This window comes from Grampus griseus (genome assembly GCF_964374135.1).
Source record: "Grampus griseus genome assembly, chromosome: 16".
Lineage (NCBI taxonomy): Eukaryota > Metazoa > Chordata > Mammalia > Artiodactyla > Delphinidae > Grampus > Grampus griseus.
The window spans coordinates 84,168,719-84,240,520 of NC_139010.1; positions in this window are offsets into that span (position 1 = coordinate 84,168,719).

Consider the following 71,802-nt stretch of genomic DNA (forward strand, 5'->3'; position numbering starts at 1 on the left):
CTGTGCTGACCTCATGCTGGGTCAGCCAGTGGTCTTCCAGATCTCCAGGGAAAAGGAACTGACTGGACGTGACATGGTCCGGCTGGGAGCAGAAGTATCTGTGTGTTTATTGGCAGGTCAGCCAGCGAATGAGACTCACAGGAACCTCCATCCCCGGGGATGTGTTCCTCCCTTCCTGGCCCCGCCCACCTGCTGCCCAGGCCCCTCTCCTGCTGTTGCTCCCGCCTGGTCCTCCTGGGTCCTCTTCATGACCCTCCTGGGTTTTCTGGCCTCAGTCCCTGACATTTCCTCACTGGGGCTAGTTTAAGTTTTTTTCATTATGGGGCCAGGACTTGCCCCTGTGAGTCAGTTCAGGCTGCTGTGATAAATCCCCACAGGCTGGGTGGCCTATATACACAGACTCTTATGTCTCATGGTTCCAGAGGCCAGAAGTCCACGATCAGGGCACCAGTGTGCTCGGGTTCTGGGGAGGCCCCTTCTGGGTTGCAGATGCTGTCTTCCCACTGGGTCCTCACATGGAGGAAGGGGTGAGGGAGCTCTGTGGGGTCTCTTCTCATAAGGGCACTAATCCCATTCACAGGGGCTCCACCCGGTCACCTCCCAAAGGCCCCACCCCCCAACAGCATCCCCCTGGGGCTTAGATTTAAGCACGTGAGTCTGGGGGCACAGACACCCCCTAAGCGCACAGTGTCCCTCTGATGCTGCCCCTTGTCTTCCCTCAGCTTCTCTTTTTCTCATCTCTGCCCTTCTCTCAAAGACAAAGGTGGTGAGCAGCCCAAGCCACGTCCGCCTTCCCGTCCTCCTCCCGGGTGTGGGGCTGCATGTCAGCCCCTGGGAGGGAGGGGCTTTGCCCCTTCTGCAGGATCCCCGACCCAGCCATTCTCCTCTGTGATGGGGTTAAAGGGCAGGCCCACCCCAGGGCCGGGCAGATTCAAGCCAGGGGCAGCTCTGCTCAGTCTCTGCATCCCGAGAACAAAATCCAGAACAAGTGTGCTCCCCGCACACAGACGACCCAGGTTAGCGATGGGACCGTGGCAGGGGCCCCACCAGCACTCCCACTCGTGGAGACCTGCCAGGCTCGGCCCAAAGTACAGCTCGCTCACGGCGAGGGTTGTTACAGGGCACAGGAGGGCACACGCAGGGATCATGGGTGGGGAGGGGGGACCAGGGCTGGGGTCTGGAGGAATTCACACCCAGGATTCCCTGTTCTCCTTCCTGCAGGGCGTCACACAGCACACCTCGCCCCCTCCCCGGGCCCTCCCCACCCAGCAACGAAAATGCAGCAACACATGTGCAGCGTTTCTGCCCAAGGCTTTAACTGGTCTGGGGCTGGTCATGGGGGCGCCTCTGTCTGGCGTGCACTGAAGTTCCAGACTCCAGGAGGGAAGAAGGGGCTCAGCGTACACCGCAGTGTTTGTACAAAGAGTTTAGGTTCTGTGAGCCACCCTCGTCGGTTAGGGTGACGGAGCCCTCCCCAGGCCCGAGTGCCCAGATGCCAGCCAAGGGCCAGCCCTGGATGCTGGCCTTCCTAAGGAATGTGGTGGGGCCCTGGGTTAGGTAGCTAGTCAGCCCTGTTTTGCCCTGGGACGTTCACTGTTTCCCAGAGACCTTATCTCCTTGGAAAGCAGCTGCTTCTTTAAAGAAGTGTGGCCAGCATCTTTGTTTTCCTAGAAATGGGTGATTGGGTCTAAACTGCCCCCCAAATCATCTTGATTTCTAATCTGATAAGCAGGTACCTGGCTCTGTAACAAGCTGGAAACACTGAATATCTGAATGGGGCCAAGGCCTGTGCAGACCCTGAAGTTTTAGTCAAACGCACTGATAAAACCATAGAGCCTTGGCGTCAAATTTAAGCCCTTCGCCTTAGAATCAATACCATTATGATGAGATGGTGGCTATTAATCATCCCTTTTAGCAACTGTGAGTTTTGAGAGTTGAAACCATTCACGTGTTGGATGTAGTCACAGCTCTAACCTGGGGCTGGGACGGCATTGAGCCCTTTCTTCCCTCACAAGTGAAACCGACCGCAGTCAGCAATGTTTAATCGAGAGAAAAACAATAAAACTGAATAGCACAGTTGATTTGGCCTGGAGTTAGGGCTGCTGCAACATGTGGAGTTAGTGGCTATTGAATGTTACGAGGAAAATTCACATTTAAAATACATATTTATTTTCCTCGTTACAGGCCCTGTTGCCTCACTTCTTTTTCCTGAGTCGATCCTCTGAGAGAATCGATCTCAAAGCCAATGGTGCCGATTATGTCACTGCCACGTGGTCTAATGTCCAAGCTCACAGCCAGGGCCCTGGCGGTGCCACAGCTCCTGCTTTCCCTGGGAGAACCAAGAGGCTGTTTCTGGCAGCATGGCATAAAACTTGAGCTACTTTTGGGGAAACATCTTGTAAGACTCACCTGCTGCTCCCACTAATGGTACCAAACCATGGGAGACAGTGTGGTCTGAAACTCAGGTGGAGAGTTGGGTGGTGTCCCTGTGGAAGACGGTTGGAAAAGAGTCTTCCCCAGGCTGGGAAGGATGCGTAGAATCCGGGTTTGTATCCCAGCTTCAGGAAGGCGCTTTCAGCTGGTTGAGTAGCATCTCACCTCAGGGTGACCTTATTCGAGCTGCTGTCCCTCAGTGGCCCTAAAATCCTTCTTCTCCTCTTGAAGCCTTCTAGGAGTTCCTGATATTAACTAGAGTAAGAACAGCATTTAAAATTCTAGCTGCTTGAGAATAATTGAGTGGCGGGGGGGAGGGTGAGTTGTATCAGAAAACCCATTAAGTACTTAAAAGATTAATTTTCGATTAATTTTCATTCTGACTGCTAGTTGGTAAATATTTAAGATCAGCCCGAACGATAATAGGAGTAATGGGAACTATTCAACTTATTCTGGTTTAATTTTAAAACTTGAATTATGGCAATACTTGCATTTTTACTAGTGTTAGAAGAGGATTGAAGGGAATTATTTTTGGTGGTTGATTTGTTGAAACAGTTCTTACTGGCTCACTGGAAGCGACCCTCCCCTCCTGGGAGCAGGTGTAGAGAAGGGAGAACAATGAGTCTTATGGGAGAGGAGCAAAGTTGCCAGGGAATTCTGACTTAGTTTCGGTGAGACCTCTTATGGTTCGTGGTGTCATGATGAGGGAGCCGGCGTTCTGTCTGTTTGTTCGTTCATTCATTCATTCAACGAGTACTTACCAAGGCTGATGCATTCTTTTTGGGGGAGTATTAATTTTTTTTAACTTTTATTTTTAACAAGGAATGTATGTATCTAAGGTTTGCAACATGATGATTTGGTAAACATGTATCGATACATAGTGAAAAGATTACCGTAGTCAAGCTAATTAACACATCGTCTCCTCAAATAGTTACCTTTGTGTGTGTGTGTGATGAGAACACCTGACACCTACTGTCTCGGCAGATTTCCAGTATTTAGCAGCGTATTATCACCTGCAGTCACCACGCAATACACTAATAGCGAGATTTATTCATCCCATAGAACTGCAGCTTTGTGCCCTTCCTTTGATCAACATCTCCCCATTTTGCTCACCTCCCCACCCCTGGTAACTACTGTTCTACTCTGCTTCTATGAATTTGACGTCTTAAGATTCCACGCATAAGTGAGATCACGCAGTTTTTTCTTTCTGCATCTGGCTCATCTCAGCACGATGTCTTCCAGGTCCATCCATGATGTCGCAAATGGCAGGACCTCCTGCTTCAGGGCCGAATAATATTCCTTGTATACATACACCACATCTTCGTCCATTCACGTGCTGATGGACCCCTAGGCTGTTGTACATACCTTGGCTATCGTGAATCACGCTGCAGTGAACACGGGAGTGTGGGTGTCTCTTTGAGGTACTGATTTCATTTCCCTTGGGTAAACACCCAGAAGAGGGATTTCCGATCTTACGGCAGTTCTATTTTTAGTCTCCTGAGGAATCTCCATACTGTTCTCCATATGATGCTTCTTTAAATGCTGGCCAGGGTTGAACGTGGAACAGTCTCTGTCCTTGTGGTCTTATGCTGACGGAAGCCACCTTCAAGCTCTGAGTCTTGGCCATTGGGAGAACGTGTTGCTGACTGGTCCAAACAAGAGTCTCTGCCGTCTGGTCCCCAGAGTGAGCCAAGGTGGGGATGCTCTGGGGGGGGGGCATGGAAAGCTTCCCACAGCTCACAGCTCTCGTGGCTTGCTTTGCTGTTCATTAGGGCGCTTTCACCCCAATACGACCTCCAAATCTCATTCGGAAGACCTTACCTAAGTGGAAGCACTTTGCCGGGGACGAAGCGGGTGGAGTCAGAGGTGACCCCAGTGTTCGTCTCTTCCTGGTGCTGAATTTAGGGCAGAGCTTTGTGTCCGCTTACCCTGCCCGGCGCACTTCCTCTGAGTATGAGCATAGCCGTACTTACAATCAGTCGTAAGTATAACCGTAATCACAGGGATAAGCTATGTGGACGTAACCTGATGTGGTGAGTAGAGCTAGGGTTCGGCCTGGGCGGGGCCTGGACGTCAGTCCTGGCTCTGGCACTTAGTGGCTGCATGACCCGAGCAAGTCGGAGAGCTGCTCTGAGTCTCAGGATTTTCATCTCTAGAGTGGCAGTGAACCGACCGCGGCCTCCAGGAAGGCCTCCGAATGAGAAGGCGCAGTCCGTGCTCCCGTACCCCTTTGGGGTGATCACAGAGGGAGCTGTGGCTCTGAGGGGAGGATTCCCTCTGGGTGGCAGCTGTGAGGCCCTACGCGTCACACAAGTGATCGTCCATCTCAGCGGACGGCCAGGTCCTCCGCGCCCCATCTGGTTTCCGAGCACCTTTGCCTGAAATCCCGTCGGGCAGTGTAGGGAGAAGGTGTGGCCCTCGTGTCTCACTGGTTTTCAGAGAGACTCCCAGAACCATGCCATCCTCTGTGGGCCTGCACTTGCGGGGCTGGAAACCAGGCGAGCATGTGACCTCTGACTCGGGGTCTGGCCTACCCCCGCCAGGTGTAGAGAAACACCTTCTGGGTCTCTGAGTCTGACTGCGTTTCGTTCCCGCCTTTGTCCCGAATGCAGGGTCACCACAGGGCTTTGTCCCACCGTGTCCTCGTGGGGCGTGACCCCGACAGCGAGGAAGCCCCGGACACGCCACTGGTGAGATTATTTGAGAGCAACTGAAGTGCTTCTAGACGCTGGTCTTCTAGAAGTAGTGATGGACATGGAAAAAAGAAGAAAAGAGGAATGGATTCTAAACCCTGGCCAAGGCCTCCTGCTAGCCCAGGCCTCGGCGGGCGTAAGGACGACAGGTTTGTGTCCCGGGAGCAAGGGATTTAGCAGCAGCATCTGCCACGTGTAGCCCGTGGGGACCAGGCTGGCAGCCACGGCATCTCCTGTGCCATCTTCTTGGAGACTCGTCTCTGCTGTTCTTTGCAGCCCGGCCAGATGTTTCTGCTTTCAGACTCAGCCTGTTTCTCCCTTTAAGGGTTTGCTGGAGAGCACGTGGCTGTTCACAGTGCTGCCCTGAACACATGAGGACTCTCTGCATTCTGAGCGCTGTCGAGTCAGCGGGGCAGCCCTGCCCTCAGGGCTGAGGGCTGTGCAGAGCTCGGGGAGCTCTGCCCCGCTGGCACGATGAAGAGCCCTTCGACACGACTCCCAGCGGCTTGGGGAAAACGATCACCACTTCCCATTTCCTGCCGGCCTGGGACCAGGGGACTGCAGGGCCCCCCTGTGCAGGCCCCCGTCACCACCTGCTGCTCTTACTGTTCGTGTGGGCTTTGAACAGGCTCGTTTCTCCTGGGCACCCGTCTCTGGGGAATCATCCACAGTAGCTGTAGGAGGTTTCCCTGAGAACCGGCAAACTGGGGATCTAGCCCTGAACAGAGCCGGCCTGCCCGCGACCCAGGCCCAGTGCACGGGTGGTCCCGGCAGGCTTGGGTCCCTGTCAGCTCGCTTCCGCGGGTAGTCTGTGCCTGGACACCTGAGCGCCTCTGATGTCCTGTCTGATCTGTGCAAGCACGATAGCCAGCTAACGCCCGTCATCTGCTCCTTCCTAAGGGAGACGTGAAGCTCCATCGTGGTGCCTGAGCCACGTGGGACCAGCGCTGGCCGTCGCCGCCCGAGAGAACTTGGCACGAACGGTATCTCTCGGTCAGAAGTTACTCAGCTGCAAGAAACAGAAACCCACTGAGGCAGCTCATGAAGTGGAGGTTTCTTCTCAGGACACGGAGGCCGTCCAAACCCTAGGAAAAGCTAAACCGTCAGGGCTCAGGAGGACGGGGCTGGCTCTGCCCGGAAGGAAGACCTCAGCAGACTGATGAGCGGGTTTCCTGGGGCTCAGGACCCCGTGGACACGGCTTCAGGCTGGAGGGGGTCCAGCTCGTCTCTGCCTTCCTGCAAATCTCTCGGGCTCTCTTGCCCCACGGGCCCCAGTTCCTAGTGGGCTGGGCAGCACGTCTCTGCTAAGCTGGCAGATCAACTGGTACTTATTTGATGTCTCAAGATGATAAAAATGCCCACAGGAGCGTGTTGTAATGTGAACTTGCCACTTCGGCTCGTGCCCTAAACCCGCACGGCTCGGGCTGTCAGGACCCTCAGGTCTCTGACTGTTCTTCCCTAAGCTGCAGGTGGGCAGGGACCCCATCACACACACAGCCTCGGACGCAGTTAGGCACCTCCAGGTACAGACGCTGGTGAAGGGAGGGACGAAGGGGCGTCCCCGGGACTCTGGACCCGCTGTCCTTTTGAAAAGGCCCTGGGTGTTTAGAAGACCAGCTGGGAGCAGAGTGATGGGGGATTGGGTGGAAGTTACCGAAAGGGGGAACCTTCTTCCGGTCTTCGGAGATTTTTAATGTAGACTACCTGCTCTAAGTGTCTGTCTTTGTCAAACTTTCCTCTACTCAGTCTGATTTCACAGTGGGTGTAAGATTATTTCATCGTTAGCCCCTCACCGTAGGTGATGCCCTTTGTCCCTTGATCCATTTGCCTGAGAATGGTCCATGCTGAGTCAGGCCCTGTGGGGCTCTCGCTGCCTGTGTGCTCCTGGTCCAGCTCTCGGCCGCCCTTGAGCACGAAATGCTCACTCTCAGAGCCCAGGTTGTACAAGCAGCAATGTTTATACCACGGCAGTTTCTTCTGTAAGAGTAAAAACTGCGGGAATGGCATTAGTTTTTCTAAGTAAGGAGCGGATTAGGTCCTATTCTCTGGCTTCTGCAATTTTGCACATGGAAACACAAAAAGTCCTCCCCATTCCGAATAGTTGAGAAAAACAGGATATTATCGGCGGGGTCGGTGTCACCAAACTGCAAGTGTGGTAATGAGAGGGAAACAGCCGAGTGTACCCCGAGTGTCCTCGCTGGGGTGTTGGCACTGCAGGTGCTTGTTGCAGTGTGGCTGTGACCTAGGCTCCCTGGAACAACTGGGCCATGACACCCCTGCTGTGGCTGCTGAGGGGCCGGCCTGTGTGGGTGCGTCTGGGGGGAGGCCTGGGGCTCCTGTCCTGGCGGGTCCTGCAGACCCACCTGCCCCTTCACTGGGGCCGGGAGGAGTGTGCCGGGGAAAAGGATGGGGACCTGCAAGCTCAGGGGGGAAGAGGACCCCCGGGTCCTGACCTCCAGGTGAGGGAGAGGAGTAAAGAGGCTGCGGGAGCCATGCCGGGTGGGGACCACAGCCTGACGGGGGCTGAAGAGGGACATGCTGTGTCTTTTGGGGACCTTTCTCCAGGATGTAGGGGTGTGTTAGAGCCCTGGGGCCGCCGTAACAAAGTACTGCGAACTGGCTGACTGAGAGCGGCAGATATTCCTCTGCCACAGCCCTAGAGGCCAGGAGCCTGACATCAAGGTGCTGGCAGGGCCGTGCTCCCTCCGAAGGCTCTAGGCGACCATCTGTTCCTCGCCTGTCTCCTGGCATTCCGGACTCTGTAGCTGCATCAGACACTCGTCCGTCTTCATGGCCTGCTCCTGTGTCTTCCTGAGTCTCCCTCTGTGTGTTTCTGACTCCGTGAGCTGAGCTCCCCCTTTTTATAGGGACGCTGGTCACTGGATTAGGCCCACCCTAACGACCTTGTCTGAAATGGTAAAGACTCTACTTCCTAATAAGGTCACATTCCAAGGTACTGGGGCGTAAGAATTTCAACATATTTTTGGGGCGACATGATTCAACCCCCAGGGGTCAGAGTGAGGCTGGACACGGGCCCCTAGAAAGCCAGGCCTGCCACCTGCATGGCCGCCAGCTGCAGGCTGAGGAGACTGTAGACGTCAGGTGCACGAAACCGCCTGCACGTGAGTGCAGAGTCAGACCTCCCGGGCCATCTCCCTCCAGCCGCAGCTCGAGGCGGGCGGAGTGAGAGCAGCCGGTCAGTGTGAGCCTCCCTCCCTCGCCCCCCTCGCATGTGAAGGGGCACACGGAGGGGAGGCCCCGAGGGGCACACCAGCCTGGCCTGGGCTGGAGGGCAGCCCAGCCAGTGGTGAGACTGCAGCTTGGGCTGGTCCAGGCGTTGACTCCACGCTCATGCAGGAGTGGGTGGATCTGCTGGAAGAGCCGGCGGCATGAGCACCGGGCGGGCTTGGCTAATCAGTTCATGGCTGTGCCCAGGGCCCAGGACCCAGGAGGCTCTGCAAAGGCTACACGAGTTGAGTCCAGGACTCAGGACGGGATGGTCCGGGCAGGCCGGGCGTGCTGGCCACTCGTGAGTGCCCGGGACCGGGAGGGCAGCAAGTGCAGGGCCCCAGGTCCCACCGCAGGGCCAGGCCGGCAACAGGGTGGGGGGAGGGCTTTAAGCCAGGTAAAGATGGGAGAGCTGAAACACCTGGATTCAACATGACCGGAAAGTTCTAGAACTTGTCCAAGAAGTGAGGGGCTGGGAAAGGGAGTGGACAGCACAGTGGTGCTGGGAAAGGAGGGACTCATTCCCGTCAGCTCTTCCCCGCAGGTGGGCTCTCCCGCTGCTCGGGGGCTGCTCCCACCAAGCCCTCCTCTCCACATGCTGCCTGTTCACGGGTGTCCTGGGCCGTCTCACCAAGCCCCACGTCCTGGCTGGCTTCAGACCACAGGGCTTTATCCTCACAGCTCTGGAGGCAGAGCTCTGAGACCCCGGAGTCGGCAGGCCATGCTCCCTCTGGAGGCCCCAGGGCATCCCTGCTGCCTGGTCCAGCCTGTCTGGTGCTGCCACTGTGCTGTGCCTGGTGGTCCTGGGCCCGCAGCCGCGTCACTCCTTTCTGGGTCTCTGTGGTCACGTGAGCTTCTTCTCTCCGTGTGTTTGCGTCTTCAGATGACCTTTTATTCTTCATTCTTTTTTTTTTTTTTCCAGTACATGGGCCTCTCACTGTTGTGGCCTCTCCCGTTGCGGAGCACAGGCTCTGGACGCGCAGGCCCAGCAGCCATGGCTCACCGGCCCAGCCGCTCCGTGGCATGTGGGATCTTCCCGGACCGGGGCACGAACCCGCGTCCCCTGCATCAGCAGGCGGACTCTCAACCACTGCGCCACCAGGGAAGCCCTTCATTCTTTTGAAAATATTCTTTTCCATTATGGTTTATCATAGGATACTGAATATAGTTCTCTGTGCTCTACAGCAGGACCTCGGTCCTTGGAGCAGAGCGCACCCTAGTTCAGCCTGTTTCCACGTAAGACTGCGTTCTGAGGTTCTGGGTGGACGTGAAGTTCTGGGGGGACATGGTTCACCCCAGTGCAGGGGAAATAGTCCAGGACTTGCCGATGGGACTCTGACCTCCTCACCCAGCATCCTAGGCCAGATGTGCGTCCCCTTTGGGCACAGCTCTCAGTGGGCCCCGCTTCTCCTGACCCCCAGCCACACAAGCCGGCCCTCGGGGGGCCGTCCTGCTCTCCAGACCCCTCACCTCCTTGGGGGTGAAAGCACCGCTGCGCGGCCGCGGGCTGAGCCGTGGTCAGTGCAGAGTGCGCCTTCCTCCCTCGGCTGCAGAAGAGCCCCCTGAGAGGGGACCCCACCTCGAAGCCCTGTTGCTGGAGGGGCCCCCGCCCTCGGCTCTAGGGTGTCGGGTTTCCAGGGTGCTGTGGTGCCTCCCTGACCCCAGGTCCTCCCAGAACTGTGCTCAGGGCTTGTACTCAGATAAAGATAAAGACTGTCCAGGATGCGGCTGTGCACCCGGGACCCCCCGCGCCCCCAGCACCAAAGCGCCGGCCCGTCTTTGTTGCCCCTCACGTCTGTCTTTCCCGAGAGCTGCAGGCCCCTGTGCTCACATGGGTTCTTCTCATCCTGAAGACTTTTCCTCCACTAAAAAAAGCAAACCCTTAGCAAGCACTGACTGAGATAATTTTTTGTTTTGAATTGGACTAGAAAAGAATTTCAGCCACATTGTCATATTTACGGGCGTGAAGTTTTCATAATATCACCTTGTACTTTTTATCGACTTTCACCAAAGCGTCACTGTGTGCCCATCGCTTCCCTCGTATCCGGGGCGTAGAGAGGGCACCTCCATCCTTCAGTAGCCCAGAGGAGGAGGTGGTGGTGGTGGCGGGATCCCCACGCCGGCCCTGCGCCGTGAGCCTGGGCGCCGTCAGGGCTACAAAGTCCATCCCCCAGGGCTCACTGTCCGAGGGCAGGGCAGGGGGGTACAGACTGATGGGAGAGGCAGTGGGGCTCCAGGGGGACTTGGGGAGGCAGGGGAGGGGCTTGGCTTGGAGAAGATGGAACCACGCTGGGCAATAGGGGCTTTATAGATTTTGTCCACTGGAAAGACTTTTAAGGGTTTTTTTTTTTTCTTTTTTTTGACTTCTCTGGTTTGGAACATGCTCTTTGAAAAGTTATGCATTAAAGGAGGATCTGCATCAGAAAGTAAAAGCACAAAGGCACCCCCCCAGTTCCCCTTCCCTGGAGGGACTGGTGGGCATTTGGTGAAGGACATCGCTGCACACGCACACACAGGCGGAGGGATTCAGGGAGCTCGCGGTCAGCGGTGAAGCGAGATTCTGCCATATGTGCTTCTCCTAGAATATGTACCAAGTTTAATTTTGCCTGAAGATAACAGAGACGAAAGTAAAGCAGAAGGGACTGCTGAGCTTCCAATGAACGTTTCTAATTAAAAGAGGTATTAGTGACAGAGTGATGTCTCCAAGGTGATGAAAAATAATTCTGAGATTCCTAAGGTTGGAGCCTGAGGCCGATGAAGTCCCAGGCTTTCGGCTTTCTGTGTACAGACTGCGTGTGTTAAGGTAGATGAGGACCATGCCTTGCCGTACCGCCTTCCTCCTTCTGCTGTCTTCAGTCTTCTGTCGGCTCTGATTTTAACGTCATCAAAGCTGCTGTCACGTCCGTTCACTCTGGAATGAACTCCCACATTTGTGTGGTCCTGGACGTAAGGGACCTGCCACTGAGCCCAGTCCTGTCCATGAGGGCTGCTCCATCCCTAGGTTATTTAAATTCATTTCCTGGTTGGCTGGACATGAAGCCAATCTTCTTCTTTTTTTTTTTTTTTTTTTTTGCAGTACGCAGGCCTCTCACTGCTGTGGCCTCCCCCGTTGCGGAGCACAGGCTCCGGACGCGCAGGCTCAGTGGCCATGGCTCACGGGCCCAGCTGCTCCGCGGCATGTGGGATCTTCCTGGACCGGGGCACGAACCCGTGTCCCCTGCATCGGCAGGTGGACTCTCAACCACTGCACCACCAGGGAAGCCCCGCCAATCATTTTTTTCCTAGAAGAACCCACCTGTCTTATTCCCCAAGGTCTTGAGAGCTCTGAGTGTCTCTTTCTGGGTATGCTCTGCATCTAGGGTGGGCTGCCTTTCTTCCCCTGAGACTCCGTGGAGTTTTCTCACCATCTCTGGCCTCCAGGGTGGGAGCCGTGAAGACCTGTCCCCCACCTTTCCTGCCGGCTGGACTTCGTGACTGAGTAGGTTGCCAAAAGGGCTTCTGGGGTGGGTGAACATTCCCTGAGTCCTTTCATGGTTAGGTGTCGGCCTCTGGGCTCTGCAGCTGGACGGCTCTGTGGCGGCCCCGCCTCCTCTCCCCCGAACTCTGTGCCTGGCGACACCTTGTCTCCTGCGGCGCTGATTTTGGCCGGGGGGGGGGGGGGGGCTCCAGCCTGTCTGGTGGTTCTCAGCGTGCTGCTGAGTTATCTACCTAGATGGCCGAGTATCATTTCTTTAAGGCTGAAAACCAGCACCTTAACCGGGGTATGTTTTGGTGTAGGTTGTCCTGCATCGTTTCGTCCTGAAACTTGACATGAGATTCTGAGCTATGGATTCACAGGCTGTCTCTCCTGCTCAGCCTTCCCTTTTATCTTTGCCCTTTTATCATCTTCGCCCCCTTCCCGGCTTCCTCTGCCTCCCTTGGTTATCATGGTCTTTTCTCTGTGTCAGTGATTCCGTGTTAGTTGTTGCCTCTTTCTTGATGTTTTGACTTTACATAGCCTTTCTGTAATGATGGTGTTTCTGCACTTTTTTTCCTGGAGCCTGCCATTTCCATTCTCATCTTATATTCTTGCTTTATAATCTGCCTTTGAGTGTCTATTTTCATTGAATTTCTGTTCTTGTTATGTCCTTCCCAAGCAGGACACAGACGGGACATTTTCCTCTGTTCCTCGGGCAGTGTGTGCTTCCGTCCAGGCCGTTCGTCTGTCCTTCACGAGCCGTGTCCCCTCCCTCCCTCCTTCCCTGTCCTGCTTCCCCTGATGTCTCTCTCCCTCTCTCCCTTGTTCTTTGCTTCCAGATTCTGTCCTTTGGCTGGCATTGGTGTTCTAGGCTGCACATGTGAAGTACGATGCTGAAGCCAGCCACACCCCAGGCCAAGTATGTCAGAACCTCTGTGGTGAGTCCCAGGCGTCAGTCTTTCTAAATGTCTCCAGCTATTTTCAGTGTGCAGCTAAGGTTGAGAACTGCTGCTCTAATGTCTTAAATTATCTAGGAAAGTGAGAAAATAACCCACTGCGTAAGTTTAACCGTGCTCTAGGAGAGGCTTATCCATATGTGAAGTGTTCTGAGCTGGGCACTGCCTATAAGGGCGTGTAAATGTCCTTCAGTGCAGAGGTGGTGCCGTGGCCTGGGGGGGGGGTGTCTTCTCCCTCCCCATGTCCCTGGTTAAGTGGCCCTTTTGGACCTTCTGAGGGCTTCCTCCTGCTGCCTGGAGGCCTTGCACGGGCTGCAGAAGGTACTTGCTTTGCAAAACACCTCACTTTGCTTCCAAACAGTTAATCATCTGCAGAAAAAAGTCTTTTCCCAAGTCAGCCCCGGTTGCATTGTCGAGCTTCTACCAAAGCCAGTGCCGGAGCCGTTACTTTAAAACCAAGCTGTGAATTGTTCATCCCTCACTAATTCCCAGATGGAAATCGTGATTTTTGTTTAGTTTCCTAAAAAATTCACATTTCGCCTGTGGCTCGGCTGAAGGAATTTTAAACATCCTTTGAAAGCTGTAAAGATGGGTTGGGAATGAAAGGACCACTCAGATTGAACGAGCACTGTCATTTTTAAAGTGTGCCGTTAAGTAGACGGGCACAGCCTTGAATTGGGAATGAGAGGACCACTCAGATTGAACGAGCACCGTCATTTTTAAAGTGTGCCGTTAAGTAGACGGGCACAGTCTTGAATGAGGGATGATGTCCAGCCACCAGGAGAATGTTAATTTCATTGGACGCATCGCTCGAAATGAATTTGTGGTTAAGGAACAATTTCTGAGCCATGTAAAGCCATTACCATGAGAATAGCATTATGATTCAGTGCACCTGGGATTTATTGAATATTTAATTTGACCAAAGAATTGTGCGCAGTGCCAGCGGCTCACCCTGGAAAACCAGCTACTGCTGGGTCAGGTCAGACGACTGGAGAGTCGAGCTGGGCGGCCCACGTGGCAAAGCATTTTCTAGGGTAAGTAAATTCAGGACAATGAAAGCTGTCCCTTCTCATAACCGGAGAACGCTCATGCTGTAGCTGGAAATGCCACATTATGATTTGTTTGGTTTAACCCAAGTGCTTTGAACTTCCTGCCCCTCTTCTCACCCCACGTCCCAGCCACCCTCTTGTAATTTTCCAAATTACACAGAAGAACAAAGCATCACGAAAGGTGTGTGCTTGGAGGAGAAAGAGCAGGAGGGGCAAGGAGTCCAGCGCAGCCTGCGGAGAGGAGACTTGTCTTTGAGAACTCTGCCCCGTCTGCCCCTGTTACGTGGCTGGGGATGGAGCCTGGGACATGGCGTGTGGACAGAGGGCTCTGACCCCCACCCGCCGTTCATGGTGGGCAGTGTGCTCTCTGGAGCTCAGGTTCTGTTCTGTAAATGGGGGGCCACTCCCTGCTCCACCACCGGCTTCCCAGGTGCCGGGGGGCGTGTGTCTGGTCCCCGCAAGGAGAGGATGCTGTGCTTTGCGCGGTGCCTCTTGAGGGTCTCCGCAGACCCCCTGCTTCCCACGTATGCAAACCATCCTCCTTCTCGTCCGTGCTCTGCCAGCAGCGCATGGCAGGTGCCAGTTCGTTCGAAGGGAGCAGCTCAGACGGGCTCTGAGTGAGGAAGCGCCTCATCACACCTGTCACAATGGACGTAAGTGGGGAGAGTGGACTTCAGGTGACACTTAGGAGCGTTTGAACGCAGGGCCTTTCGTCACTCCTCGTCTTGAAGCTCCGCAGCCCTTTCTCTTTCCAATGCTGCTCCCCTGCGTTCTGGGGGGACAAAGAAGGTGGCGAGTCAGGCGGTGCTCTGCACATACAACGCACAGAAGTGGAGAAGGTCGATCGACTGCAAGCTGGGGGATGGCACGTGCCCCGTGCAACCAGGCTGCTTCGAACTCTAGAAACAAAGTGCTGTCCTTTAGGTTAAAAGCGGAGTGAAAAAAAGAGTTTGAAAAATGAGACTTTCAGACTTAATGGAACTTTTCAGACATCTGCTTGCTAAACTCACGAATCGATGCCTAAGAATGTTCCTCTGTTTTTCAGTGTGATGTTTTGGAATTCAAATACCAATGACTCTTTCTTAAGCTTCCGATGAAGCCAAGCGTTTTGGGGGACGCCTGAGGGAGACGAGAGCTGCGTCCCCCAGTTACCGGGGTCAGAGGCAGAGCCTGTGGTTGGGTGTTTGAAGTTCATCTAAAAAAGTTATTACTTAATAATTACTGGTAACTAAGTGCTGTGAGGTTCCGGACGCGGTCTGGGCCTCTGTGTTCCACACACCCCCGCATAGGAGGGGGAGGGAGACGGAGGCGGAGGCAGGCGTGGGGCGGGTGAGGTTCTGAGTGATGGGTCCACGTGCATTGTTAGGCCGTTTTCTCTACTTTCATGCGTGTTGGAACATTTCTCTGAGAAGCAGAGTTGAGGTATATTACCATGTGATGGAGAAATGAAAACTGGCTTAGCGATAACACAGAAGAAGCATTTTCTAGTCTGAATCAAACCTTGGGGCGCTTATCTTTCTGCGGAGTAGAGGGCTGGGGCCTGGCCTTAGGGTTCTGCTGGAGGAGAACCTCAGGGTTCGTTCCTCAGGGTCTGTTGTCTGGTTGTAGGTTCCAGCATCAAGTCTGAGCCAGAGCAATCTTAGCAATCGTGCCACGAGAAGGCACTTTTACCAGAGGCTTTCGTGTGCGTGTGTGTGCGCATGTCGTGCACATGTGTATGGGCACACAAGTGTGTTTGTATTTGCATGTACACATGCACACACATGTGTCTGTGTAGGCACATGTTTGTGCATGCCCTCATACGTGCACATATATGTGTGTGTGCAGGCAAGGCACGGGCACCCACAGGTAGGCATCAGAGTGCACATATGTATGTGCGTGCTGTGTGGGCACATGCGTGTTCTTGTATGCATGTGTACACATGCGCACATGTCTGCATATGACTGTGTGCATGCATGTATATGAATTTGTGTGTGCAAGTGTCTGCTGTGTGCACGTGTATTTACATGTGCACATGTGTGCATGTGTGTCTATGTCTGTATGTGTACGTGTGCATGTGCCTGTATAAATGTGCATTTGTGCACACATGTGCGTGTGTATGTACATATGGATTTGTGTGTGTGTATGTATATATGTGTATGTGTGTGTGCACATGTTGTAGGAACATAGTTGCTGTTCAGTGCTCAACAAAGAGCTAGCCAGGCCTGCTATGTGATGGGCTCCGTAGTGCAAACTAGTTATGAAACCGAAGAAGGTGCTTTTCTGACACATAGTGACCGAACATTTACGCGTGTAGATAGTGGTTTGCAGTCATCACTCATCTCTTTACTGTTTATTCCTTTTGTTATGTTAACACAAAGTAGAACCGAGCCCCACCCCTGCCTCTGCCGCAGCCACAGCCCGGTGGGTGGTTTGTGGCAGCCGATGTTTCCTGAGCACCTACTATGTGCCAGGGCCTGGCCAGGGCTTAGGCTCCAGTAGGGAGCCAGCTGCACTGTATCTACTTTGAGCAGCAGGGTGTTTCCAAAGGGCGGATAGAGCATCGTGGAGACCAAGTGGTTGTACTTCTTGGGGGACAGGCCACCTGCCTGGAAGGCCTTCCCTCCCTCACAGCACTGTGGGGGGTTTTGTGGGAAACACATAGCTTCTCCCATCAGGACCAGTGAGAAGGCCAAGTTCGCCAGGGCAATAAGTCATATGACACGGGTACAAGTGCAAGCGGCCGGGGCAGGGGTGCAGTGCCCAGCAGTGGCCAAGCTGGCCGGCCTGGGTCCTGAAGCAGCTGGTGGATGTGGAAAGGCCCCCCCCATGCCTGACGTGTTCAGGCATGTCCTAGGCTGCCACGCCCCTCAGCTGTCATCTCTCCAGGAGGGCAGCTGGGGCCCTCGTGCCCTGTTTGCAGAGACCTTTCTGGAAAGCGGTACTGGAGGCAGCCTCTTCCTTCATCTGCGGGATCAGAGTCTGGATCGTCCGCTGCCAGGAATCCCGTGGGTGCAGGGTGGGAACAAGCATTTACACTGTTCCTAGCTGGAGGGATTGAAACCCTTAGATTTGGGATCTAGGGCCCCAGTAGGCCCTGTGCAGTTATGTGATGCCCACAGGCCCGGGTGAGAGGGGCGAGCAGGGGTGCTCAGAGCGAGCCCACCCAGGCTCAGAAGAGCAACCCCGCCTGGGCCGGCACAGGAAGCCCTGACTCAGACCAGAAAATGACGGCACCAACGGATGAACCCTCTGTCTTTCCCTTACCGCACTGTACGGCAGCTGCAGGGCTGTCTGCTCCACCATCAACAATTTGTTGATGTTCCAACCTTGCAAGTGTCGTGATGAAATGAGTAATGATCACTAACCATTTGGTTCTGCTTCTCTTCTGGTCCAATGTCAACAAGTCTGAGACTGGCTCATCGGCTGCTCTGCCCTGGTCAGGCGCTGCCCGCCTAGGTGTGGGCCTGTTGCCCCTTCTCCGGCACGTGGAGCAGCCCTGGCTTTGGTTCACGATGGGGCACAGGGCCCGGCTTGTGACCTTGCTGGCGCTGACTGACGGTGCCGCCCTGGTCTCAGCTGGCTGGACGCGCTTTCACCACCTGCACATGCTTGGCCGCCCCCCCCGCACCATCTCCAGAGGCTCTTTGCCTTCAGATGAGCCTGTGGACAGGTGTTGGACCCTGTCCCCCTACAGAGTCAACTTGTGGTCAGAGGAGGGTAAAGATGGAGAGAAGTATTTTCTGCAGATTCATTTAGAAAATAACTTTTCCAATTATGGCTTCCTTAGTACACCAGATGGAAGAGAGGGAGTTTTAAAAATCAATTCTCCACATTTCAGCCCCTGTGGCTTTTCCCTGTGAATCTAGAATCCCCACGTCCGGGAAATATCCACCCAGGACTTCCCTCGGAGTTTCCTTGGGTTTGGGTCTCGGCATTGAAACAACAGTATTGTCTTACACAATACCTTTTCTGAATTATTGATGGCATCTTTTAAAAGTAAATGACATCACTTGCATAGTCATACGATCCGACGGTGTCGGTCTATTACCATTTTGTTGCTGGCGGGGACAGCGCACTGGCTGTTTGAAGCGTGTGATAGATTCTCAGGAGCAGGAGAGGTGCTGAAAATGCAGCTTTCGATAAACGTATTAGATCATCACAATTTGTTTATGATAGCAATTCGCTTGGACTCTACAATTATTTTCTTTTTCATTTTGCAGGACACTTTGATGCCGCCCATGGATTTCCCCGTATGCTGCACCGACGCACGGCACGGTGAGTACGGAAAACTCATTTCCAGTGTTGACGCTTCCCAGGTCAGCGGTACCTCCAGAAAGAGTGCTTTCTGCAGAGCCTGTGACTCTTGTCCACTTCAAAAGGCTGGAGGGCTGGTTCTTTCCAAATATGCGGCAGATGTGGGGCTATGGGTGCAGAGCTGGAAGCCTTCGCTCCCTCTGTCCATCTGACCCTGAGTGCTTCCCCCTCCCTTGCTGCCCGGAGAGGCTCGGGAGCAGGTGTTGGGAAATGGAGGCTTGTGGCCACTGCAAAGCCTGGAGTGTCTCTGGTTCTGAGGTGGCCGCACTGAGCTGGGCAGGGGTGGGCAGGGGTTTAGGGCGTGTGGAAGGGAACTGGGGCTGCAGGTGGACCACCTAGCTGGTGAGAGCTCTCAGGACCAGGTGCTGGGGTGATTTCCTGGTATCTGGGTTTTCTGGAAGCACTCAGAGCATCCCAGGAGTACAGCAGAGGTCTGGCTTCTGATTGGATGAAGAATGACATGTGACCAGGCGCCCCTGGAGGCTGTGTCGTTGCCTTCACAACCCTGGTGGGAGTCAGTCTAGAGCTGTAAAGAGGTTCAGGAAGGGTCTATGGCACGCCCAGCACTCGCGTGTGTGCCCCACCCCTGCTGACAGCCGAGGCTATTGTGTCAATTTATCTTGAGCAGAGAGAGAATATTCCCATTGTTCTCCACCACTTTCTCAATCAGCCTTATCGTCGTTTGTTCACAAAGCAGGAGTGTAACCAGATCCTGTTTTTATTCACTCGAGACGAGACTTGTTCCAAGCTCGGGAGACTCATGCTCTCCAGAAGGACCAGTGTTAGGTGAGCCTAGAGTGAGCCGTCAGAGCACGCTGGTTCAGCAATTTCTGTGTGTGCCCAGCAGCGGGGCTGCTCCAGGTCTCGAGGGATGACCCTTTCTTGGAGGAGTTACATCTGTGCGTGTATTGCTGTGAAGGGGTGGGTCCCGCTGGTGTGTTCTGTGAGTGGAAGGGCCCAGGATGAGGTGCAGACCGGGGCTGGATCCGGGAATAGGCTCAGGTGCCTCCAGTCACGATTCAGACTCCAGGAGGGGACGGTCCAATCTGAGATGCAGGTGCCACCTTGGTAGGTGGCTGCGTGGGCACCAATGCCACGCTGGCTTGTGTGTGACTCCGCCTCCCGTCGCTGTGGGCTCTTGGAGCCCACGGGCCCCAGGCGTGCTGGGAACACATGGTATTTCAGGGGATCGGCTGTATAGAGTGTGGGCCAGACGTGTGAGCGTTCAGTGCTGACGGCCACGGTCGAATCCCAGCTCTGCCCCTCGAGCGGGGCTCCGTCTTTCCCTGCCTCAGTTTCCTCAGCCGTAAGATGGAAATGTCAGTGACACGTGTCTCATGGATTTCTCAGGAGGATTAATTGAGATAAGTTACGTAAAGCACTTAGAGCGCATGCCTGCATGGTAGGTGCTCCCGGGACTGAGCTGTTGTCCTTTCTGTTCTGTTGTTGAAAATCATCATCTTCGATACAGATATGCTCTCTGTGGACCTCATTTCCGTATATGGAAGCAGCTGTATTTCTCGTTTACTATTCTTTTCTTGAAGTAGGTCGTAACCAGAACATGCCGTAAGTATCGCCACCGCAGTTTAACTGAAAGCTGCAGTACCCGGTTAGCCGACTGGATAATTAAGCTCTGGGATCATCTCACAAGGCTGTTCAGATGCAGTCACTCCTCACTGTTAAAATCCTCACAAATACCTGAGCGCGGTTATTGTCAAGTAACAGTAACACCTGGAACTCCAAGCATGAGCTTCCAGCAGTTTCGATTACAGGAAGTGCCCGGGGGCCCATGTGACCTGGCTACTCAGACCAAGGGGGCAAGAGCTGGACTCAGCACTTCCCTGCGGGAAGGCTTTTCTCTCAGGAAATGATGTCACGGCCGCCCATCACTCTCGCCATGAAGTCAGATGTGCTGTCTGGCCTCTGTTAACAAACGGTGGCTTCCGGCCCAAGAAATATCCCGCCGACTTTGAGGCAGGAAATAATTTTGATTCCAGGCCTGCCCGTTGCCCCAGAGCAGGTGTCCCAGGGGGACCCTGACATGCGAATTTCCGGGAGGAATCTCGGTCTGTGGGGTCAGGTGGGTGCCCAGGCCAGGCAGGGTTTAGACCCTGGGGTGTGTGTGTGTGTGTGTGTGTGTGTGTGTGTGTGTGTGTGTGTGTGTGTGTGTGTGTGTGTGTGTGTGTGTGTGTGTGTGTGTGTGTGTGTGTGTGTGTGTGTGTGTGTGTGAGTTAAGTCATTGACTGACTGCTCAAAATCAGTGACAAATGGGAAAAATAGAATCTTTCGTTGCAGTTGCCTCCACTGGACACCCAGCCTTGAAAGCTGAATGTCATCATTTTCACATTGTAAGCAAGCCGTGCCTCCTGGGCAGGAGCAAAGGTGGCCCCAGCTGAGCCCTCACCTGTGGTCCTGCTGCCACTTCTGCTGTCCTGCCCGAGTCCCAGAAAAGTCCCGTCTCTGCCGCCCTGTGGTGTAACTAGAAGCCAGATGGGTGGTCCGCTGGTGCCTGACCTGTAACTCAGTCTCGGGTCTCAGCTGCTCAGCAGCCCAGGCCATCTTGGCTGGTTGGGGTTTGAGCTGCGGTTGCAGGTTTCTTTGTGGAACAGTTGTTTGAGGACCTGAGTGTCTGGGGAAGGAGCAGGGGTCCTGGATAAACCTGGCTGGCTTGGCCTTGTTCTCCTGGTTAATGTGGTTGGGATGGAGCCCTGAATGGAGCCCCAGGCATCCTGGCCCTGGGGTGGCATGCGCAGACACATCATCAGAGCCCAGGGCTCCCGGGCCCTCCCACCACATAGAGGCTGTATTTCAAAGTCCGGCCCTGGGATATGTGAGTCCTGGCGCCTAGTTGTAGGGCTTCCTGCCTGGTGCCCCACTGGTCTGGGAGCTGGGAAGAGCGGTGGACCCCTGCCGTGTGTCTTGGAGACATCGCGGGTGTTGGGCCAGCCGGGTCCTGGAGGAAGACAGATGCACCCTCAAACTGCGTGATTTCAGGAGTCTTAAGGAAAGGATAACTTAAAGGTGGGCGGAGTGCACAGATGGAGCAGTGAGTGACCCCGAGGTGGGGCTGTGAGGTTGGTCAGCAGGAGGGTGGGAGGGTGGGACAGACAGGAAGGGGAAAGAACTATGGATGGAAATGCAAGCGGGGGCGGGGGCTTGGGGCAGCTTCACCCCCCAGGGGAAGCATTTAGCCCCAGAGCGTCCTGCAGGGAGAGAGCAGAGGTGGGCAGAGGGAGTGAATACCTCAACCTCGCTCTCCTTCCTCCCTCCCTCCCGTCTCCTGGCAGGGCTGCCAGTGGCTGATCCCAGCTGGATGGGGTCCTGGAGCCGGGAGATGCAGCAGGTGTAGACCTGCTCTGCAGAGTCTACAGGAGAGGATGGGAGTGGGTCTGGGGGATGGAAGCCGCTCTGCTGATGGTGGCGGCGGGGGGGGGGGGGTGGGAGGGTCCTGAGCTTGCCGTACTTTCTCTGGGTCCGACAGCCCTTTGCTCTTGCCGCCTTTGGGAGACAGATTTGAGGTGTGTCAGCCTCTCGGGCGAGTCCCAGTAACTATGCGCGGGCTGCCCAAGTTGGGGACTCTGGTGAGAGCAGACGGAGACCCAGAGCCTCGGGACCCCGCGGGCTGGCCACAGGAGTCCGCCGGGTGGCACGAGGCGCCCGCCGCCGCTGGACACTCATGATTCAGCTGAGTCCACTCCTGGGTCCCAGGCACCTAGGTGACCAGTCACAGAAACAGCGGGGTTGCCTCAGGGTGTTTCCAGAAGCTGGGTTTATAAGTGGCCACATATTGATGAGATCTGTGGGAAAGAAGCTGCCAGGTGGGCCCAGTGAGGCGGAGTCCTGGCTCAGACCCAGAGGCGGTGCCCGGGAGGTGTCCGGTAGGGACAGTGCAGCGGGGCTGCAAGGCCACGCTGAGGGTGGGGCCCCAGTCCACGGCCGGGTGTCGGAACGGGGAGCCCAGGCTGACGGGTCCACGCGGGCCTCTGGAAGAGGAGCCGGGTCCAGGAGCCACAGGGGCAGCTCGTTTGCAGGGCTCAGCACGCGAGCTGGAAATTGCAGGTGGTCTGACTGGGGTTGCGGCTCACTGGCTCTGGGCTGCCTGTCAAAACCACCAGGTGTGGCTTTCCAGGTGCCCTGGTATCTGGTGTGTGTAAGGGTCTCACCCGACCTGGTGTCGCCCTCGACGTTGACCGAGCACTGATGTTTTCGATGCTGTGTGGGCTGCCAAGGGCTTGGTCAGTGCTTTCAAGGGTACTTACATCCAGGAGGGAAGATTAGATGCATTTATTCATATTCATAGGAGAAGCCAAAACAGGGGCCTTTCGAACATGGGCTGAAAGCCAGTTGCGGAGTAGGGGGCATTGGTGGCGGTGAGGGGGTGGCATCCGCGCTGTTGCCTGGAAGGACAGGAGGGGGTGAACATGATTCTTTTTATTTTAAAATATACATAGACAAAGCAGCGTATAAAAACATACGTGCCCAGTGTATAAGGTTCCTGGGGCTGCTGAAACAAATGACTACAAGCTTAGAACAGCAGAAATTTATTCTCTCACAGTCTGGAGGCCACAAGTCTGAAATCAAGGTGCTGGCAGGCTGGGCTCCCGCTCAGGCTCCAGGGGATGGTCCTTCCTGACTCTCCCAGGTTCTGGGGGCTCCAGGCGTCCTTGGGCCTGCGGCCCCATCACCCCCGTGTCTGCCTGCATCCTTACAAGCCTTCTACTCTTCCATCTCATAAGGATACTTGTCCCTGGATTTAGGGCCCACCTGGTTAATCCAGGATCGTCTCATCTTGAGATTCTTAATTTATTTACATCTGCAAAGACCCCCTTTCCAAACAAGGTCACATTCCCAGGTACCAGGTGTTAGGAGGTGGACATACTTCTTTTGTGGGGGCGGGTTACTCTTCAACCCACTACACCCAGTTTAAAAAAGGATGAAATGAAGAGCAGCAGGGGCAAATCAGAATATTCTGGAGCCTTCTAAGTTCTCAGTGTGGGGTAGGCAACCGTTCCAGTTTGCCCAAGACTGTTCTGGTTTTAGCACTGAAATTCTCAAAGCTTGGGAGACTTCTCAGTCCTTGGAAAACGGGGCAGTTGGTCCTCCTGCATCCATGAGTCCAACCTGATTACCTTTCGCTGTCTCTCTCCAGCTCCCCACCTGCCAAACACTGTCCTGAAATTTAGCTTCATCCCTTGCTGTTCCTTATGGCTGGGCCACCTCGATGTGTACTGCTAAACAGTATTTCATTTAGGTTTCTCTCTTCTGGAAGTTAAAAGAGCAAGCATACCATCTGGAGGTCGGTTGGCTTGTCTCTTTGCTTGACATTGTGATGTTGAGGCTGCCTGTGTCCATGCCTGTGACTAGTCTGTTTTCACGGCTGTGTAGTAGTCCCTCCGGTGTACACCACACTTTATTTTCCCACTTGTAGTTGGTAGGTGGACATTTGGGTTGTTTCAGCCCTTGTAGACTCTGAATGACTCTGCTCCCACATTCTGCTGGTTTCTGGACAGCTCTTCCTCAAGGATGTACGCTGAGGGCTGTTTTTTGGTTGGAGCCTTGGTAAGTACATGTGCAGTTTATCAGGTGATGCCACGCTTCCTGAAAAGTGGGTGCAGCTGTGCTCACTCTCCCTGCAGGAATCAGAGCTCCTGCAGTCTGCATCCTCTCCACCCCGGGGGTCGCCAACTTTCTCCCACCTCTTCTCCAAAGACAGAGTATTTTAAATACTTTTCAGGTCATACTAAGTTTTAATAGCTGGTCAAGAACTTCCCCCCTACCCCTGACAACCATTATCCTTTATCAGGAGTGTTTTTCATTTATTCTTCCACATACAACTTAGAAAAATCCTTCAAGTTCTATATTAAGGACAAACCTGTTGGGATTTTGGGTGGACTTAGATCAAATTTGTAGATCAGTTTGAGGAGGGGTGAACATTTTGGGGACCTCGACGTTTTCTAAGGCCGTGGTTTGCATCTCCACTTCCCTAGGTCTTTTTCACTTCTTTTCAATAAAGTTTTATAATTTTCCCCGCAAGAGATGTGAATATTTGGTTATATTTATTCTCCGATACTTTGTAGTTTTGTTGCTATTATAAGCGACATTGTGGAGGTCCTAAGATGTGTCCAAAGATTACTTGATTCTTCTCCCTTCAGGAGCCGGGGCTCCATCCCCCCTTCCCTTGAGCGTGGGCAGGATTTACTTATTTGCTTCCAATGAGTAGATTCAAGTTGAAGTGACGATGGCAATTCCAGGGGGTGAGCTGTCTTGTTACGGCAGGAGGTTCCCCACTCCATCTTCACCGTCGGGACCACTCCTCCTGACTGTGGGATGGGGACGGGATTCCAGATCCCCACTGGGCATCCACTGATGCCTCCTTAGCTGAGGTGTGGAGTGTGGGAGCCCCTCATCACTGCTCCCCACGTGGTCCCCACTAGAGGACCACAGAGGCTTGGGGAAAAGCAGAGGATGGGAAAGCAGTCTGGAGGAGGGTGGCCTTAATACCGCTGGATGCTGGCGAAAGTCCTGACTCTGTGCTGGGTCTCCTCTGACACACCTGGCAGGGAGGGGAGGTTACTGCCCAGGGTGGGTGGAAGTTGGTCCCCACTCGGCCTTTGCTGGCTTGGGTGGGGATTGACCACAGTTTTTCCCGTGCTTGGAGAAGAGCTGTTATTGTCTGACCATTTTCTACCTTTTTATTTTCTTTTAATGAAATATAGTTGATTTGCAATGTTGTGTTAGTTTCAGGTGTACAGCACAGTGATTCAGTTACATGTACATGTATATTATATGTATACTTTTTCAGATTCTTTTCCATTATAGGTTATTACAAGATATAGAGTGTATTTCCCTGTGCTATACAGTAGGTCCTTGTTGTTTACCTGTTTTATATATAGTAGTGTGTATCTGTTAATCCCAAGCTCCTAATTTGTCCCTCCCCGCTTCTCTCCCCTTTGGTAATCGTAGGTTTGTTTTCTGTCTTGATGGGGGCCTCTTTCCTGGTCCAAGACTGGAGAGCAGCTTTGGGCGGGGCTTCTCATCGCCTCCGGCTGGTGTTTCCAGGAGGCTGGCTTACTCAGTTTTGAATCGGATGCTTGCGGCGAACAGGAAACACAGCCCCCTCAACCCTGCTGCCCTTCAGCTCCCCGGGGCCCTGCCACTCTGCCTTCTCTGCACCTTCGGAATCTCCTTACCTGGCCTCACACATAGTGGCCAGGTCTGTAGTCACACTTGGCAGGAGGGCTTGTAACCCTTCTCCGTCTTTCTGGATGTGGAGATCATTGCGGTTTTAATTTTAATCTTCGTATTTTTCACTTCTAGGAATTCTGTTTTTTCATCTCTGCTCTTTGCTTCTATCTTTTATTTTTTTTAAATATTCATCATAATAAGCTTTTGCATGCCTGCTTCTGTTGCTTTAGCTGCTTCTCCCTCATGGCGATTTATCTCCTTATTTGGAAGACAAGCCGCTCTTCTCCCTTGACTTTGTGGCATTCTTTGAGAGGTGTGTTGAGATTGATTTCCGCCAGAGAGGTTCCATATTCACCTCTTCCTCTTGTCTGGGGCATTGCCACTAGGTACCAACTTAATTTAAATTTCCTGCTCGAAAGCTTTGGATAAATAACAGAGGTGATTCAGACAGCAGACTGCGAGGGGACTGGCTTGTGGTTTTCAGGGAGGTTTTTCTCCTTCCCCCATGTAAAGGCTGAGACAAGCACCTTCCCTTGCTGTCTTCTGCATGGGGGCGGGGTGCGTCATCCTTGCTTATACTTAAGGTGGACGCACCCTCTGGAACCCTGTATTTACCTGGGAAGCTCCCTCATGATTCTCTAGTGGTCCTTGGGTTTCCTGTTCAGCCAGCACGTTAAAATAGCATAGATCTATGCACCACTTTAATGTTTCCAAGACGAGGGCCCTTCGAGTATCCATCCTGCCACGCTGCTGGAAGTAGGATGGCAGTGGGACTTCAGGCGGCGGGGTGTCAGAGGTAGGCTTTGCAGGCAGAGGGGCGTCTTGCCAGAGGCCTGGAGGGGGCACATCAGGGCAGCTGGACGGTCTCCTTGGCACTGTGCTGGGATAAGAGCCTGGGACAAGCTGGGAAAGGCCTTGGAGACCAGGCTGGGAAGTCTGGAGACTTTTCACAGGAACCCAGTGAAATGATATTCGTAAGACAAGAGGAGGATCTGGTGGGTGAGGGCTGGGTAGATGTAAGTGGGGAAATGCAGAGGACGGAAGAAGGATCTGAGAGGGAGCAGGCGAGGTGCTAAAATCGGGAATGGAAGGAAAGACCAGGGAGGAGGTATTAAGCAGACACAGGAATGACAGAACTTAGCAAATGATTAAACATGTGGGCGAGGTGCTGGCGAATCAGAGGCAGCCCTGGGAGTCTGGCGCGGCGCCTGGGGGTGGGTAGCATCTTACAGGAGAAGGAAAACTGGGAGGAGCCCTCGCCTAGGAATGAGATGAGAGGCATCATTTTGGGACTGGTGATTTATGAAAATGGCGGAACACCCCATTGGGGTTTAACTAAGTCGATGGGGGATGTTTGGTGAGGAACAGAGGGGCTGGACCGAGAGGGAATCCCCATCCCTTTGAAGCTTGTGACGGGGTTTGTCACAAGCTTGTGGGAGGGGTTTCTACAGAGAAGATGCAGAAGCAAAGCAAGGAAGCGACCTGATTGGCCACAGCTCAGCAGCTGTGTCAAGTGGGGAAGCTCGCTGGCTGGCTGTGGTTGGACCGTATATAGACTCGGACATGTATGAGAGGAGGTTTATTATAGAAACCGACTTCCTCTGTTATGGAGGCCAAGAAGTCCCACGACCTGCCGTCTGCAGACTGGAGGCCCAGGAGAGCTGGGGAGGTAGCTCCGTCCGAGTCTGGAAGCCTGAGAACCAGGGGAGCCGATGGTGTGAGGTCTAGTCCAAGTCCAAAGGCCAGAGAATCAGGAGCTCCGAGGTCCAAGCTCTGAGGGCAGGAGAAGAGGGGCGTGTCAGCTTGAGAGAAAGCGCACGTTTGCCGTCCTCCGTCTTTTTGTTCTGTCCAGGCCCTCAGTGGGCTGGAGGAGGCCCATCGCGTGGGTGACTGTGGTGGCCCTCACGCACTCTACTGAATCAAATGCTAACCTCTTCCAGAAACGCCCTCCCAGGCACACCCACAAGCCGTGCTTACCAGCTACTGGGTCATCATCCCTCAGTCCCAGCCCAGTCAAGTTTGCCCAGAAACTTGACGGTCACATGTGGGAAACTCCTTAGCCGTGTATTTCAAATGGGGTCACCAGTCAAAATGCAGACCCCCAGACCCCACCTGGATGCCCGGAATCAGGACTGTGGGAGGAGGGGTCTCACCAGCACTCGGGTGATTCTCACGCACGCTGGAGATTCCCGTGTCTTAGAAACGCTGCTGGCCGAGAGCCTCGTGCTCCGGACAGCGAGGGGCCGAAGCCGGGCACCACGCTGAGCGTGGCGGGGTCCCAGGCAGGCCCGCCCAGCTGAGCCACATCCAGAGGTACTGAGAACTCTCAGAGGGGGACTTCAGTACCCACTGGGTACCGATGCTGCCTGTGGGACTCTGGAAAGCTACTGATGCCTGGGCTCCAGCCCAGAGAGTCGGGATGTGTGGATCTGGGGAGGGCCAGCCGTGCTGATCTGTAAGACCTTTCCCTGTGCTGTTCATGGGTGGCCAGTGTGGAGAACCACATGTCTCTGAGTCAGGTTTTGGGGCCCATCACTGGGTAAAGGTGGAGGCAAGTGGTGTGCTTGGTATAACAGTGCTCACCAACCTCACAAGAGTCACTGCCGTTTGGGGTGCCGGTGGGACTGTATTCCCTGTCCCCTTGAAATCAGCCTTGGCCATGTGACCAGTTCTGGCCAATGGGTTGGCGGAAGTGATGTCACTTCCAGGTCGAGGACGCAGGTGCCAGTGAGAATGACCCTGCAGGAGTGTGAGTAGGGGATGCCTTGCTGCCTGCGGTGGCCACGGTCTTCAGCCTGTTCATCTCTGGGGGAGACCCTGGCTTCTCTTGACAGGCACGCCGGGCTTCATCAACAAGTCCTAAAACTAACGATTGCTCTGCATCAGAAATGCCTTCTTCATTACCTCCGTAGACTAATAAACTGTGTGTTCTTTTTCTAGCCTTTCCTCCTGTTTTGTTTCTAAAATGTCACCCATTGATGGATAAAGCCAGTCTTCTGATGCTTAAATGCCTTGCCTTGTCAAGTTAGTGTGCTGTAAAACGCATTCAGTTCATGGAACTTGGTTATTCAGTTTGTCCCTAGGAAACAAGTGTTATGTCAGGCAAAAAAATCCAAACTGATTAGAGCAGATGGTGGTCTTTTCTCAGGGAGAAAAAATGTCTTCAGAAAATTGATTGATCCTTGAATATAATATGTGTGTGGAACTCTGTTCTCTTGACTCTTACCAAGGGAAATCTCAAGTTAGAGAGAAGGAAGAAAATACACCACTTGCTTTAAAATGCATTTTTTTCCAGGGGAAAATCTAGCAGCCACGATAGCTATGCTGCTCTTTGTAAGAATTTTTTCAATGTATAATACATTAGACTTACCAAAAGCTTCCTGCCAAGGCGAGTCTGCATTAAGGAATGATGATTCTTACTTTATTTAATTCTTGACTGGAGTAATGGCCAGGCTGAAGGGAGGGAGTGGAGAATGTTAGGAGAATAGAAAAGGATTTATTGAGTTCAGGTGTCCTGACATTTGCATTTTGTGAAATTTCTGTTCATGCTTCAGGGAAAAATAATTTTAAAATACTAGTAGGACTTCCCTGGTGGCACAGTGGTTAAGAATCACCTGCCAATGCAGGGGACAAGGGTTCGAGCCCTGGTCCCGGAAGATCCCACATGCCGCGGAGCAACTAAGCCCATGCGCCACGACTACTGAGCCCATGCGCTCTAGAGCCTGCGAACCACAACTGTTGAGCCCGCGTGCCACAACTACTGAAGCCCATGTGCCTAGAGCCCGTGCTCCGCAACAAGAGAAGCCACCGCAGTGAGAAGCCCGTGCACCGCAACGAAGAGTAGCCTCTGCTCGCCGCAACTATAGAGAAAGCCTGTGCACAGCAACGAAAACCCAACGCAGACAAAATATAAATAAATAAATAAATGTTCCTTTAAAATAAAATAAAATACTGGTAAAAGTAAGCAGCCTTTACAACAACTCAATACCTATTTAAAAGTTCGGTTATTCTTTAAGCTCTGAACTGCTGTTTGGGGTTGAATTATTGTGTGGCTCTTTTTCAAAAGCCAACATTCCCTTGACAAGGGGCAGTTTGCTTTTTCTGAAATATTTTATATGAAGTTAACGTGTAGATACCAAAACCTCTGAGAATAGAAGAGGAGCGAATGTTGACAATGACTTGTGCTTTCTTTGGTCCAGTTGGAGGTGCGTGGGGAATGCGCTATCTGGTATTCTAGAGATGCTTCCACAACAGATGTGCAGGACCTCTCATCCCTTATGTTTGTGTATTAACGGCCCCAGCCCAGCCGGTGCTTTCATCCTTGGGGAAGCTCAGAAGCAGAGAGAGCTGTTTCTAATGAGCTCCCTGGGACGATGCTCATGAGGGCACAGAGTAGCGTCTAGGAAGGGGTGTGAAAGGTGTGCTTTCACCTTTGCCTTTACCTGGGGCACTGGCCTTCCTGGGAGCAGGTTTGGGCGGTGGAGAAGTGCCCTCCCACTGGGGAAGGAGCCGAGCTCCCATCCGCGAAGCCTTGCCCACAGTTCTCCTCCCTCCCCCACTCAGTAATACAAGGGAATATTACTCAGCCATAAAAATGAATGAGATAAAGCCATTTGCAGCAACATGGATGGACCTAGAGATGATCACACTAAGTGAAGTAAGCCAGACAGAGAAAGACAAATACCGTGTGATGTCACTTATGTGTGGAGTCTGAAAAGTAGTACAAATGAACCTACTTACAAAACAGAGACAGACTCACAGACATAGAAAACAAATTTATCCCCCCCTTACCAAAGGGGGATGGGGGGGATTAATTGGGATTATGGGATTAACAGACGCACACAACTATATATAAAATAGATAAACAGCGAGGGTTTACTGTATTGCACAGGGAACTGTATTCAGTATCTTGAACTGAAGTATCATAAACTAAAATGGAATGAATAAAAAAAGAATATAGATATATACATATGTACGTGTATAACCGAATCACTTTGCTGTACACCTGAAACTCACACAGTATTATAAATCAACTATGCTTCAATTAAAAAAAAAAATTTCACGGGCTCACCTACCTGAAGCTGCTGCCACACTTTTTTTTTTCTCACATCGTTTGTTTTATTTAAGGGCTTGTGACTGACACCTATCCCCAGCTCAGCCCCTCCGTGCTCTGCAGAAGCAAGCAAATATGAAAACGGGCCGCCCTCCCAGTGGCCTGTGGGACTGTGGCTTGACTCCCAGGCCACAGGCCTTGGAAAGCAGGGAAGGAGGTGGGTGGTCCAGTTCAAAGAGATAAATGCTGGTGAGGTGGGTAGGGGCTTGGAGGGTCCTAAGGGAAGGAGAGGAGCGTGATGTAGGACGGGGGAGGCAGGGGTGCACAGATGGGTGGTCTCTGCAGACCACAGCCCGTTGGGCATCTTTCAGCAAATCTGGGAGCTGGGCTCGGCAGGTGCCCGTGGGGTGGCACCGGGGCTATGGAATCAGCTTTTTTACAGCCCTTCGGCCTTTGCTTTCTCTTCCTTGGTGAGCAGACTTCCAAGACGTAAGCGGAAAGCCTCGCAGCCCCTCTTCCTCTCGAGTCAAGCCCCGGTCTGTGCTTGGCCCCAGGAGAAGGGCAGGAGCTCTGTTGGCTGCCCTGGTGCCTGCTGTCCACTTTGTCCACACTCACGCAGCAGCTTCCCCGAGTGCTGGCCCAACAGGGATCCACCTGTGGTCTGCAAAACAGTGGAAAATCATTGCCCTCTGACCATCCTGGGCAAAATCCCTTCGAAGGGCCTTCCAAAAATGAAACGTGGTAATAAGAATGAATTGTGGAAAATGGTCCGTTTTGTCTTCCGGTTGCCGTTCTCTTAAACTGCTGTTTAATTGTATTGGTCATATTGTTCTCAAGCACTGGAGGAGGAAAAGCGCGCCAGGGTTTGCTTCCATCAAGGCTTCTATGTCGATTACTTCAATTTTCAGTTTTAATGCAGCGTTTACTCTTGTATTTGAACAGCAGCACGCCTTTCTGCTGTCGGCTGAGGGCAGCCCGTGACAGCTGGTGAAGGCTCTGACCCACAGTAGACAGAGCTGCGTTGGAACCATTAACAATTCAGATAGTAGGGCTCCCTCAAATCCCACACTTCCATGTGCATTTGGAACAACTCTGGGTGTTTTGTACAAAAGCAGACGCCAGGACTGGGATGTGATTCCCCCGCCATAGTCACTTAGCTGCCACAGGGTCGGGGCTATGAGATTGGGGAGGTTTCGTGGGCATCCACAGGACAGTGCAGGAATCCAGATGCCAGAGGTCCACCGGCCCCGGGCCCTGGCGGGCTCTGCGTCCTTCCTGATCGGGGCTCCTTTGTGTGTTGTGAGCAGTGCTCTGCGTGGTGGGGGTCCAGGACTTGGCGGGTCTCCTTCCAAGTCCCCTGCCCACGCGTCCCGCTCAAGAGGCAGTTGCTTTGCCACCCACCCCCCACCCTGCTGCCCCAGGAGCCAGGGTGGCCGGAAGTGGTCAAGGTAGTCGGCCATTTGTGTTGTGTGTATGTGGACTCATTTCCCAGTTATTCATTTTGGTACAAATGTTGGACTGGACTCAAAATCAATTGATGACATTTTGGGGAAAATCTGAACTGGGGATTTTGAGGCGGATGCGATGTCGTTTTCCCCGGTCCCTGGTTTGTCCTTCTTCTTGGGACCTTTTGCCTGTCCTGGCTCAGAGGCGGGGCCATGGGGCTCCAGTGTACTGGGTGCTTGTGTTCATGGCGGGAGGAAGTGTGGGGAGTCTACCATGGCTGCAACTGCCATGGGGAAGGGAACCAGCAGACAGTCGTCAGGGGACAGTGGTGACCACTCTCTGGCCGAGGAGGGACAGCCTCACCAGGTGTTGCGTAGTCTCTGTGCTCTCTCCCTCCTTCCTGGTAAGAGGTGAAAGGGACAGTATTCTAGCCCTGCCCCCAAGGGCGTGCGGTTTTATAACTGGGGGAGGGGGTGTGTGCACCTTCCCCCTGGGAGAATAGCATTGGAGTTAAACTCGTATGAATGTGGTTTGACTGTTCTTTAGCAGTGTAACGGTTGGACTCTTCAAGTGTAATTTCTAGAATTTAGAGTTTCAGTGTATTTAGAAAAGGATCCCTCTTACTTTTTTATTTATTGTTATGATTATTTTTTGCGGTACGCAGGCCCCTCACTGTTGTGGCCTCTCCCGTTGCGGAGCACAGGCTCTGGACGCGCAGGCTCAGCGGCCGTGGCTCACGGGTCCAGCCGCTCCGCGGCATGTGGAATCCTCCTGGACCGGGGCACCTGCGCCCCCTGCATCGGCAGGCGGACTCTCAACCACTGCGCCACCAGGGAGGCCCGGATCCCTCCTATTAACATGTGCTTTTACTGGTCCAGTCGGAGGCTGCTCATCACACGCCTCTCTTCCCATGTCCTTGCTCTTTCCTTCTGGCAAGTTCGAGTCCTGTAACCACAGGCTGCCATTTCCCTACCACTCCAGGGTCCGTGGTTCTGCAAAAGGTGTGAAACTGTTTCCCAGTCAACCCATATAGTGCCGTGGTTTAGAGGTGAGATTCTGGGGTCAGATTCTGCTGGTTCACTCCCACCCCTTTCCAGCCCCGACGTACGGCCTTGGCGGGCTTTCCTCTGTGCTCCACGTTTATGACTCGTAAAGGGAGGTTACGATAGTCCCAACTCAGAGCCTCACCGTGAGGATGAAGTGAAGCAACACGTGCGAAATCCTCAGGCCAGCGTCCAACACAGCAAGAACTTGATAAAACATCCTGAATATTATGGAGTCCAAAGTCCCCCATCACACATATTGACAATTGAAAACTCAAAAAACTGGAGATGAACTGAGCAACAATTGAGATGATTGCTACCACGTTCCCATACCTGGTGGTGGTGGCAGATGAGAGCTCGGACCGACCACTAAGAACAGCTAGAAGAGCTGGAAAAGGAATCTGAAAATTCCATTTGAAAGCACTTTCAGAACTGTCAGGTTCCAGAGGAGGAGAGAGATGCAGAAAGACAAGCCTGTGATTTGGGGCAGGTTTGAGCCTGGGGGTGTCTGCAGCATCTAAATGTGGGGTCTCAGCAGCCGGGAAGCTGAGCAAGTTTTCAGCAGTTTCTGGGGGCTGGGAAGCCAAAACTTAAAGTCAGATTTAACAGTGAAAAGATGCAACTGTGATCTTTAGGACAAGCACAAAAAGAGTTGTACGAGAGTATGAAACCATGAGGCCAATAGAGATAACCAAGGGAAGAATGAAAATATCTAATGAAGCTAAAGGATGGCACAAAGGGATACAGAAAGAATCAGGACAGATAGAAAGCAAACAATAGGATTGTGCATTCATTCCAAATAGATCTGCAGCCCCTAGGCTTTGGGTTGGGACCTCAGAAGTTTATAACTCAAGCAAAAGGATAAACCAGAAACAGAGGAGCCCACACAGACTAGCTTTAAACCACCTCAGTCTCTGATTGTATTACAGATGATCTATGATCACCACCTAAAAGAAGAAAAGGACATACTCTCCAAGGGAAAATGCATCATTAAGATCCTCAAGTGATCTCTGCTACTTTTTCATATGCAAAAATTTTACATTTCTTAAAAACACACACACACAACAGCTAATGTATGAACAGGTAAGCACACAACAGCTAATGAATGTATTAGGAGATAAGAAATAATGAAAAATCAAAAGGACAATAGGCAAACAAAGCAGATACACACAGTATCCGGGAAACAGAGTGATCAGGTATGAACTAGAGTTATCAGACGCAAAATTCAGAAGAGCCACACCTAATATATTTACACGAATAAAAGATAGGAATGAAAAAAATGACAGAGTTAGGAACTATAAAAAGAAGAAAATGATAATTCTAGAAAAGTCCAATAATTACAGTTAACCATCAGTGGTTGAGTTTAACAGCACATTAGACAAGTGAGGAAAGAATCAGCAACCCTGAGGTAAGGTTGGAAGAACACATCCAGACTGAGTCATTGAGAGACAAAAGGATGGACAAAAATAATCCCCAAAGTGGTCAAATATTAGGAGGAGCTAAAGGAGATAGGGAGTAAAAAATGGTTGAATATTGGCATTTCCTCATGGTTGAACATGACACATAAAATTGGGGCTCAGGAGAGAAGAGTGGGAATAATAAAAGACACTACATGACAAATTCAGGGAACACTGTCAAACTTAGGATAAATACAAAGAAAACCACACTTAAGCACATTATAGCAAAACTGCTGAAATAAAAAACAAAGAGAAAATCTTAAAAGGAGCCCAAACCAAACTCCCCCTCCCAACACATTACTTTCAGAGAACCGACAATAAGATTGTCGGCTGACTTTCAAACAAAATGATGAAACTCAGGTAATAGCAAAAAGATAAGTTCAACGTGCTGAAGGAGAAAAACTACCTCCTAGACTTACACAAGCTGTGACAGCATCTTTGAAAAATGAAGGCAAATAAAGATTTTTAAGAGAAATGAAAAATCGGCAGAGACAACAGTGGAAGAAATACAAGTTATTATCATACAAGCAGAAGAAAAATGATCCCAGGCGGAAATTTGGGGATACAGAGAGGGATTAAGAGGAAACAAAGCAATACTTTAGAAACTAAAAATAGAGCTATCATATGATCCAGCAATCCCACTCCTGGGCATATATCTGTAAAAGACACTCTAATTCGAAAAGATACCTGCACCCCAATGTTCATAGCAGCATTATTTACAATAGCCAAGACATGGAAACAACCTAAATGTCCATCGACAGATGAATGGATAAAGACGATGTGGTACATATACACAATGGAATATTACTCAGCCATAAAAAGAATGAAATATTGCTATTTGCAGTGACATGGATGAACCTAGAGATTATCAGACTAAGTGAAGCAAGTCAGACAAAGACAAATATCATATGCTATCACTTATATGTGGAATCTAGAAAATAATACAAATGAATCTATATACAAAATAGACTCACAGACATAGAAAACAAACATGGTTATCAAAGGGGAAAGGAAGGATGGGAGGGACAAATAGGAGTATGGGGTAAACAGACACACACCACTGAATATAAAATAGATAAACAACAAGGACGTACTGTATAGCACAGGGAACTATATTCAGTATCTTGTGATAACCTATAAAGGAAAAGAATCTGAAAAATATACATATATATATATGTAGTTGAATCACTTTGCTGTACATGAGGAACTAACACAGTATTGTAAATCAACTGTACTTCAATAATTTTTTAAAAAGACCTAAAAAAAAGATCCTGGGGAAGAGGGTTGGAGAGCACCCACTTCTGCATGCTTTATATTTTCTCTTGGTTGAGCCCCATCTAGATAAATCCTGCTCAGTCTATATTTGCCACTGTTAACAAGAAGATGTGGTTAAAACTCTCAAATCATAGTCTGAGTCAATTAGATCGCAGATGATCATGTTTTTACTTTCCACAACATAAACAAGGCACTTTTCATTTTCTTTATTTTAGATCCAGCTTGACCATTAGTTGACCAACATAAGCTTCTTTTGTGGAATGACACTGGTAGAGATAGTAGCATTTAAAGAAAAAAATTACGTAAGGAAGCTCTTGCCCTTGTATTTTACTGTCAATTTTTACAAATGTTGATGCTAGTAAAAAAAAGAAAACAACAAAAAAGGAACAAACAAAGCAGCTGACGGTAAATATGTGGGTACATTTAACAGCATACTTACAATAATAATGTCTTATGAGCTGTAACGTATATAGTCTTAAAATACATAAATTCAATAGCATACAGGTTGAGGAGGGTTCATGAAGCTCCATTGCTCTAATTAGAAGGAAACTTACAGCTTTATGTTAATATATTAAGAGAAAAGCTAATAATTAATCATCAAAGAATCCAACATCAAGAAGTAAGTTATACCCAAAGAAAGTAGATGGATGGAAGTAAATATGATAAGAATATAAATTAATGAAAGGGAAAATAAATATACAATACAGAGATTTAACAAATCCAAAGCTGATTCTTTGAAAAGATTCTTCAATAATTGATAAATCCCTAGTGATATCAAGACAATATCAGGACTGCAACAGGCGATACTGCCAAAGATATTATTACAAAGATCATGAGCACAATCATTATGAACAGTTTCATGGAAATAAATTTGAACACTTAGGTGAAATTATCAAATTCCTGGAAACACATGTTAAAAAATGGACCCAAGTAGAAAATCTGAATATGCTTTTCAGAGTAAAATATGTCAGATTTATAATTATATCTTTGCACACATACACACAGAGGATACACTCCACATTCAGATCGTTTCACCAGCAGATTCTATCAAACTCTTATGGAAGCACTTACACCAACCCTACACAAAATCTTCTAGAGGGCTTCCCCGGGCTTCCCTGGTGGCGCAGTGGTTGAGAGTCTGCCTGCCGATGCAGGGGACGCGGGTTCGTGCCCCGGTCCGGGAGGATCCCACATGCCGCGGAGCGGCTGGGCCCGTGAGCCATGGCCGCTGAGCCTGCGCGTCCGGAGCCTGTGCTCCGCAACAGGAGAGACCACAGCAGCGAGAGGCCCGCGTACTGGGAAAAAAAAAAAAAAAAAAAAAAAAAAAATCTTCTAGAGAGTAGAAAAAGGAGAAACACCTCTCAGTTTCTTTCACAAGAACTAAATAATGTGAAAAACTTAAATTTGATAGAGATATTACAAAAAAAGAAAACTTAAGTTCAGCCTTACTCACAAATTTAGATTTTAAAATCCTAAGCAAAATATTAGCAAAGTGAGTCCAGCATTGCTGGAAAGGTACAATATCACGTCCAGGTGGTGTGTGTTTTGAAATCTGAGATTGATTTAACATTTGAAAGTCAATCGATATAATTCAGCATTTTTTCAAAATAAAGGGGAAAACTCATGATCTTTCCACAGATGAGGAAAAAAAGCATTTGATAAAAACTGTTAGAAAATAAGGAAGCAAAGGTGTACGGTTTAACCTGATAAAAGGTTTAAAGAAAACCCACATACACCATTACATCAAAGGGTGAAATATTCAGAATTTCCCGTGAGACTGGAAACAAACAAGAATGTCCTCTTTCACCACTTCTAACATTGTCCTAGAGTTCATAGCCAGTGTGATAGGAAACAAAAAGAAAGTTTATAATAATCGGAAAGGAAGAAATAAAATTATCATTATTTGGAGATGGCATGTTTACGCACACAATCCCAAAGAATCTGTAGTGAAATTATGAGATTTAATATAATTTATAATTAATATAATTTATAATCATAATTAATATAATATAATGTCATTTAATTCAGCAATGACACTGAATCTGGTGTCAATTTCTCTATACTATCAACAAATATTGGAAAGTAACATAGAAAGCCTTTGCCATTTACAGTAGTGTTATACTAAAGGAATAGAATAAAGTTTAGAAACAGACCCATACATGTATGGACACTTGATTTAATTTAATGGTGGCACTGTACAGCAGATGGAAGGAGATTTTTTTCTTTTCAGTAAATGATACAGGGTCACCTATATACTCATGTGGAAAAAAAAAATACATTTCAGCACTGCCTCACCAATAAATAAAACAAATGTCAGCCAAACTGTTGACATAAATGTGAACTACAGAATAAAAATTAAAGTTTTATTCATCAAGGACAAGATTTGGAAATTAGACCATGTTAGGGGACTTCCTGGAGGTCCAGTGGTTAAGACTCTGTGCTTCCACTGTAGGGGGCACAGGTTCAATCCCTGGTCGGGGAACTAAGATCCCACATGCCTTGGGGCGAGGCCAAATTAAAAAAAAACAGAAATTAGACCATGTTAAAGTTAAGAACTTCTGATCATCAAAGGAGACCATCAAGAGGCCAAAGTGCAAGCCACAGAGTAGAGAAGAGATGTGTAACGCTATAATGCAGAGAAGGCTGCTCTACAGAATTATCTGTCTGTCTGTCTATCTATCTATCTATCTATCCTATCTATCTATGTTTCTATCTGCATCTATATCTACCTATCTATCTATCTATCTATCTGTCTGCATCTATATCTATCTATATCTATCTCTTCTATCTATATATCTATCTGCATCTATATCTATCTATCTATCTATCTATCTATGTATCTATCTGCATCTATATCTGTCTATCTATATCTTCTATCTATATCTATCTATCTCTTCTATCTATCTATCTATGTATCTATCTGCATCTGTATCTATCTATCAACTCTCATTTGCCTTGAAGCTTCTTCATGGTGAGGTAACACAGATGAGTAAGTTTCATTTTTCTCTCAGGTCCTACTTTCCTTAACTGATATCCTAAAGGTGTTAATTGTCATTAGAAATAATTCGTGTTCCTATGAAAAGTCTTATAAATGTATGAAATATAAGTATTCTTGGGACTTCCTTGGCTGTCCAGTGGTTAAGACTCCGTGCTTCCACTGCAGGGGCGTGGGCTTGATCCCTGGTCAGGGAGCTAAGGTCCTGCATGCCACGCGGCGTGTCCAAAAAAAAAAAAGTATTCTTATAGGTAAGGAGACATTATACCTTTTTCCATACTTACAGTATAATGCAGCTAAAGATAAAACTTTCATGTGAACCACTGAAAAGGAAGAAACCAAAATGAAGTTGTTTAGACGTTCTTTCCTACAGAGTCTATTTTCTTAAGTCCCTGCCTGTTCTCCTGTGCTTGATCATGTGTTGCTTCATAAACTTCTCGATGAGAAGGCTCTGTGGCTTTAAACAGCCTGCGTCTCCCACTCATGGGGACCCCTCGGGTGGTATATGATGCTGGGCACAGGAAACGATACAGATTCTCCCCTGGCCCCGCACCTGCTACACGTGTCTCCCTCTGCACACCTCCGTGAGCACACATGATGGGAAGACAGGTTGGGATGACCTTGGTGATGCTCTACAAGTGACTGAGTCAAAGGGCACAGGGCAGCAGGCGGGCGGCTGCAGCAGAGAGAAGCTGGAGGACCGAGCTGCAGCAGGTGGACGTTGCCTGGGCTGGGATGGAAGCCTGGATTCTGGACTGAGACCATCTCCTCTGGGCTTCAAACGTATCACCTCCCAGGTGAGGGGACTGGACGCGTGCTGGATCGGGCCTCTTCTAGCTGTGACATTCTGGGGTTCTCTCTGCACAACAGAAGTTGCCTTTCCTGTTGGGATGCCTCTCCCGAGAGGAGTCTGAACTGGCCACACAGTCCGTTGTCTACAGGTATTTTTAGAAAAGGCTTAAAAAATGTCCCCATAGTCTGTTTAGAAATGATATGCTGGTAAACTTGGGAGAATTTTGTTCAAAGGAAACTTTGTTTTGCTCAGCACATCCCCTCCTGGTCACATGCCTACCTGAGCCCCTAGTGAGGACAGCCAACCTGGAATCAAAGAACACTGTATCTCAGGCTTGTCCGTGTACAGGAGGTGTGGGCCAGCCGAGAGGATGGCTCACCTCCTTCCTCCTTCCTCCTTCCCTCTGTCCTTGCACCTTCTCATCTCAGAAATAGTTACCGAGTTTCTACCAAAATGCATGCCCTGTACCCTTGGACAGTAGGTGGGAGGTTTGGAAGGATCCATGACCACTGGGGGCAGTCATGACGTCATCTAGAACGGTCACGTCACATGTGGCTGTCACCCTGAGCGTTCACCAGTGTTCAGGCTTCCTGGCTGCCCTTCGCAGCAGAAAATTAGATTATTTCACGAGTGTTTATTGAGCACTGATGGTGTGCTCAGTGCTAGGAGAATGAAATAGATGACAAGACGGCCACACGACAAATGGTTACAATCAAGGACGAGGTGAAATGAGTCCTCTAAGAAATAATCGCTCGAAGCGCAGAGGGAATTCCCGGGAGGAGGATTCACAGCTTGTTCTCAGGAAAAGCTTCACAGGAGATGTGGCAACTGAGAAGGATCGCCAGAGACACACTTGGCTTTAAGAAGTGTGGATGGGATGGAAGGAGGTTGTTATAGAAGGAGAACAATGTTCTCCTTTGGTGTTTCCCAAAGTGGGTGGAACAGTGCAGTCCAAGGCTTGATTTTAGGTCATACACGGACAACTTTTTTTTAATCGAAGTATAGCTGATTTACAGTGTTGTGTTAACTTCTGCTGTACTGCAAAGTGATTCAGTTATACCTGTATATACTTTTTTAAATATTATTTTTCATGATGGTTTATCATAGGATATTGAATATAGTTCCCTGTGCTACACAGTAGGACCTTGTTGTTTATCCATCCTATATATAAAAAAGCTTGCATCTGCTAATCCCACACTCTCAGTCCTTCCCTCTCCCACCCGCCTCCACTGGCGACCACAAGTCTGTTCTCTATGTCCGTGAGTCTGTTTCTGTTTCATAGGTAGGTTCATTTTTGTCATATTTTAGATTCTACATATAAGTGATATCATATGGTATTTGTGTTTCTCTTTCTGACTTTCTTCACTTAGTATGATAGTCTCTAGTTGCATCCATGTTGCTGAAAATGGCACTATTTCATTATTTTTTCCAGCTGAGTAGTATTCCATTGTATATATGTACCACATCTTTATTCATTATCTGTCGATGGACATTTAGGTTGCTTCCATGACTTGGCTATTGTGAATAGTGCAGCTATGAACACAGAGGTGCAGGTATCTTTTTGAATTAGGGTTTTGTCTGGATATATGCCCAGGAGTGGGATTGCTGGATTGTATGGTAATTCTGTTTTTAGTTTTTTGAGGACCCTCCATACTGTTCTCCACAGTGGCTGCACCAACTTACATTCCCACCAACAGTGTAGGAGGGTTCCCTTTTCTCCACACCCTCGCCAGCATTTGTTATTTGTAGAGTTTTTAATGACAACCATTCTGACCCGTGTGAGGTGGCACCTTACTGTAGTTTTGATTTGCATTTCTCTAATAATTAGCGATGTTGAGCATCTTTTCATGTGCCTATTGGCCATTTGTATTTTTTCTTTGGAGAAATGTCTATTTAGTTCAGACAGAATTTTTAATTTTAATTATCTTGAACTTATTCATACATATTGGATAAATGCCTGTATTTCTTTTCCAGTATAAGTTGGAGTTTTAAAGAATAAATTTATTGGGGAGTTCTGAGTAGCTGAGGCAATAGTGACTGCATAAATCTGAAACATTCAACGTATCCCCCAAGTAGAATAAAGAGGAATAAGAAACATAAACAAAACCATGTGAAACCAATGTCCTCAGCATAACCAGAAGACAGAGAGGGATTGAATATCAAATCCCTGTAATTAGGAAAAGAAGCCCCAAAGGCAGTGAGCTGAGTCCCACACTCTTCAAGTCCTTGCAGAGAGTAAGTGCAGTTCACAGAGTAGAGGGGGCCTGGCTGTGGGTCTGAACTTGATCTAAAGACACTGCTGGAAAGAGGAAGTCTTAGCACGAAAATGGAAAGTTTTCTGGTAGACATCAAAGTACTTGCTACAGAGAAGAGACGTAAAAGCATGCCCGGGATGTGGGGAAGCAAAACCTTGAAAGGTAAATGCTCTGGGAAGAGTGAGGGGTTAACAGAAGGGAGAGGTGCTCTGTGAATGCTACACAGCGGAGAGAGAAGGAAGCAAAGGGAATCCGAGGTCCTGCAAGAAAAAAAAATCAAAAGACATGCACTCCTTCCTTCCATGGCCACCTCCACAGAGAGAAAATAATCCGTTCAGTAGAGAACCATACTTCATTACACTGAAGGAAACAGAAAGGGGTAGTTGTAACTGAGTATCTTATAAACGCCACTAAATCCCCAGCCCTGGCTACATAAATGCAGAAGCAGGGACAATCTTTATCTAGACAAAACCTACTATAAAAGGGAAATAAAACATGGAACTCCAAACGATCAATGAGAATAAGATCAGTTAAAAAGATATGAATACAAAGATAACATCTAGAACAAAAATGTAAACTGTCATAAATGCCAAAATAAATAAAATAGAAATAAAAGAGCAAAGGGGCTTCCCTGGTGGTGCAGTGGTTGGGAGTCTGCCTGCCGATGCGGGGGATGCAGGTTCGTGCCCCGGTCCGGGAGGATCCCACATGCCGTGGAGTGGCTGGGCCCGTGAGCCATGGCCGCTGAGCCTGCGCGTCCGGAGCCTGTGCTCCGCAGTGGGAGAGGCCACAGCAGTGAGAGGCCCGCGTACCGCAAAAAAAAAACCAAACGAAATAAAAGAGCAAAGAAAACACATCGGTTAAACAGCAAAACAACAAATACAATATGCACAATAATTATGAGGTTCAAATAATGTATTATTTCAACAAATGGTACTGGGAAAATTGGATGTTCACACGCACAAAGGCAAATTTAGACCTCTTTCACATCATTTACAACAGTTAATTCAAAAATGGATCGTAGATCTAAATGTAAGGTCTAAAACTATGGAATGTTTAAAAGACATTTTTAAGGAAAAGGTCTTTGTGACCTTGGGGTAAGCAAAGATTTCTAAGATAAAATACCATACACACAACCTACGAAAGAAAAAAAATGAAAATTGGACTTTATTAAAATTAAAAACTTTGGCACTTCAAAACACACCAGTATGAAAACAAAAAGACAGTCCACAATGTGGAAGAAAATATTTGCAAATTATGTTTGACAAAAGCTTTATATTCCAGGATCTATAAAGCATTCTTACAACTCAATAATAGTACAAATAATTAAAAATGGACAAAATGTTTGAATAATTTCTCCAGAGTAATGTATGATGACCAATAATCACATAAAAAGATGATGGACGCCATTAGTCATTAGTGCAATGCAAATTAAAATCACAACCACTTTAAACACACACACTGCAATGGCTTTAATCCAAAAGATGATAACAGCAAGTGTCGGCGGGGATGGGAGACACAGGAAACCCCCATCCTGCTGGTGGGAAGATCAGTGGTGTAGATACTTTGGACAAAGGTTTGGCAGTTGATTAGAAAGTTAAACATGTATTCCCCGTAAGAATACATGTTAGAATTCCCCGTATTCCCAGTACTACTCTTAGGTATCCATCTAAGAGAAAAGACAATATATGTCCATACGAAGTCTTGTGAGAAGTCTTGTATGGGAATGTTTATAGTGGCATTATTCATAATAGCCGGAAAGTGGTAATGACCCCAATTTCCATCAACTGGTGAATAGATAAGGAAAATGTGGTGTGTCCATACAATGTTTCTTTGTTGGAAAAGAAAGAGGAAAGATGTACTGGTACTTTTAGTATAACATGGATGAATCTCAGTAATATTATTCGGAGTAACAACAGCAACAGCAACAAAAAACAACAGTTGAAGAACACACATACTGCATGGTCCTATTTCTATGAAACATCCAGAAAAGGTAAATCTATAGAGGTAGGAAGTAGATTGGTAGTAGCCTCTACTAAGGGTGGGAATAGCGAGTGAGTTCAAATGGACAAGCAGTTTTGGGGGTAACGGGAATGCTTTAGAACTGTATTGTGACATTGATTAGATAGCTCTGAAGTTTACTAAAAATCACTGAATTTTACACTTAAAGTGTGTGAATTTATGATGTGTAAATTATACCTTGATAAAGCTGTTAAAAAATAATATGACAGGATTTAAACCAAATATATCAGTCTTATCAATACAGGTGAATGGGTTTAACTCATTGTGTAAGAGAAAATGATTTTCAGTTTGCTTCAGAAAGCAAGTCCCAAATATATGCTGAAAGCAAGAGACTTACCTAAACAAAAAGATTCAAGGATGGTGAAAATAATGACACATACTAAGTCACTGGAAATAAAAATGAAGTCAGGGTAGCAATACTTTCATCAGACCTAGTAGAATTCCAAACACAAAGTATTAAATGTAAAAAAGAACACATTTTACTGCGAAAAGTCATAATTCACAATGAAGTTATAATAATTATGAATATTCATTTTCCAAACAGTAAAACAATCACCTTTAAGAGGCAAAAGCTGCAAGAGATTCAAAGAGACTTATATGGAAAAGGAAGATGCTAAGACATCACTCCCAGTATGAGATAGATAAAGGGGTGCAGACACAAGTTAGAACACAGAAGACCTAAGCAACATAGTCAATAAGGTAGATTTTTGGATATATTGTAATTTACACCCTGATAATCATCAACACATATTCATGTAAAACACACATGAAATGTTAACAATAACTGACCACTTGTTAGGCTGCAGAGGAAACAATGGTGAGTTCCATGGAGTAGGAATATTAGGAAGAACACTGATCACAGTGCAGCACAAGTATTAACAAACAAAAGGAGCCCCTTCCGTCAAGATTTAAAGCCTATGAATCCTTTTTTAAATGCATTTTGTGGAAGTATACTTGATTTACAGCGTTGTGTTAATTTCTGCTATGCAGCAAAGTGATTCAGTTAAACATATAAATTTATATACACACACACACTCTTTTTCATATTCTTTTCCATTATGGTTTATCCCAGGATACTGAATATAGTTCCCTGTGCTCTACAGTAGGACCTTGTTGTTTATCCATCCTATATATACTAGTTTGTATCTGCTAATCCCAAACTCCCAATCCATCCCTCCCCCATCCCCTTTCCCCCTTGGCAACCATAAGTCTTTTCTCTACGTCTGTGAGTCTGTTTCTGTTTCCTAGGTAAGTTCATTTGTGTCATATTTTAGATCCTGCATAGAAGTGATATTATATGGTATTTGTCTTTCTCTTTCTGACTTACTTCACTTAGTATCAACATGGTAATCTCTAGGTCCATCCATGTTGCTGCAAATGGCATTATTTCATTCTTTTTAATGGGTGAGTGGCATTCCATTGTATACGTAAACCACACTTTCTTTACCCATTCATCTGTCGATGGACATTTAGATTGTTTCCATGTCTTGGCTATTGTGAATAGTGCTGCTATGAACACAGGGGTGCATGAATCTTTTTGAATTATGGTGTTGTCCAGATATATGCCCAGGAGTGGGATTGCTAGATCATATGGTAGTTCTATTTTTACTTTTTTGAGGAACCTCCATACTGTTTCCCATAGTGGCTGCACCAATTTACGTTCCCACCAACTGACTGCCATTTCTTACTGCGGCGCTTTCCTGCTGCTTTTGACATGGGCCTGACCCCAGCAGAAGACCCAAACTGGTGTTGCTCCAATCTGAAAATTGACTTTTTTTTTTTTTTTTTTTTTTTTTTTTTTTGCGGTACGCGGGCCTCTCACTGTTGTGGCCTCTCCTGTTGCGGAGCACAGGCTCCGGACGCGCAGGCTCAGCGGCCATGGCTCACGGGCCCAGCCGCTCCGCGGCATGTGGGATCCTCCCGGACCGGGGCACGAACCCGTGTCCCCTGCATCGGCAGGCGGACTCTCAACCACTGCGCCACCAGGGAAGCCCCTGATGGTGTTTTTGAAGGGCAAGACTATTTTCCTTGAGGACATCCATGTCAAAAGGCTGAGTGAGAAGGTAAATTTGAGACCTCAGGCCTGGCAGCTGACAAGCCAATTCTGAGTGTGTTTGGGCTGCAGCACACAGAGGGCAGACGCTATTAGGACCAGGCAGCAGCAGGGGCAGCTGTGGGGCGGGTGCGGGTGGAGGCTGGGGTCTCGTTTCCCTAGTCAGTGAAAAATGAGGGACAGCCGACAGCATGGAGCTGCTGACTTCCTGCGTGCTGAGCACCGTTTCCCACCTCTGCACAGACCCTGCCCTTGTGGTTTGAGACATGGAAACACACCCTTCCCACCCAGGCTTTCCCTCCTGAGAAGCATCGTGGCAGGTCCTTGCGGATTAAAATAGCAATCAAGAAATGATCAGAATTTGGGGAGAATATCTTCCTCAGCCTTACCACGCAGATACAGGCACTGTCTGCATTTTCAGCTACTTCAGTCATTTTTTGCTAACAAGGCTGTTTTATTTTCCTTACATAAAAATAGCTGAACTTAGGTATACTGTTTAAATTCCTGTTCTAATCTTGTAGTATTTTATCATAAGCATTTGACAATGCTATTGCCGAGTTTACAAGACCCTTATTTAAAAAATAACATTTGTTAATTTCACAAGCACGGCTTTAACAGTTTTACTGAGGTCTAATTGATATACGATAAACGAACACATTTAAAGCATACGGTTTGATGTTTTGGCAGGTGTATATACTTTTTTTTTTTTTTTTTTTTTTGCAGTACGCGGGCCTCTCACTGTTGTGGCCTCTCCCGTGGCGGAGCACAGGCTCCGGACGCACAGGCTCAGCGGCCATGGCTCACGGGCCCAGCCGCTCTGCGGCATGTGGGATCTTCCCAGACCGGGGCACGAACCCGTGTCCCCTGCATCGGCAGGCGGACTCTCAACCACTGCACCACCAGGGAAGCCCGGGTGTATATACTCTTGAAACCACCACTACCACATGCCCATTGGCGATCCCTCTCTCCCACCCTCCGAAGCCCCCTCCTGCTCTTAGGCATCCACTTACCTGCTTTCTGTCACCGAATCTTCTCATTTTATAAAAAAGGAACCATAGGGTATGTATTCCTTCTTGTCCAGCTTCTTGCAATCAGAGTAACTGTTCTCAGGTTCACTCATGCTGTTGAGAGTGTCAAGAGTTCATCCTTTTCATCGCTGAGTCGGATTCCGCAGCATAGACACATCCCATCTGGTCACCTGCTGCGGGGTATTTGTGTTCCAGTTTCTGGCTATTGCAAAGGAAACTGCTCTGAAAATTCACTCACAAGTCTTTTTATGGATGTGCGCTTTCATTTCCTACGAAAAACACCTGTGAGTGGAACAGCTGGTTCCTGGTTAGGCATATGTTTAACCTTTAACCTTTGACGAAACCGCCAAAATGTTTTCCAAAGTGGTGGCACCGTGTTGCATCCCCTCAGCGCTGGACGAGCGCCCCCATTCCTCCAGGCTCTCCAGGGTAGTCTTACTGATTTCAGCTCTTCTAATAGATTGGAGAGGTATCTCACCGTGGTTTTAATTTGCATTTCCTCCATGACCCATGATGTGGAACATCTTCTCCTGTGCTAATTTGCCATCTCTGCCTCTTCTCTGGTGGAGGGTCTGTATACCTTTTGCTCACTTTTTTTGATTGTTGAGTTTTGTATCATATTTTAGATGCCACATATAAGTGATATCGTGTGGTCTTTGTCTTCCTCTTTCTGACTTACTTCACTCAGTATGACAATCTCTGGATGCATCCATGTTGCTGCAAATGGCAATGTTTCATATTGTTTATGGCTGAGTAATATTCCTGTGTGTGTGTGTGTGTGTGTGTATACACACACATACATACCACATCTTCTTTATCCATTCATCCTGTCGATGGACATTTAAGTTGTTTCCATGTTTTGGCTATTGTGAATAGTGCTGCTATAAACATCAGAGTGCATGTATCTTTTTGATTTATAGTTTTGTCCAGATACATGCCCAGTAGTGGGATTGCTGGGTCATATGGTAGTTCTATTTTTAATTTTTTTGAGGAACCTCCATACTGTTCTCCATAGTGGCTCCACCAACTTACATTCCCACCAATGGTGTAGGAGGGTCCCCTTTTCTGCACACCCTCTCCAGCATTTATTATTTGTAGACTTTTTAATGATGGCCATTCTGACCAGTGTCAGGTGGTATCTCATTGTAGTTTTGATTTGCATTTTTCTAATAATTAGCCTTGTTGAGCATATTTTCATGTGCCTCTTGGCCATGTGTATGTCTTCTTTGGAGAAATGTCTGTTTAGGTCTTCTGCCCATTTTTTGATTGGGTTGGTTGTTTGTTGTTGAGCTGTATGAGCTGTTTTATATTTTGGAAATTAAGCCCTCATCGGCCACATCATTTGCAAATATTTTCTCCTTGATGTTTGGAGAGTTCTTTGTATATTCTGGATACGAGTCCTTTTTTTTTAGATATATACTTTGCAATATTTTCTCCAGGCTGTGCTTTGCCTTTGCATTCTCTTGACAGTGTGTGTGGAATAGCAGACATTTTAAGTTTTGATGAGGTCCCATTTATTGATTTATTATTTTATAGATTGTGCTTAGAGTGTCATATCTAAGAAATCTTTGTCTAACTCAAGGTCACAAAGATTTTATCTTATGTTTCTTTTGAAGTGTTGTGATTCTAGGTCTAGTACCCAATTTGAATTAATGTCTGTTTAGAGTATGATGTGTAGATTGAAGGTCTTTGTATTTTTTTGCATATAGCTATCCAGTTGTTCTAGGACCATTTTTGGAAAAGATTACCTTTCTCTGTTGAATTGCCTTTGCATCTTTGTCAGAACTCGGTTGTGTTGTCCATATATGTGTGGATCTGCTTCTGGCATCTGTTTTGTTCAGTTGATCTGATTGTCTACCTTTGTGCCAATATTGCACTATTTTAATTATTATTACTTTATGATGGCTTGAAATCAGGTAACCTGAGTCTGATGGTTTACAAAACATTCTTTTGTTGTCACGAACGTAGTTCAGCAGTTCCCAATCCCCAGGATATGATAGTTCCCAATAGTTCCATAGTTCCCAATCCCCAGGACATGATTCTCACTCTTTCAGGCTGCAGAATTTCATCATGAGCCACATGTTAACGTGTTCTGTGTTTCTGAAGGAGAGCGTGAGCCTGACTCCGGCTCAGGTTGGAAACGCGAGGCCGCAGGTTGCAAGCGTTCATCCCTTTGCAGCTGGTTGTGAGATGCACAGCCCGCTGATGCTGGCTCCCTGTTAGATCAGTTCTCGGTCAGGTTCTGCAACTGGAACCCGTGGATCCCGAGAGGTTCTGGAAAGCCTTTCAGGGTTGTGAGATGGACTCTAACCTGGGGGACCACTCATCACCGTGCCCGCTTTACCCACTGCAGCCCATGATATGGAGGAATCCATATTTTATGGATTTAAGGAATCCACTTTTATTTGAAACTCGGCTTCACACGTTTGAGACCCAGAGATCCAGGCTTCTCGGGCCTGGACGTAAGGGGACATTGCTCTTCCCTTCATGCTACCGGCAGGACCTCGGACCTCCCGCAGTGCAGGCTCAGGGGGCAGTGTGCAGCTGACCTCTCCCCTATCCCCGGCGCCTGGTGGGCACGGCTCTGCTGGAGACCTAACGTGTGCTTCTCAGAGATGAGAGGGAGGCCCTTTGCGATGCTGCTTCCCACTTTCCATTGTTTGGGACCAGAAGGTGGCATGTCGGTGGACACCAATGTCACTTCTTAATGTACCCTTGACATTCTCTTTTTGAAAAACGCTTGGATAATAAGTAATTATTGAATGAAATGACGTCCACATATTAAGAGCGCCCTATGCCCTGGGCTTTGTCACCGGTGCCTCTGGTGCGTCCTCTCTGCACCCCTGTGGGGTGGGGGCCAAGCGTCCTGCTGCGAAGCACACTCTGGCCTCCAGAGCCTGGGTTCTTGCCACTGAATGCTTCCGAGGTCCTATGGTAGGAGCAGCTCTTTTTTCATTTGTGTGTTTTCATGGTTACTTAAAGCAAACTAAGAAATCTCATTTCAATACATTGGCTCAGATAGCCTTCACATGAATTTTTTAAAAATCAGAATGAATTTAATATGGTTCAGGAAGGTTTCTTTTGAGTGTCTTGGGGACGGAGGAGACACTTGGGTGTGCCAGTCTCGGGCTGAGGGGTGAGCCATTCCGTACGAGGCTGACCTGTAAGGGCACACACGCGGCGGCGTGTCTGTCTGTGCTCGATTCTAGAGGGACGCAGACGTGGATGCAGCTGAAGGGGCATCTCTGTGGAGGTGACAGATGCCAGGCAGGAATTCCCACCGTGCTGCAGCTCTTCCTTCTGGGCGGTGTGACCGTGGACGCTTGGGTGTCCCTCGTCCGTGGTGGCAGGGGAAGTGTGTGGGACGACCAAGGGGATTGTAAGTGGCTCTGAGGATATAGGGGAGGTGGGGGAGGGAGCCATGGGGCCAGTGGGTGGCCGGGGCTATAGGTCCTGCCCTGATGTGTCTGGAGGCTCCTCCAGAGAGGGTCCTCCCATGGGAATAACAGCAAAGTGTACTGGGCCCCGAGCATCCGTCACCTCTTCTACTCCTCCCAGCACCCCAGAGGTAGGTACCCTACTATCCTCATCTTTGGGATAAAGAGACCAAGGAATCAAGAGGTTATTGGGGTGCCTGCATCACAGCACTGGTCAGTGGTGAGTTAGGCCCAAGCCTGGGCTCTGGGTGTCACTGTCGTCCAGGGGGCCAGGGTGGCGTCAAGCAGACACTCCCAGTGTTAAAAATCAGGAAACCAAGAAAGCTAGTGCTTTTCCTCAAGCAAAATGATGGAAAATGCTTCCGATCTATGCATGAAAAGAGGCATAATTTTGTTACAAGATAAGTAGAGACAATGTGCCAGATGCTTTTCTTAGAGCCCAAATTGTCTCATTTCTTAGTCAAAACGTGTCTTTTCCATTCATATCTTGATGTGATAGTGTTATTACCTCCCTTTAATTTCTCTCACATGTATCCTTTTAAGAAGCTGTCACCTTTATTCAAAGTAGAGTGGGGTGTGCACTCTTATTTCGAGAAGCCAATCACTTAAGGTAAAAAGCCAGCACTTGGGAGACAGACAGAGATGGCACCTGGGTAATTACGGTCCAGGGCGGAGAGAACCGATTTTTCTGCAGAAAGGGGTAATTGAAATGTTTAGTTTTTACCCTGAGCCTTCGCGGAAGTGTCTGATGTTACTGCCCCTTAGACGAGGCCCCTGCTGTCCTTGGTAAGGGTTAGAAGGCCATCTTATTTGAGGGTGTGTGCCTTTTACATTTCCTGTATGTTGAAATAAACTCTAGTTTCTTTTTGTGCATTCATGGACTTCTACATCAGAGCCCACATGGGAGAGCGTTGAACCTCTGTTGTTGAATATTTAAGATGTCAGCTTTGGGAGGCTATTGAGATAACAGTACAGAAAAAAACTCGTTCTATGTGAAACCGGTTTGTCAAGACTTGCTTTAAATAATTGCTGTTAGGTCAAATGGGATGCCAGTTAAATTAAATAAAGCTGCAGGATGAAGACTAGATGTGATAAAATTATTATTCTCTCGCCTTTACAGTTCTGTATAGGCATGGAGAGATGCCAGTTAGAGCGTCAGGGAGTGGAGGGATTTGTGTCTGTTAAAATTAAGATTGTGTAGAACTGGACAAAACATCTGTTAAACTGTGATTAGTCAAATTCCCCAAATTTCATTTGGACTGGAGCTAAAAGGACATGTTTGCCAAATAATGAACAAGACAGATGCCCCAATTACATGATCATGTTTGTAAGAACAGTTGACTTAAAGTCAGAATGTCATCAGATAAAATGAAAATGAAGTGACACGTCGCCCCACTTATCACCTTCGGAAGCAGCCATGTATCTTCTGGTCTGACTGCAGTGTTTTCATTGCTGATCATATTTTTGACTACAGTCTCCCAGTAACCACAGATCTGACCCGTAACATGAAATAAATACACAAAAGCAATGCACGTTTCCATAACATTTAAACTAGTAGAATCCACGTCCAAGTTCCATGAAATGGACACCAAGAGACCCAGGCAGCTCACGTTGCCAACATTTTAACTCCAAACTCTAAGCGTGGGGTGTGAGCAACGTTCAGATCGGTGCCCGAGCCTTCCTCCGTGGTGATGCTCACCGTGGGACTCAGAGAGGAACTTTTTAGAGGAGGTGTGTGCACCTGATGCCCTTGTTTCTCAGCCCCACCATCTGTGGACGAGGCCGTGGGCTCCTGGCCTGGCTCCAGCACCAGAGAGAGAGCCCTGGGGCCACTCGTGGGGGTCCAGGGAGCCTGGGCCTCTGTCTCTGAAGTGGCCCTGATGATGGATCACCTCCTGGACGCTTAGCCTGGGCCTGCAGCCGGTTAGGTGCTCCGTGAAGCTCACCTGCTACTTGCACTGCATCCCCAAAGTTTTCGGCATCACGGCGGGCTTCCGAGTTGTCCCTGCGGCCTCAGCACATGGCCTGGAGTTGGGTTTTATTTGGGAAGGTGTGAGAATAGAGATCACTTGAGTGCAGGTATTTTCACCTTGTTCTCGCTCCTCGCCCACCCTCCGGAACTTTCCCTGGACGTCCAGCAAAGGCGCCTGAGGGGGTTGATCCGTGGCAGGCAGGGCCGGGGGGGCTGTGGATGCCGGCTGGTTCAGGAAGAGAAGCGGCTGCTTTTCATCTTCCCAAACGCCCACGGGCCGGGACGGCCTCTTGGCGTGCACCGGGTTGGAAGGCGGCATCCGGCACGCTGGGTGCTGCAGATCGGATTCCTCCCTCGTGCTGGGGAAGGAGGGGGGGGCAGGAGGGGTGGGCAACCGACGTGGGAGTCTGAACAAGCTTCCGTCGTGACAGAGCGCTCCTGTGGGCTTCCCTGGGCCCGCCGACGAGGGCACCAAACGTTCTTGTGGTTTGATTGGAAAATCGTGGCTAATATGATGATAAATTAAATTTAAGAGATGTCACCGGTCTTGCGCCTCAGTGAATGATTTTTCAAAGTTGTGTTGTGTAATGATTATCAAAGTAATGTATGCTTGCTGTGGGAAATAGCGTAGAATTCAATTTTAAAAATAGTAGAAATGTAGTAAATATTCATGAACACCCCCACTGCTCCCCCCAGCACCTGGCTCTCTGCCCCTAGAGAAGAGCACTGTTGGCAATTATCTTTGTTCTTTACTTTAAAATAAATACAGCCCACGTTACGGTAACAGAGGCCTCCTGTGGGAGCCGCTTGGACCCGTCGCTGTCCAGGGTGGGGAGGACCCTGGGCACAGCCTCCTGCAGCCCCACACACTGGGGCACCCTACTGGCCCCGCTTGCTGGCGCGGGTGGGACCAGCAGGCGTCCTCACTCCCACACTGAGCTTTCTCCTCCATCCTGATGCACGAGGCCCACCCGAGCGCCTCTCCCTGTCTCCGGTTCCAGAAGAGGTGGCGGAAGGAAGGAGCCTGTCACCTTCTGGCATGGACAGGATTGTAAACACAAGAATGTTCCATGCAGTGGACTGCAGAGAAATGTCCCAGCCTCTCCCCACAGCTACTGCCCCCTGTATCCGCCAACCTTGCCTCAGTCACAGGGCCAGTAGCTGCAGAGGCAGGACCAGCTCAGGACCGCTGGCCTCCAAACCCTCTCCTTCTGCCTGCCAGCCTGCCTGCCATTACTAAGCGCTGTGGTTCCTTTTGGGGAGGTTTCTTCTTGGATAATACCCCTTGTTACCTGACCTCAGGTGCAGTGGAACGACAGGTGGCACACAGATAGCAGCCATTAGGAGTGTTCGTATAGCAATTCATATTTTCCAAAGCATTATTCTATCATGGGGTAGACAGTGCTCTATCAGAAAGACAATTCTGAGAAAAGAAAGGGGGCTGGGGAGAGTAGTTGTGCCTGGGGAATCGGGAGGGCTTCCTGGAAGAGGTGCCCTGGGATTGATTTTTTTTTTTTTTTTTTTGGCGGTACACGGGCCTCTCACTGTTGTGGCCTCTCCCGTTGTGGAGCACAGGCTCCGGACGCGCAGGCTCAGCGTCCATGGCTCACGGGCCCAGCCGCTCCGCGGCATGTGGGATCTTCCCGGACCGGGGCACGAACCCGTGTCCCCTGCATCGGCAGGCGGACTCTCAACCACTGCGCCACCAGGGAAGCCCCCCTGGGATTGATTTTAAGGGAAGTCTTCACCCTTCTTTAGAGGGACCAGGATCATGGCTTTTCCTTCCCTCTGAGGTATCAGAATTAGATTAAGGCTCAACTTTGTTTTTTTTTAAACATATTTATTTTAAAACTATGTCAGGGGATGTGTTTTAATTAAAGGCATTTGACAACTTTTCAGAAAATGGGAATTAAAGTACGTTTATTTCGAGCTCACTTGGCTAAGTGAACCAACTCTGGTTTCATGCCCTGTTTCCACAAAGTGCTTAGATTGTGCTTCTGCTTCCCTTGGTAGCCTCAGACCTTCAGGGCTACGGGGAGTGAAGCCCTGGGCTGCATTCGGAGGTAATTAGATGGAGAGAAATTACCCAGGCTACTTTGGTGTTGGCCAGAGCCCCGGATATGTGTTAAACTGTGATAATCAACTGCATCTTAATTGCCTCTGCAGTAAGTTGACAGGTGATTAATATTATGAATGTAGCATTTGTGTGGAGAAGGATGGTGGCCAGGAGAATTTAGGGACCCAAAGTCAGGCAGCGGGGAGCCCAGCCTAACTGCATGTCTAGAGGCACCTTTTAGTTACTGTTGCCACTCCGTTCTCCGCCAAGTTTTATTCTTTATTTACTTCTTTGATCTCAGAGGGTTCCCTCCATCTGTGCCTGGGGTTCTGACTGTATCCCCGCAGGACCCCTTCCCTTCCACTGCGTCCACCCCAGCCAGAATCGGTGCGTCGCCTCTCTCCTTTTCCTGAAATTCCCCAAAGAGTTATTCCTTCCACGGCGCCTACAGAGGTGAAACTCTGTTTCTCTGCTCTGTCCAGGAGGACCAACTGGTCAATTAATTGGTTCAAGACCAGGACAGGCTCTTCATTTCACAGTCAGTAAATGAGTGGGGAGCCCCCCTCCACCCCCCCCCCCCCCGGCACAGAATGAGGACAAAACGCACTAATAGAAGAGTGATGTGAGCTCCGGTCGCCACGAACCAACGTGTGCTTCTGGAACCTGTTCTGCGGCCCTCTGATTGGGAAGGGATGGACGATTCAGGCTGTCGTGAGTTAGGACATCTCTGCCGGGAGCAATGGACCTCGTGTCCCTGTGTGTTGCCCCTCGCCCGGGCCCCCCAAGGTTCTGAGTGAGCCGAGAGCGCCCCTCGGGCAGGACTTCATACCAGTTGCTGAGAATCTTCAGCTCCTTTGTCTGCAGTTGCTCAGACCTCAGACCTAAAGGCAGGGAGCCATCCGCTGTAGCTGTAGCTCTGGCCGCTGGCTGGACCCGGCTCCGCCAGGCTCCACATTCTTCTGTGGAGACCCTAACTGGCCTGCCCCCTTTCTGCACAGGAACCTCTGAGGCGGAATCACAGCCTTGTGGGCACTCCCTGTGTCCCTTCCCTGACCTCTGTCCCCACGGCCCTTCTCGCCTTCGGGCACGTTCATGGCATGCCCTAAACGTGACCCTCATGACCACAGGGCTTTGCCTGGGCTGCTCACTGCCGGCTCTGGGGCCTCCAGGACCTTTCCTGGCACAGAGCAGTCACCCCATAAAAATGATGAAACATTATTTTATAAGGCAGAGCCCATGGCTTCTGTTCTGCTGCCCGGTCCACCCAGACTCTTTCCAGACTGTGTGAGAGCACAGCAACCTTGGGTCTCTGCGGAGGGGCAGTTTCTAACTGGCCTTGCTGGGGACACCTTCCTCACCGCGGAGGAGACTTACTTCCTGTGGGGCGTCCGTCTCCCCCTCCATCCCTGCTGGTCCAGGCCACCAGTGCCCTGTCGACCGTTGGGTGCCACCCGTCCTCTTCCTGCTGCCCTGCTTGTCCTGAGGCCACTGCTCAGGAGCTCAGGCCACACTCTACACACTGATGGGGAAGAAGGAAACAGTGGGAGGCCCTGTCTTGAGCCATCTGAAGTCTCCTCTCCCCACTGAGCTGCGTGTCACGGTTGTGGGAAGGTAGAAGCTGGTCTGCAGCAAGTTACAAGGTTCCTATGATCTGGTTCTACTTCTGTGAAAACAGGGACACATTGTGTGATGTTCTCAGTCTTTCTCCCCCTCCATTTGCTTGACCTGTTTTCTCCGTTCCCCACTGCTCTGAAGGACAGCCCTGCCCCTACCTCTGGGTCGAATTCTCCAGGTGGGACCCTTCGCGCCACATGCTCCGAGAACAGCGGTGCCCCCGGGGTTGTGGGATGACGTGGCGTTGGCTCCAGTCTGTGCTTGACAGAGAACGGGAGGTGGGGAGGAAATTCCTTCACACTGGTCACATTTTAAAATCCCTTTGGTTTGCTGACCTGTCCTCATCACTTCCTCGTGGCCCTGGTGAGCCGTGTCACGGTCTGAGCGCTCAGCATTTCCCCTCCTGTGCGGCAGGTTCACCACGGACTCTCTAGCTCCTGTGCTTTTCAGTTGTTCTTCACTCAGGAGAAGAGAAACCAGAACAACCTTCTGTCTTGCATCGCAGCCGGGCAGGTTAGCCCTTGGGGGCTGGCGCACAGGCTCCGTGTGGCCATGGAGTGGAGAAGGGCTGGATGTGTCCACATCTGCTTTCCCCCCAATTACGGGCTGACTTAGAGCAGAGCTGGCTGCCAATTAATCCGTAATATGAAATACTTGGAATGCAGATCTAATTTCTTAACTGTCAGCTTTTATTTGCCAATATGGCAGGCCTTTGTTTGTTTCTGTTATAAAACCAAATCCCTAAAACTTTAAGTGCTTAGTATTTTGAAATTTCAATTACCCGCTGTGATTGTATCTCTGTTTACAGACACATGTGCGTGCAGTAGGAGCCGGTGGTAAACAGCAGTGCCCTTTGAAGTGAGGAGAGCTGTTTGAACCTCCAGTGAGAGTTGGAGGCTGACGTTTGCTTGAGAAAAATCACTTTCCATAAGCAAGCCGGAGCCTGAGCAGGGCTGCGGGGGGGCTGAGGCCCTTTGGGAGCCTGATGGTGTTCGTTGGGGCAGCAGCCCGGCTGCGAGGCGTGTTCTGAAATCTTTCTGGGCGACAGACCCGTCCATGTGCAGCCACCCCGCTGAGCCTTAAAGGTGCTCCTGGTGACTCAGAGCCAGGGCTCATCAGCCGTCTTGATGGACCCCTAGAATCGTGACTTTTGCATATTATGTTCTAGAAAGCGCAGAGGTGTCTTGAACTGCCAAGAAGCTCTGTGTTGCTGTGAGGATCTATATGCTGCTTTTGTTTAAAGCAAACCAAGGCTGCACATCTTAAATCTTCACTGATCCAGTGGGCAGCAAACGGCGGTGCCTAATTGCTGCCTACTTTCCTTCACTTAACAAATATTTGTTGAGCTCTGTTCTCGATGCCAAGTGTCCAGCGACAAGCCCGACAGAGCCCTGGTGGATGGGCAGACAGGGACTCCTATCTGCAGACAGTGCTGAGGGTCTGCCGTGTAAGGGTGGGCAGGTGGCATGTGCGGTGGGCGGGAAGCTGCTCTTTCACCCACAGTGTGGACCCGGTTTCCCTAGTAAGGTGATCTTGGAGCATATATTTGAATAGATGTTTGCAAAATATAATGGCTGTACTAACGTCAGATGAATGGACTTTGGGGTCACCCTCCGCTCATCTGGGAAGTGGAGGGGAGGGGCTCAGAGTGGGAGCAGCACAGCGATGCTGGGGGGCTGCCCCGAGGATATGGTTCCAGAGTGGAGAACGGGCGACCCTCGGCCGGGTCAGTTCCTGCCAGTGGACCCACCGCCTTGGGCCGCCTGCCAGTTCTCAGCGGCCCGCCTCCTGCCGCCTCCCACTTCCCACGTCACTGGCACCAGTGCTGCCCACACCGACTCAGCAGTGTCATTGCCGAGCCGAAAGGATCTGGGAGCGGGCGAGGGGGCGGGGGCAGGGGCTGTGAAGAAGGCGCTCCCTGAGCAGAGCCTTTGAAAGAAGACCCTCGGGGCACTGCCTGGCGTGGGGTCTTCCTCTGAATGCAGGGCTGGGCCCTGATGGGGACTCATGTGCTTGGGGGTCAGGGAAGCAATCTGCCTACATCAGGCGGCTGCAGAGAATAGAAAAATGCCCGATCTTCGCATTTTCTTCTAGAATGTAGCTTGATGATTGGCAAAGGAGCAGGGCTTTCAGGGCACACAGTCCCTTCCAGGAACGAAGAGGGGGTGACGGCAGGACCTCCCCTGGGCCCTACGTCCTACCCGACTGAGCGGAGCGTGGGCGACGGAGGGTCCCCGTGTGCTCCCCGAAGACTGATCTTTTTATTCTATTGATGAAGCGATTCTGTTCTGCTTTTCCTCTTCTGTGTCTGTTTGTTTTGTTATTTGAAATTTTCCTTAGCAATTTACCAGGACTGGTATATTTCTTTGTTTCACTGTTTCTCCTCTGCACATAGATCACATGCTTCAGTAGCCTCAGCTGTGAATTTTAATTACGATGCTCAGCTCCAAGGAAGCCTTGCAAAGCAGCCGGTGTCCTTAGCAGTCCAGACCCATGTTCATGGCACAGACAGAGGGGCTGCAGATGTGCGAGGAGATGGAGACCCACGACCAAGGAGGTGTAATCCTACAATCCTCCTCTTGTCCCAACTCCTTTTCTTGAAGATACCTCTGTAGCGAGCAACCAATATGCATAAAATTACTTTTTCGTTTTTTGGTTTTTGGCCAGTAATTGTCCTTTGGTTCTTTAAGGCAATATCAGAAACCCCCAGTTGCTTTTAAAGGGGCAGTTATGGGATTTGTAGCTCGACTAAAATGGCTAATGCAGTTCTGTGTTCGGTTACTTCCGTTTGCAAAAATAAGCTTATAGGATGTAAGAAAAACTGGTCTGCTATTACTTAGCTTAGGAAGACTTGCCAGAAGCCAGTGGAATATACCCACGCAGGATTCCCTGGGGCTTGTGCTGCCACTGTTAATGGTGGGTCTGTGTCGTTCAGCACGTAGCCCTTGTGGTCCCTGCTACACTGGACACGTCAGGCCAGGTCTGCATGTGCCCAGGGCCTGCAAGGGGATGGTCCTCTGGCCTCCAACCGGCACCATCCTGCCCAGTGAGACTGTGTCTGCTCCTCCGTCACCTGCAGACAGCACCACGGCTGCATTTTATTTCAGAAGCAAAACTACCGATCTATGATTACATGTAATTATTTCGCTGCCGCCAAAAGTGAAAGGGGCACCGAGACCTATAGGGGCTTGAAACACATCTCCCTGGGGCCCCCTGTCCCAGGATGGATTTCTAGACTTCCAGGCAGGAAGCCTGCGGCTCTGCCAGCAGATGTCCTTTGTGTCCTGGAAGGGTGGGAGCAGGCCAAGGTGGCCACCCTGGGCGCCCTGGACGCCATGTCTGCCCAGGGTATGGTGTGGCCGCCTCCCGGTCCTGCCTCCGGGGCCGCAGAAGCTGGGGACATTTGCCCCTGGAGGCTGGGACGTGCCTGAGTCAATGCTCTGACGGTGGCTCTGAGCAGGTGTCAGGGACTCCTTGTCAAATTGCATTTGACTTTCTGCTGTGTTCCCCGGGCTGCTGTGCCAGCTCTCTATGCAGATGGGACTGCGTGGTGGTCCTGGGGCTGGTGAGTGAGTCTAGGAAAGCACTTGGGCTGTGCTGACCCTCAGCGAGGAGCACGTAGGCATCGGCTGTGACTGCCCTTCGTCACATCCGCCTAAAGGGATGTCATCCTTTGGAAGGTTATGCGGGAGGCCCTGTCATTCGTGGACGATGACGCTGGGCTTGGAGAGGTTAGCCATTTGCCTTCATCGAGTCTCAGACCTGGGACTGGAGTCCAGGGCCTGGGTCGGTCAGGACTCGGCCGCTCTGTCCTTCTGGCCATCTGTCCCGGCCCCTTCTGCCAAGGCCTCTCTTACCATCCCCACCTCCTCACTTGTGGTCCCTTCACCCTCTGGACTAGGAGCCCCAGGCTGCCCCTGCCCCCGAGCCTTGCCTACTCTGGACGCCTGTGGGAGAAAGTTCTAGAGATCCAGGCATGCCATGCTGCGAAGCTCTGCAGCTCCGAATGTGCCCGGAGAATTCATGGCCGTGTTCAGTTAGGAAGACCTGCGTCCCGGTTCTCTGGGGCCCCTTCCTCCCTTCGAGAGGCACTCTTCCTGGCCCACGGCCTTCTTCCCTCAGGATGCCCGCGTTTGCCCTGGACGCTGACCCTCCCCTCCAGGGATGCCGGGCACCAGAGGGAAGCTCTGCTTGACGGTCACCTTGGGTGTGAGGGAGCCCTTTGCAGTCCAGAGTGGGTTTGACATTGATCTCCTTGGGGTTACCTCCTCCCAAGGTGCAGAAATGAGGTGGGAGGGATTTACATCTATGCCTGTTCTGGAAGCGGGGGAACTTGACAAAATTGGGCTTTTGACACCAGCAGTGAAAGGGCTGTTTCACGGGCGTGTGGGCTGCATCCTTTGGGAGGGAGCCTGTGTGTCCCAGGGGCGGCATCCTCTGGCGACTGCTTCAGAGTGAGGGCACCTCCCAGGGATGCTCTGTGCAGAGGTGGGGGGAGGGGTGTGCCCACGCCCGGGTCCAGGCCCATCTCGCCTGCACTGAGCTGCTGTGTGAGGGGCAGACGCCCAGAAGCACAGCTGACTGGAAACTGAGTCCAAGCTCAGTTCTCATCCTCACACTGTAGGGGAATGAGTTTTCTCAGTTCATAAGCCTGTAAAAAATAGATGGAAAGAGAATCAATCCTTGAGCCCAGACCCCATCTAGCAATAAGTCATGGAGTCACGCAAGGATAAATGAACCATCTGGAAAAATCAACCCCGTCCATTTCATTAAATGATGCACTTCTAATAAAACTGTATTTTTATGCTTAATGTGTATTTATCAAGATATAGATAACATTTATGTCATTTTGATTAGTTGTGCACTAGTAATGTAGAAAAATTCAATCCAGAAGCAGATTATTTTTAACACTTTCAGTCTTATGGTCACTGGAAATATAAAGTGTGCATATATTTCATATCAATATTCTTGTGCAGAGAAGTATGATAGGATGATAAATAACACAATTTCAAGCATAAACACTGATCCTGTTGAGTTAAAATTCCATGGGAGAAGGGGAATGGAAATACAAGTTTAAGAGGAAGAAAACAGGGGCTTCCCTGGTGGCACAGTGGTTGAGAATCCACCTGCCAGAGCAGGGGACACGGGTTCAAGCCCTGATCCGGGAGGATCCCACATGCCGCAGAGCAACTAAGCCCGTGCGCCACAACTGCTGAGCCTGTGCTCTAGACCCCATGAGCCACAACTCCTGAAGCCCGCGTGCCTATAGCCTGCGCTCCGCAACAAGAGAGGACACTGCAGTGAGAGGCCCGTGCACCGCAGCAAAGAGTGGCCCCCGCTCGCCGCAACTAGAGAGAGCCCATGCACAGCAACGAAGACCCAACACAGCCAAAAATAAATAAATACATAAATAAATAAATAATTAAATTTTTTAAAAAAGAGAAAGAAACAGAAATATGGAAGATTTTTGGCTGTTAAGAAGAACCTGTCTGTGAATTTTTAAAATGGGAGATGCTGGGAGTGGTAAACATTGCCATTTAGATTCCCTGTGAAACGTTTAATAATGACGTAACAAGTTTCATTGTAAACTATAATATTTACAACATGCCAGAATTTACGTCCTTTCCCACTATTTGAACCTGTAATGGACATTTTTAGAGATCAGCTGCTGGGAAGCAGCCGCATAGCACAGGGAGATCGGCTCGGTGCTTTGCGACGACCTGGAGGGGAGGGACAGGGAGGGTGGGAGGGAGGGGATGTGGGGACATGTGTGTGCATGTGGCTGATTCGCTTTGTTGTGCAACAGAAACTAACACAGTATTGTGAAGCAATTATACTCCAATAAAAATCTATTAAAAATAAATTCCAAGGGGTCCATGAGTGGATGGGTGAGGATGTCCTGCGGGCCCCACGTGCTTCGGCCAAACTGAGGCGGCAGGGAGGTGGGGTCTGAGTGCTGGGTCAAAGGCACCCCTCCCAAAGCACCCACAACCGACGGGAGGTAATTATATTTTAATTGTTTATTTTTAACCACCTTTTTATTTTAGAATAATGTTAGATTTACAGAAAAGTGGCAAAGATACACAGACATATTTAGCACATTCCACACCCAGGATCCCCCTTTGCTAGCATCTTACATTTCTGTGGTACATTTGTCACACCTGAGGCATAGCACTGATATTTATTATTATTAAAGTGCATGTTTTATTCTTATCTTCTTCGTGTTTATCAGCCCCAGGAGGCGACCGTGGGCACCACATTTCATTCAGACTCGAGTCCCCCTTGGCTCCTTTTGGCTGTGACGGTTTCTCGGTGTTTCTGTAGTTTTGATGACTTGACGATTGGAGGAGCGGGGAGCTTGTAGAATGTCCCTCTGCTGGGCATCGTCTGAGGTTTGTCTGGTGGCTGAACTGGGGTGGTGTGTTTCTAGAAGGAAGACAGGAGGAGGTGTCCTTCTCGTCACGTCCTATCAGGGGTACGAACTCTCAACACGTGAGGTTTGTCTGGTGGCTGAACTGGGGTGGTGTGTTTCTAGAAGGAAGACACGGAGGAGGTGTCCTTCTCGTCACGTCCTCTCAGGGGCGCGTACTCTTGACACGACGCGTTTCTGCCGATGTTGACCTTGACCACCTGGCCGAGGCCGTGTCTGTCAGGTGTCTTCACTGTCCAGTGGCTCCTCCCCTGTCCACACTGTGCTCTTCAGGAGGACGTCGCTCTGTGCGGCCCACACTTAGGGGGAGTCGTGCTTCCCTCCTGGGGGGTGGTAGAGGGTTGATGGAACTTTAAACAGTGTGTTCTTAGGTTTAAGTTTGCCCGTGGGTCCTGAACAGGGTTATGTGTGTGTGTCATGCATGTTTGTGTGCATGTTGTGTTATTATGTGTGTTGGATGGGTTGTGTGTATGTATGTTGTACGTGGTATGTGTAGTGTGTTGTGTTTTGTGTGTTGCACGTGTGTGTTGTACGTGTCTATGGCATGTGTCTGTGTGCATATGTTGTGTGTGGGTGTGTTGTGTGTATGTTGTGGTTTGTGTGTGTGAGTTGTATGTTTTGTGTGTTGTGTGTGTGTTGTATGTTTTGTGTGTTGTGCCTGTGTGTTTTGTGTGTTGTGTGTGTTGTATATTTTGTGTGTTGTGCATGTGTGTTGTATGTGTCTATGGTATGTGTCTGTGTGTGCATATGTTGTATGTGGGTGTGTTGTGTGTATGTTGTGGTTTGTGTGTGTTTTTTGTGTGTTGTGCGTGTGTTTTTTGTGTTGTATGTTCTGTGTGTTGTGCGTGTGTTGTATGTTTGTCTGTTGTGCGTGTTGTATGTTTTGTGTGTGTTGTACGTGTCTATGGTATGTGTCTGTGTGTGCATATGTTGTGTGTGGGTGTGTTGTGTGTATGTTGTGGTTTGTGTGTGTGTGTGAGTTGTATGTACATGTGTTTGTGTTGCACGTATATCGTGTCGCATGTGTGTATGTGTGTCGTGTGTATGTTTTGTTGCATGTGTGTAGTTTTTGAATTGTACACGTATGGGTGTTGTGTGCGTGTCGTGTTGTGTTGTTTGTATCTGTTGTGTGTCTGCGTGTGCCCACTGGGAGTCGCGCTGGTTGGGGCTCAGGGCCCAGCTTCCGCGTGAGGCTTTGCCCCGTGAGGTCCGTGTATCGAGCCGGGCCTGCTCACGAGGAGGACGTTAACGGGGGAGTGGTCAGAGTGAGACACGGAGGGGACGCTGGCATCAACAGGCGCGCCCACCTGCCCTGCAGCCCAGCTCGCTCGCTCTCACGGGCCCCTCAGCCCTGCAGGGAGAAGCCAGCCAGCCCCGTGGAGGGACCCCCGAGAGGTTCCTGGGGACCCACGGGCTTCTCTGGGCCCCAGATCCCCCGCCCCTGCCACACCTGGGGGCCAGGGGCCTCTGAGCCCGGGGGCCAGGCACGCCTGCCTCTCCCCACCGTGGCCCTGGGAGTGCCCACTCCCCCTCCCCAGACCACAGATGTCCACGTGTTGCGTGAAGCTGTGGACCCACGACTTGCGGAAGGCCCGTGGCCACCCCAGCCGTTCCCCCGCTGGCATTGTTCTGTGGCGGAAGCGCCACGGTTGCTCCAAGTGCTGCACCCCAACTTCATGCATAACGTCCACTCACCCTGTTGCGTTTGTGAGGTGCTGCCCTCGAGAGGCATGGGGACAGTGCCCACCCGTGGGCGGCATTCCTGGTGGCGAGGCCAGAGGCCCCTGTCAGCTCCTCCAGGTCAGTGCTGTGGGCTGGACCTCTGGGCCCCTGTTCCGTGGCTGTGGCCTCGGTGGCTGGTGGCCGTGAGCCCTGCCCATGCCTGAGACTGAGCGGCTTCCGGCAACCCCTGTTTAAACGACCTGCTTACCCTCGAGTTCGTTTGCTGCCATGAGGGACGTCCCCTAAGCCGCCGTGAGGCTCCCCCACTGATGGTCGCTCAGAATCACTCATCTGCCTGTTGCCCGCATCAAGCCCACAGGAGCAGAGACCTCCAGTACGGTGACGAGGTGTCAAAGGGCGACCTCCTGGCAGCTCTGCCAGGAAAATGGCTGTAAATCCCTACTCAGAGCATTGCAGGATCCACTTGGGGAGCAGCTTAGATCGAGCTTCTGTTTGGAGTGTGTGTGTGTGTGTGTGTGTGTGTGTGTGTGTGTGTGTGAGCTCTCTGGGTATGTGCAAAGAAAACTCTCAACCAACCATCCTCTCCTGACCCTGTACAAAGCAAGACTGTTTTCATCAAATATACCTGAGCCCTAACAGCTAAGAGCATTTTCAATTTCGAACGAGGCATTCATTTGTAGACTGGCATTTGTAGACATTCTACAAATGTCTTTCTGGAATGAACTGCAGAGGAATTTACAGCCTCTTGAGTCCAGCCTTAATAACTCAGACGCATATGCGGGCATCACTCTCTGTTGTGTCCGTACCCATTTGGGAGCTTCAAGGCCCCCTCAAAGGGCCAAGACCTGCCTCCAGTGAGGACAGGACCACAGCTCCCCAGCTGACCACATCAGGAGCCTCAGTGGTTTGGGAATGAACGTACTGGCAGGTGTGTTACAGATCAGTTGATTCTTTATTGCTGTATTTCACTTTAATTATGATAATTAGTTTTCCATGTGTGGGGTGGACAGAATATTCGAAAAGACTTGTCACTGATGAGGAAGAAGCCCCCCGACACCCCAGCGTGTGGAGGCTGGGGAGTGCAGTGGTCGGGGCGACTGCTGGGCTCTCTCACTCAGCACCCGAGACAAAGCGATGGGAGGGCTGACAGAGAGCCCAGGCCGTCCTCAGGGCACTTCCTTGGGCTTGTTGAAAGTACTTAGAAACCTGCAAATAATGCAATTTAACAAAAGCCCGCTTTTGATGTTGACTTTGTGATGAATTATTACCGTTCTTCTAGCTTGTCCTGTTTTGTGTTTTATCTGTGTTGTAGCCTAAGCAGACAAACAAACAAAAATCAAATCTGTGCCCATGCACAGCTCCGCTAGAGGTCTGTGCCTGGGGCACACGTCAGTGCCCAGGTGGGGACCGTGACGTCTTCGCTCCATCAAGGTTTCTTCCAGAAACGGGCTGTTGCTGGCGAACAGCTGGAACCGTTTCCTCAGTCCCGCAGGAACGTGGATCCTAGTATTTTATGGTTATTAACCTCCTGTTACTAAGTTCTCAGCACTGCTGTGCTACCAGTGCCGTGGTTTGTTACTTGTGAATATTAAGTGTTATTCTTATGAGAACATACTTTTCTCTTTATGAGCATCACGGTACTCCTGCCTTCAGCAGCTGGGCGAGTGAGACAGGCACGTGGGGCCCTGGCAGGAGCGGAGGAGGGCGTGACCTGTGACGTCTGCAGAGGTCAGAGCGTCTAGAGGGTTGCCCGACCCCTGCTCTTCAGCTCCCCCCGCACCCCGCACGTGTGAAAGGTGTTCAGGGACCACAAGCACATGTCCCAGGCGTGGTCCTTCGCCAACAGTGGCAGAGCATCCCTTGCAGGTGTCGCATGACTAAGGCATCACCTGGGGCGAATTACCTGCCAAGCCTCCCAGGATGGGGGAGCCATTTCCAGCTGCGCATCTGAAGGTGACCTTTTCACTCATGTTGAGACCTCTGGGAACACACTTTTCCTCTCTTGGGCAAAGAATTAACATTTAGTTTTCTAGTTTGTTAGCAGGTCTTTTTGCATTTTTCCATTACTAAGCTGTACATCTTATCAGTCCCACACAAACCTGTGGCTCTTCTGAGCTTTGTAAACAGGGGTAGCACAAAGCTTCAGAGAGTGTGTGTGTTGGGCACCTATGAGGATGGAGGCCACGTGGGGACCAGTGCAATTCAGAAGAAGCCCGTCAGCGCTGGCCCAGGTGGGCAGCACATGTCCCACCCCCCGAGGGTGAGCCAGGAAGAGTCTGTTCTGGGTGTGGAGTCTTCCTCTGAGATGAGTCTGGGGCCCACTGCCGTGGGGCCTCGTGGGGGTGAGTTGGCTGTGGGATCCACACACACTGGATTGTAAGAGGAAAGCGTATGATCTCGATCTGCCGTGGACGGACGCATCCCTGTTCTTTCCGATGACTCCAGCAATGCTCACCTTCAAAACCGCCCCAAAGAGAAAATAGGTATCACTGTAGAACCCTGATTCACTGGTTGATTCAGCGAATGGTTGGTTTGTTCATTCAGTTGAAGGTCTTCTCTGCTTCAGACACTGAGCTTCCTCACACGAGGAGAATGAGATTAGGGAGACAGGCCACTGCTGTCTCTCTTCATCAGGAGGGGCAAGACAGATATTAATCAAATAATTACATAAGTCATAATTCAATTGTAGTTGGGAGAAGTGTAACAGAGGAAAATATCATGAAAATATAGTGGAGGGCTTCCCTGGTGGCGCAGTGGTTGAGAATCCGCCTGCCAATGCAGGGGACACGGGTTCGAGCCCTGGTCTGGGAAGATCCCACATGCTGCAGAGCAACTGGGCCCGTGAGCCACAACTCCTGAGCCTGCGCATCTGGAGCCTGTGCTCCTCAACAAGAGAGGCCGCAACAGTGAGAGGCCTGCACACCACGATGAAGAGTGGCCCCCGCTTGCCGCAACTAGAGAAAGCCCTCGCACAGATACGAAGACCCAACACAGCCAAAATAAATAACTAAATTAATTAATTAAAAGCCATGCTCATAAAATCTTTAAAACAAAAACAAAAAGATATAGTGGGGATCCTGGGATGTCATTCTGAGTTATCTGAAAATGGAGAACCCTGCACCCATCACCCTCACACCTGACAGCAGGTCCATGGGGATGCTGGGCACCACTGCTACCTGGTCATCATGCACCGTGGCTGAGAGGCAGGTGCTGGGAGGGGCTGACTTGGGCGGCGGCTCTGGTTGACCCCTGGACGCTGTGGCTGGCACTGATTTGCCTGCTGGCACACACTACTCTTGGGCTCTCCTTAGTGAGGGAGCACATCAAGTTTTGTTGAATTTCCAATCAAACTAATGAGGAGAGGTGGTTCTTCTGGGTAAATCACATCATCATGACACGGAAGCTGACGATGTCTCCTCGGAGGGTGTGGAGTGATAGGAAATAGCGTCGAGTTCAAGCTCTTCCCCAGTAAACACGATCTGATTGCCACCTGCTTCACAATCAAAGCTGGCAACGTTACAGCAGAAAGAGCTTTTATTTCCACACTAATTTCTTTTGGAAGAGAATCTGAGAAAGTCCTGATCCTGTCATCCTTTATGAAAAATGAAACCAACTTTGTTAGACGATGTAAATGGGAAAGTGGTCCCCAAAGACCAGATGCCATGGATGCCTCATTTATCCCCACGGTGGCTGAGCAGCAACGGGGCGCTGGCTGGGGGCTGCCGACCCTCCCTCACCTGGCGGAGAAGTTGAAGCTTTGTGGGAAGAGAAGGTGGCCTTTGAGCTGTCAGCCCTCCTCCAAAGTGACCGAGAACTGCTTTTTCTAGAAAGACACGTGGCACCTTTTAACCACACTTCCAATCAGCAAATGGATGCCGTTTTCATTTTAGAGAGCGGTGCAATCACAGGGAATCTTTAAAAGCTGGAAAGGACGCGAAGATCATCGCCTGCAGTTCTTTCCTTCTCACACTTCCTGGCTGAGAAATTGGGAGGGAAACCTGGTGAGTGGCCGAGAGATGGCGATTCAGGCCCATCGGCTTTCCTCTCCTCTGGTTGTGCTCAAATCTCCTCTGTCATTTCCTTCTAAGAACCCCTTTCTTTTTTAAAAGTGAGGTTTAATCTGAGTTATCTGCAGGGATAAGCAGAGCGATTTGAGGCACGGATCTGGGAGTCTCTAAGGAAGCCCCCCCGGCCCCCAGGCCAGCAGAGGCCTCACCCCCTGCCCCCCAGGTCCCCGCAGCATCTCTGCAGGCCCCCAGGAGGTGCACACCTGTCGCTACTGGCTCTGCACCAGCACCAAGGGCACAGGGGCTCGATGGCTGACCCAGAGAGAGGGTTCCAGAACGGTGGTGCCTTGCGGAGGGCACTGGAAAGTGTGAGCGGGTAGCAGGATTTCCGTGTTTTTCTGTTGGAGGTGGTGCCTCAGGCCCGGATCAGATATAAGTCTTGGCGTCCCAGACAGGATGGGTCTCCATGGCGGTGAGGGGCGTCCCAGACAGGATGGGTTTTGTTCTCCACGTCTCCGCTTCTCCCCCCGCGCCTTCACCCTCTGCCGGGTTTGAGTGAGTTTATATTGGGTGAAACACCGTGTTTTTGCGATATAGGACCTGCCCCTGAATTTTTTATGTGAAAAAGCTCTGAAGAGGCAATAACTCTCCCTGAAGTTCCATCATTGGGTTCGATCAGTGCTACTGAAATCAGAATCTCAGTAGATGTTAACTCACACTTTAAAATATTCCACAGTGGACAGAGAGGAGACACCCTGTGGGGACCCATTTATAAACGGGCTCCGAAAATACGGCCCTTTCTGCTTTGTTGCCAGTGGGACACCGCTCAGCGTTCGGCTGCCCCTGTGGGAGCTGAGGGTGAGTCCTGATGCAGCTGCCGTCACTAAGCTTTCCTTCAAAGTCAGACACTCCATCTATAAGTCCTATGCTCTTTTCGGTTAAATATGTGATAAAAAAATGAGCTGGATTTTAAAAGTGATTGCGTGCTCCTTGGACCGTCCCGGTTCAGCAATACCTTGTAAGTGTGTTGTACCTGTGAGCAGATCAATCTCACCAAAGCAGAGGGTCAAAGTGCACACCACTCTGGGGGTAGAAATGGTTCTCGTCCAGGAGAATGGCTTTGAGGTTGCTGGCCAGGGCGCTCAGCCAGCTGGACCCAAGAGTCAGGTTATCGGCGGACCTGATGGCCAGGTCTTCTTGTAGAAGCCCCTGAGCTGCCGGATGGGGTGGCGGACATTGAGGCTGGTCATCCACCGTCCCTGCAACTTTCATCAAATGCTTCTTACACCCACGCTTTCTGTCCTGTGAGCACAGAGTGCGATGGAATTCGGGCTCGAGGATGCGGGTTGTGGTATTAACTGGCTAATTCTCCTCCCCAAACACTGTATTTGCACTTGAGGTTAGAAGTCATGACGGCTTTCTCTTTTCAAGACTAAAATCACGACGCTTTAAGCCCATGACCCGGAGACTGACTTTTCGCCCCTTCATTCGCAATGAGTTCTCTGTGGATGTGCTGTTTCCACCTGCTCTGCGGGGGCTGTGTCTCACTGGATTGCATTTATTGAGTTGGGGAAACCTCCCCTTCCTAAACATCGATTCCTGTTCTTTTTTGCATGTTCAGCCCCCTCTCATCCTCATTTCTCTCTTGCTACAGAATTTGGGAGGAGGCTATAGTACAATTTTCAATAGAATTAAAAATTTAGCTCTTTCTGTCATCTTTCAGCAAGACATGGGGTATAAGATATCAGGGTTATAAGTTTCTGAGGATAATTTCGTGAAGACTGACCCCCTTCAGTAAGATCATTTGGTTGACAAAGGACGCACCCTTCTCCCAGCCCCCACCCATGCCCTGGCTCACCTCCTAATTTCTCAGCTCCAGGAAACACTGTCTGCTTTGCAGGCTCCATCTCGAGTGTGGAGCCTGCAAGGATGCGTTGTGGCCATGCTGACGCTAGTCTCAGGCTGATGGGACGCTTCCTCGGTCATCACTGCTGTGCCCCACCTTCACTCCCAGGAGACAGATCCCAGGTGTTTTGGTTGTATTTCCACTGGCCTTATCATTGTTAAGGACCTTAACATTGTTAACTGGCCTTATCCCTGTGAGGGACCTCCAAAGAAACCCGTTTGTGACGCTAGCACTGAACAGGCTGGTACTGTATTTCTTGAAAATAACCAAACTATTTTTACTTCTATCAAAATTCAAGGGACTTCCCTGGTGGTCCAGTGGTTAAGACTCCGCATTGTCAATGCAGGGGGCCCAGGTTCGATCCCTGGTCAGGGAACTAGATCCTGCGTGCCACAACTAAGATCCCGCATGCCGCAGCTAAAAGATCCCGCATGCCGCGACTAAGGCCTGATGCAGGCAAATAAATAAATAAATATTTTTAAAAAAGTCAAGAACAATGGAAAGCCCAACTTTTGTATTCTTGTGATACTGGTTTTCAAAGAAAACATGTCAAACTGGAGGAGGCCAGTGAAGTTGACTTAAGATTTCGGTTCCTAAAATTGAATTTCCCTTGATTGGAGCGAACTGCTTTTTAACACTCAAGGGCCTCTGTGGCAGGAAAGTCTCACGGACAGTTTCTGAGCTCTACCAACCTGAGACTTGCTTCTAACAGGAGAGTTTGCAGGTGGAACAAGTGCAGTGATTTCGTCTTTCCTGGGTTCTAGGAGGGAGCAGGTTAGGAGATCGTGTGAAGCTGCTGGAACCGTCAGGCAGCAGAAGGGCCCCTGAGCCTCGGAAGTTGCCTGCCCGCTGTGGGCACCCACGTGACACCATAGGAGTCCAAGCCCCACCTGGGTTCCCATCAGCCCAGGCATCTGGCGGGTTTTCAGGGCATCTCCGCTGAAAGACTAGAGAGTCTGGCTTGATTAAAGACCAAACTGTGGATGAAGCTATTTGCATTTTTATCTCAGAGGGACAAACTTCAGTGTCTGAATGCCCACAGCATGGCTTTGCATCCAGATTACTTTCCTAACCTTGAACTGAGGCCCGTGTGTTCTCCTGGAGCCTGTGGTCCAGTCGCAGTGGGCAGCCATTGTGTTATTCAGGTTATATCCTCAGCCATTGCTGTGTGTTGACCGTGAGGCCTAGAATGGTGATATGTGTACATTTCTTACTTTCATCCCTCCACTTGGGAGACCAGTGACATGTTATTGGTGGACACCAATAAGAAACAGATTCTAGTTTTGCCCTTGAGGTCTTATACTTCATATTCTCATGGGAGCCATCTGTGTTCCACCAACCGTGGTGTTCTCTGCTCCAGGACCTTGGACATTTCCCCACGACCTCCTCAGTGCAGTAGGAGAGTTCTCGTGTGGCGGCGGGGTCTCGCCGTCTAGACTCCGTCTGCGCGGCTGGCCTCACCCCCGTGGTGGCTGTAGGCTTGCTTCCTCCTCTGCGTGGTGCCCTGATCCCCCTGCCGCCCCACATGCCCCACCTCGGGAACCGTGACCATCTCCAGGGCTTTCCCCGGGGGGCCCACATTCCTGTTCATTCTCACGCCCTTCTGGCCTGGACACCTGGTCTTCAGCTCTCCCTGCTGTGACCCTCCACAGAAATTCATTCGTTCAGCATCAAACGTTTGCAAACGTGCTCTTAGGCACTCGGTACTCTGATAGAATGTAGAAATGAGAAAGTTACGGTCCTTACCCTCAGGGGGATTCACTGGTGCCAGGTTTTCTGAAAGAATCATCAATATTTTCCATCCTTTCTTCCCTCCATCCCCTCCACGGTGCTCTCCAGCCGGCTTCTACCCCCATTCTACTCCCGTCACTTCGCCCACACTTCCTGCTTAAGGCAGCCGATGTTCTCTGTGCTGCGCAGTCCAGTAGAAGATTTTAGTCTTTACCTTACTTTTCATCAGCCTCGGACACAGCTGTCTCC